We start from the raw sequence: 72,089 nt of genomic DNA, 5'->3' as shown, positions 1-72,089 counted from the left end.
CAGAAATTCCAGACACCTAAACTGAACTTCTTCTGTTCAGGGAGGTTATCTGAATATGCAAACATCGACAACGTTATGTGACCAAACAGATCTGCCCTGAACTGTATCTTCATAGTGAGAGGAATGTATTAATATAGGAGATGGTTACATAATGGATTCCATGATCTCATCTTGAAGTTTTCAGGAAGAACCAATTCACATGTATATTCATTTATTAACGTCCCCCGAGTAACTACAGTCTTACAGAATCATAGGCACTATCTTCCTCAGCATCAGGAACATCTTCAAGAGGCAATGCTCCACGAAAGCAGCATCCATTGTAAAAATACATCATTTAGGACAAACAACCTGGTTGTATCTATTGCCGAGGAGAAAGACATACCCTACACCATTTAAAAACTACTTCCTCTCAATTATCAATCCATGAACCCGAGAATAATGCCTTGTTATTCGTTTCATTTGCCTCTCTATGTACCTTTATTACCTGTCGATTTTGTCTTGCATCTTCTACTGCTATTAAACAACAAAGTTCATGTCATGTGCCAGCTAACAATTCTGAATTCTGAGTTTTCTTGTGATCGCAAAATCTTCTTGGACATTGTTAATGTGGACTACTTCATGTCCAATTCACTGATTTCCAGGATGACGGCAGAGGATTGCGTGACCACGCTCATAGCGAGAGAAGTGTCTGTAGCTGATGTGTCGCTTGTTCACTGCCGTTGAAGTCACTGTGCTGCATCGAAGACCTTCAAGCTGGAGTCGCTGCTGCATTTCTACCACGGTCCCACCGCGTGTTTGCCCGACTGAAGACAAGCTGTATAGTGTTCGACTGTACTCCGCCGCAACACTCATGGACTCAGGTTCGTGGACTATTTTTTGTGACTATATTTTACTGATATATTATAGTTGCTTATTGTCTTACATGTGCTATATCTGCCTTGTGCTGTGTGCGACTGGTTGTACTGTGTGTTGAACCTTTGCCCCGGAGTAAACCGCTTTCAGTCGGCTGTATTCATGTTTAGTTACATTACAATTAAAATTGAACTTCAACGTGAAGGGCCCACTCACATTGATTGGTTTTAATAGTCTAATATTATTAACGCAAGTTAAAAAGTATTTCTTGAAGATGTGTCAGTTTTTAAATGGAATATGTTTTATTGATAGAATTGCATAACTTTATAATTATCCCTAACAGTCAGATGCCTTAGGACTAGCCACCGATACTTTAAATATTCGGAGGCATCCTAGCAGATCAGATACGCTGCCAAAGCAAATATGTAATACTACAACATTATGTGTCCATACCCAAAGAATTGATATAAGTCATTAAAATTATTTCAACGCTTCTAACAAGTCAACATTTTGAAGACGGAAGGAGAGCAGCCTTGGTATGAATGGCTCAGGAAGGAAAAGCAAAAAAAAAAGTCCTGAAAGGAGAATTTAGAGAGCTAGGTAAAAAGCAAAGTAGCAGGACCTCACGGGTAATAATTTCTGAATAGCTGCCCGTGCCACGCACCAGCGAGTGTAGAACAAGGATGAGAGGGCAAATTAATGTGTGGCTGAGAACCTGTTGCAAAAAACAAGGCTTCAGGTTCTTGGATTTTTGAGGTCTCTTCTGGGGAAGATATCACCTGTTCAAAATGACGGGATGCACATGAACCCGAGGGGTAACCAATATTTTTGCGGGCAGGTTTGTTAAAGTTGTTGGGGAGTACTTAATCTAATTTGGCACGGGTCGAGAACCGAAGCGAAGGACCCAGGATAGGACGAATGGTAAATAAACAAAGATAGCGTGCAGCCAGACTGTCAGAAAGGGCAGGCGGATGGCAGGAAATAATTGCCGCCAGCAAGGTAAGTATCAGTATATTAGGGATGCAGGATCAAAAAAGGGTAGCAAATGCAGCACTCAAAATGTTATATCTCAATGCACGGAATGTATTAAATAAGGTAGATGATTCAGTTGCCCTTTTACAGATTTTCAGCCATCACTAAATCACAAGTGAAAAGTGGTTGTATTTCGGCGCAGAATGACCAAGGTTACAGGTTGTATCGGGGGGTGGGGGGGAGAGGAAGAAAGGCACAAGGGTGGCGTGGCTCTGCTGGTGAAAATATGGCATTAAATCAGTAAAAAGAAGTGATATAGGATCGGAAGTTGTTGAAGACTTGTAGGTTGAGTTTAGAAACACAGCGGTAATAGGACCCTGAGTCAATTATATACAGGCGTCCGAACTGTAGCGGGGATATGAACCACACATTACAACTGGAAAAATAGAAAAACTAAGATTTCAACATGCAGGTCGATTCGGAAAAACAGGCTGGAAATGGATACCAGGAGAGTGAGTTTATTGAATACCAATTAGATGGATTCTAGGAGCAGTTTGTCGTTGAGCCAACCAGGGGATCAGCTATACGGGAATGAAACGGAGCTAATTAGGGAGCTTAAGGTTAAAAAAAAAACTTTCGGAGACAGTTATCACTTACGTTTGAGCTCAACTTGAAATTTGGTAGGGGGAAAGAAAAAGTATGACGGAGCAGTATTTCAGTGGAGTAAAGGGAATTACAGAAATATGAGAGAGGAGTTGGCCAAAGTAAATTGGAAGGAGATGCTAGCAGGAACTATACCAGAGCAACAGATACTCAGAAACAAATGAAAAAGATGCAGGATAAATGTATACCACAAGGAAATATATACTGAAATATCAGAATAGTACAACAACGGCAGAAAGGAAAGTCAAAGCTAATATCAAAGCAAAATAGGGGCTATACAACAAAGCAAGCACTAGTGGGAGAACAGAGGATTGGAAAACTTTTAAAAGCCCGCAGAATGCAACAAAAAACCATTAGGAGGGAAAAGATGAAATATGAGCGCAAGTTAGCAAATAATACCAATGTGGTCTGTAAAAGCATTTCAAGTACGAGGGTGCATATACAACCGCTAGAAAATGAGGCAGGAGAAATAACAACGGGGCAATGGAAAGTGCAGATGAACTAAGTTGAGTATTTTGCGTCAGTTGTGACTACGGAACAGTGAACAGACTGTTAGTGTGCTCGAAGTTAAAGGGTGTGAAGGAAGAGAAGTGAGTGCTGTTACTAATACAAGGGAGAGGGTGCGCAAGAAACTGAAAGACCTAAGGGTATTTAAGTCACCTGGACCAGATGAACTGAAAGTGGTAGCGGTAGAGATTGCGCAGGCATTAGTAATGATCTTTCAGAAATAATGGGATCCTGGCATGGTGCCAGAGGACTGAAAAATTAGAATGCCACTCCACTTGCAGAAAGAAAGATGGCAGCAGAAAGGAAATTATGAACCAGTTAGCCTGGCTTCAGTGATTGGAAAAATTTGGAGTCAATTGTCAAGGATGAGCTTATGGAGTACTATGTGACACAGGAAAAGATAGGTAAAGTCAGTATGGTTTCCTTAAAGGAATATGTAGTCTGACAAACCTGTTGGAATTCTTTGAGAAACTTACACATATGATATATAAAGGGGGTGCAGTGGATGTTACATAATTAGACTTTCAGAAGGCCTTTGACAAGATGTCACACATGACACTGCTTACCAAGTTAGAGCACGTGGCATTACAGGAAAGTTTCTGCCACAGTTAATCACTGGCAGATTGGTCGGAGGCAGTGAGTGGGAACAAAATGATTCTTTTCTGTTTGGCTGACAATGACTAGTGGTGTTCCTCAGGGGTGTTGCTGCCACCGCTTCTTTTTATACTGTATATCAATGTTTTAGAGTATAGAATAGATGGCCTTGTTGCCAAGCTTGCAGATGATACGAAGACTGGTGGAGGGTCTGTTAGTGTTGAGGAAACAGATAGGCTGTAGAAGGACATAGGCAGATTAGGAGAATAGGCAAGAGAGTAGCAAAGGAAATACAACATTGGGAAGTGCATGGTCATGCACTTTCGTAGTAGGAATAACTGTGCGGATTTTCCAAATGTAGAGAAAATCCAAAGATATAAGATGCAAAGAGACTTGGCAGTCCTTGAGCAGAACACACAAACGATTAACTTGCAATGTACCGTCAATAGTGAGGAATGCAAATGCAATGTAATCATTCATTTCAAGATGTCTAGAATACAAGAACAGTGAAATAAATCTACGGATTTTTAAAGCACTGGCGAGGCCTCACCTTGGGTATTGTGAACAGCTTTGGGTCTCTCATCTAAGAAAAGATGTGCTGATATTGGAGAGAATTTGAGCAGTTTCAGCAGGACTTTTCCAAAAATTAAAAGGTTATCATATAACGAACGTTTGGTAACTATGAGTGTTGAAAGTGAGAAAAATGGGGTGGAGAGAGGTCTAATTGAAACCTTTCCAATGTTGAATGGCCTACATAGAATAGAGTTGGAAATGATGTTTCACATTGTGAGGAGGTCTAGGATAGAGGGGCGTCCATTTAAAACAGTGAAGCAGAGAAATTTCTTTCGGCAAAGGGAAGTGATTTTTTGACTTGATACCACAGGCAGCTGTAGAAGCCAAGTAGTTGGGTATATTTCAAGCAGAGATCGATCGGTTCTTGATTACGATGAGAATGACAAGGCTGGGAAGTGGTGCTGAAGAGGGGATAATAAGGATCAGGCATCATTAAATGGCGGAGCAGACTCGATGGGCCAAAGGGCCTAATTCTGCTCCTATGTCTTATGATCTTATGGTCTTACAGATTCATACAGTTGATCAAATGGTGATACCAGCTTTTCGTACTTACCAGTTTTTGTCACAGACCTCTCTACCCCTTCCCTATCCATGTAACTGTCCATTTATCTTTCCAATATTGTTAATGTTCCATCCCAACTATGTCCTTTGGCTGGTCTTTACATGTATTGATCAGATTTCTACTGAAAAAAAATGTTCCTGTTTGGAATCCTATTACATCTCGCCACTGCCATCTTGAATGTATGGCTTTTTTTCTTAATGTTTCAGTAATGCGGAAAATAATACCCACATTCTCACCACTTACACCCCTCCTGATTTATTTCCCCTCTGAAAGACCACCCCTCATTCTCCTTCACTACCAGAAATAATGACCCCACTTGTCTGATCTCTCTGTATAACTCCAATCCTTGAATCTTTCATATCCTCCTAAATTTTATTTTACATTCTCTCCAGCTAATAGTTATCTGCACTTTGCCAGGGCAGCCAAACGTCTGCACAATATCCCAAATGCCATCTCACCAAAGTCTTGTTCGAATACCATGCAACGTCTCAACTACTCTTCTCTATTACATGATTGATGAAAGCCAGTATGCCACGCATTGTGTATCCCCCCTTTCACAGTCATTTCAGGGATCCATGCACAAGCACTTCTTCAGAATACACCATGGGTTCCGACCATTTACTGTATTAATCCTATCCTGGTTTGAGTTTCCAAACTGCAACACCTCGCCCTTATCCAAATTGAAAGCCATTGGCCAACCTTCGGGTCAATTATGATCAGATCTTCCTGCAGTTTTAAGAACATTCTTCATTGACTTCAATACCATCGATTTAGGTTTCAACCACAAACTTACTATTTATGCAGTGTATGTCACAACCACGGACACTGCCGCGGAGATGGGGGCTTTCGCAGACAGTCTGCTGAAAGATAGCGCCAATATGTAAGTTAACGATGCTCTCATTCTAACCAAATAGGGGTTCTTTGTAATTGTATTTGCTGTAATTTTCTTCATGTTGCTTCGGACTTATGAAGTTTTGACGGAAGCACAGCGACGTCAACGCTCCCTGCTTAACGTAGACCACGCTGAGGGAAAAGAAAGGTCAGGGTTTTAGACAGATGCTGTCAAAAGAACAGTATTAATTTAGCACTTGGTTTAAACTTTGAGTACACTGTTATAGCATTAGTTTTCTAGTTAGTTTGAGAGGTTTTAGTTAGCGGCCTTGTTGACCTGAACATTTGGCATTTTCCTTTGTTCTGCAGAGTTTGTTGAAAGTCAGAGAACTGTTCATTCTTGGCCTGTGTTACTTGGGTCGACATTACCATCCAAGAGGACCCAGCGGAAAAATACACATATAGTCAGCCTTGAACTTCGTTGGTCAGGTGGTGGAGAAATTGATACCAGTGAGAAAGTGTCAGAATTAGCTCTTGCAGTTTGACAACTACTCAGAGTGGCAAGCTTTCGTTAATCAGGTGAAGGAGAATTTAATTTGAGAGGTGGTTGAGTTGGCAAAAGTATCTCTCGCAGAGACACTACTCACAGAGTCGCAAGCAAAGTCCAACTGAAGAACACTACAGTCTACAATTGAAATGGTGTTTCAGCAACACACAACAAACACCAGAAACAGGTGGCAGCAACTGCAGTCTCATAGACACTGTTCAATAGCTCTCCACCAGAGCAGTCCTAGTTCCAATCACCAGCACCCCCTCCGTATCATCTATTGCTATCTCACCAATCGCAACCTATAATTCCCGAGTCCTTTGGCTGCTTCTGGACCTGAAACGTGCGTTCGTCTGATGGTTAGCTAGTGACCCCGACGACTGCAGAAACTTTATTGCTGAGTGTGAGATGCCTTTCCAAGCTCAGTCAGATAGGGTCAGTGATAATGCACGTACAACGGCAAGCCTCTCAGGCAAGAACCCCTTCCCCCACTTCATCCTGTTGAACGCCCTACAGGAGCAAGGTTCCTCTGCACTTCAGTGATTCTAGCAATTTGTCGTCGACTTAGAAAGAGTGCTTGATCTCCTAGTACGGGGATCAAATAGCTCAAAAACGACTGCAGCACACGAGCCGAGGGAGATGGTCAGCTCTCTTGTAAAGTTTTTCACACTTGGCTTTGAGACTTGTGGAACGAGAGCTGCCTCATCACTGCTTTCATGCGTATGCTAAGCAGAAAGGTTCGATGCGAGAACGCTGTGCCCTTCCAAATTATTACCGGCCGTCATAACGCAAGCGCCCAGTAAAAGAGAGACCCGTCAATTAGAAGAAGAATTTTGACTGGTCAATATTACTGCAGGCATCTTCCACAAATCACGGAATTGTACCACGTTTGATGTTAAGAGAGTTCTCAGACCCATCAGCGCTGGTTATCTATTGCTTCCGGGTCAACCAGGATTCTCGCGCATATCTCTAAGGCTGAAAAATGAGGAGTTCCAATCAACAACTGAGAACGAATGGTGATATCAATGGATGGTCTGTCTCACGGTACCAGCAAGATTTACTTTTCCACAGTATTCCTCCAGCCTGTCCTAGAGGGCCACCATAAGGTACAGATCTCTTTCCATCTTTTTAATTCACCCGAAATACCTGTGATGCTTGGACTTCCTGAGTTTCTTGGCACAACCCGTGGATTTATTTATCCCTTTGGGCGCTGGAATTGGACGCCGGCATGCCTGTGTACCTGTCTCGGTCCAGCTCAAGCGCTGTCAGCGTGTCGTCTCCTAGGTCAACTGCAAATGTCTGCTTTTCCAGCTAAATATGATGAAATTCTTGAATTCTTCACTATGAAGAAGGTCGCCGTTCTGTCTCCACACTGTTCACACAACTCCACCGTCGAATTCCAACCTTGGTCTAGCACTCCCACAGCCGGCACCTTTCCCTCTTTTTTTCAGAAATGGTGACCATGGAAAACGCATCGGCCTTAGGTTGACTCATCCACCTACCTCACCTGCAGGAACGGGTTTCCTGTTTTGTGAGCTAGAAGGATGGCATACTCCATCTTGCAGTGATGATCGACCTCTCAACAACAACTTGTGGAGAAAAACAGCCCTCTTCTCATGCTTGCCTCTGCATTTGAGTAGCAATCTTACACGCTAAGTTATGTGTGCGCACTGCTTACAATGTGATTCGTATCGATGAAGAAGAGGAGTGGAAGGCACTACACTATATTGACTAGACGCTCCTGGCTAGGCCTTTCTTTACCCGATCAAATTTCTTTTGGCATTTGTTAAACGATATTTACATTTTTATTTACATATATACATGTAGCTTTGCATAAATCGATGTATTTTTCCAGCCTAATTTTGTCCCAAATAAATATTTCTAAATTCCATCCTGACACCGGGAATAAACTGACTGGCCTGAGGACGTTGCACTTACCCTTACGTCATTTTATTTCAAATAATCTTTAATGAAAGCCACTCCCCCACAATTATTGTAGCCGTTATTTTTGGTCTTCTGTTCCATTTTCAGCTTTTCGTTCTTTCAAGTACTTGACCTCAGATTTTTGATCGATGGACAATCAGTTATTCGGAACGTCCGAAGACGCAGCTCCCTCAGGTTTGCCGATTGGGTACAGAAATCATCGATTCGCGGCAGTTTGGTGTTTTCGAGCAGCGTCCAAGCTGCGATTATGATTAATTGGCAAAACAAATTAAAATAAGACAGAGGCCATCATTATCGTTCCCATATTGTGAGTAAACAATGCTAGAGTGGAGATTTTGAGGCTTTAACTCTTCGAAGCTTCAACGAGGAGAGGCTTGTATGAGAGGTCTTTGGTACTAAGTCTGGCTCTGTAACTGGAAAGTGCGGGCTTTGGTGATCGGAGATTCGTTAGTTAGAGGAACAGAAAGGAATTTCTGTGAACGAAAACGAGATTGCAAGATGGTATGTTGCCTCCAGGGTGCCAAAGCTCTGGAAAATCTTATTTCAAACCACAGTATTCTTGAGTGGCAGGGTAAACATCCAAAGGTTGTGGTCCATTTCCTACCAATGACGTAGGCAGGCAGGCCAAGTGAGTTCAGTGAGTTAGGTGCTAATAAAGGGCTGGACCTTTGGGGCAGGGTGGAGATCTTGGGATTGCTACCCGTGCTATGTGCTAGTGAGGCTAGAAAAAGGAAGATTATAGTATTCAACACATGGCTAAGAATTTGGTGTATGAGAGAAAGCGTGAGATATTTGGTCATTTGGGCTCTTTTACACGGAAGGTAGTATGGGTACAGAAGAGATGGTTTGCAGTATAAGTCGATGACAAATGTTTGCCAGTGTTGCACAGGGTTGGGCATTAAACTAGATATGTAGAGCGATGGGAACCAGAGTGCCAGAGCAGATACTGCAGGAGTTGTGGAGACGGCTGTTGCTAATAGGTCAAATGCAGTCAAGAATCAAAAGGTGTAACATATTCCGAATAACGTCCTGAGCTGCATATATTTCAATGCAGTAAGTATTGTAGGAACGGCAGATGGTCTCACAGCAAAGATCAGCATACAAAAGTAGAATTTTGTAGCCAGTAGTAAGGCGGCTGCAGGAGGAGCGGGACTGGCAGCCCAGTATTCCTTGGTTATGCACGGAGTGGCGTTACTGTTCAGGGTAAATGTCACGCCAGTGCGTAGACAGGACATAAGAAGTGCTTTAATTAGGCATTATAGTTGGAACTAAGAATATGAAAAGTATGGCCACGTCATAGGGCGATATTGTAGACCACCACCTAGGACGACCACAAATTTTTCCATGGATTTGGAGGCTTGCAAGCCTCAATGACGCGGTGAGCTATGTTGCTGGAGTCAGGGCTCTTGGTAGGGGCATCCATTCCAAGCAGTTAAAGGGTAGAGGTAAGACTAATAGTGGAATGTCGGTCCTCCAGGTTCGGGAGTTCAACCCAGGCTAACAACCCAGTCTGGTAAAACAAAATTGTTGCGGAAACAGCTATGGAGATTGCTTCTACATATGATTGCAATGGTACTCCTGAATCTCCACCCGCGACCGTAGGACTGGCAAAAATGAAAAAAACAGAGGCAAGTTGCTGACTTGATGGAAGAAGCTCTGAACATCACCAGAATGGTACATTTTATTGCGGCCCTAAACGCCAACCGCGATAACGCAGTAAATACGTAATTATAGACCATCCAACAGTCGGCAGGATACATAAGGACCAGTTTGCAGAGAGATTTCAAACTACTGAAAGGTAGTTATAGTGGGTTATTTTAACGTTCCGCAGGTTGCCTCTGACTCCTATATTAGTATAATTAATATATGCGATAGAGTTTTTCAAATGTGTTCCGGATATTTACCTTGCTGCGTACGTACGAGAGACTGTGCGATACTTGACCTCCTAGTAGGGAATGACACAGGACAGTTGACAAAAGTTTGAGTAGGGGAACAGTTTGTATCGAATGATCATATTGACATTAGATTCAAAGTAAAAATGGAGGAAGATGGGTTTGTTTCGTTGGATATGATTCTAAATTGGAGAAAGGTCAATTCTGACGGCATCAGAAATGATCTGGTAAGTGTGGATTGGAGCAGGCGATTTTTTCGACAAAGGCGTATGTGGTAAGTGGAAGTCCTTCAAAGTGAAATTAAGAGAGCATAAAGCTTTTAGGTGTCTATGAGAACAAAAGGTAAAGATAACAGGTTATGATGGTATCAGAAAAGATCCAGCAGATCTGGATTGGGAGGGGCTGTTTTCTGATAAAGGTGTAATCAGGTTTAAGAAGTTTGGTTTACAAGAGATATTGAGGCCCTAGTTGAGAAAAATTAAGTTGCCCTAACAGGCAATATAATGGAGAAACCTGAGGAATTATAGATAGATGCTGAGAGCAAAAGGAATGCCAGCGACAGAATTGGTCCTGTGGAAGTTCAGAATGGTAATCTATACGTGGATCCAAAGTAGATGCAGGAGATCATAAATAAATTGTTTCATCTGCATTTACTCGGGAAACGGACACAGACTCTATAGAAGTGAGGCAAAGAAGCAAGGAGGTTATGGGCACAATGCAGATTACAGAAGAGGAAGTGTTTCTGTCTTAAGGCAAATTAGGCTGAATTTGCCTGTCTATTCCTCTTAATATCTTGTACACCTCTATCATGTCTCCTCTCATCCTCCTTCTCTCCAAAGAGTAAAACCCTAGCTCCATTAATCATTGATCATACTCCATGCTCTCTAAACCAGGCAGCATCCTGGTAAATCTCCTCGGTACCCTTTCCAATGCTTCCACATCCTTCATATAGTGAGGTGACCAGAACTGGACACAGTACTCCAAGTGCGGCCTAACTTGAGTTTTATAGAGCTTTATCATTACATCGCTTCTCTTAAACTCTATCTCTCGACTTATGAAAGGAAACAACCCATAAGCTTTCTTAACTAGCCTATCTACCTGTGAGGCAACTTTCAGGGATCTGTGGACATGTACCCCCAGATCCCTCTGCTCCTCCAGACTACCAAGTATGCTGCCATTTACTTTGTATTCTGCCTTGGAGTTTGTCCTTCCAAAGTGTACCACCTCACACTTCTCCAGGTTGAACTCCATATGCCACTTCTCAGCCCACTTCTGCATCCTAGCAATGCCTCTCTACAATCTTCGACAGTCCTCGACACTATCTGCAACACTACCAACCTTTGTGTCGTCTGCAAACTTACCAAATCCACCCTTCTACCCCCACATCCAGGTCATTAGTAAAATCAAGAAAAGTAGAGGTCCCAGAACAGATCGTTGCGGGACACCACTAAGTCTCCAATCTGAATGTACTCCCTCCACCACAACCCTCTGCCTTTTGCAGGCAAGCCAATACTGAATCCACCTGGCCAAAGCTCCCTGGATCCCATGCCTTCTGTCTTTCTGAATAATCTACCGTGTAGAACCTTGTCAAATGCCTTACCAAACTCCATGTAGATCACATCTACAGCATTACTCTCCTCTATATGCCTGATCACCTCCTCAAAAAATTCTATCAGCCTTGTTAGGCACGATCCGCCCATCACAAAACCATTCTGACTGTCCCTGATCAGACCATAATTCTCTAAATGCCCATAGATCCTATCTCTAAGAATCTTTTCCCACAGCTTTCCCACCACCAGACGTAAGGCTCACTGTTCTATTATTACCCGGACTATCCCTACTACCTTTTTGGAACAAGGGGACAACATTCGCCACCCTCCAATCATCCGGTACCATTCCCATGGACAACGAGGACATAAAAATCCTAGCCAGAGATTCAGCAATCTCTTCCGTCGCCTCGTGGAGCAGCCTGGGGAATATAACATCAGGCCCCGGGGACTTATCAGTCCTAATGTATTTTAACAACTCCAACACCTCCTCTCCCTTAATATCAACATGCTCCAGAACATCAACCTCACTCATATTGTCCTCATCATCATCAAGTTCCCTCCCAGTGGTGAATACCGAAGAGAAGTGTACATTGAGGAACTCGCTCACTTCCACAACCTCCAGGCACATCTTCCCACTTTTATCTCTAATCTGTCCTACCTTTACTCCTGTCATCCTTTTGTTTTTCACATAATTGAAGAATGCCTTGGTGTTTTCCTTTACCCTACTCGCCAGGGCCTTCTCATGCCCCTTCTTAAGCTCCTTTCTTGCTACCCTATATTGTTCAAAAGACCCATCTGATCCTTGCTTCCTAAAACTCATGTATGCTGCCTTCTTCCACCTGACTAAATTTTCCATTTCACTTGTCATCCATGTTTCCTTCTCCATACCATTCTTTATCTTCCTCACCGGGATAAATTTATCCCTAACATCTTGCAAGAGATCCTTAAACATCGACCACATGTCCATAGTATATTTCTCTGCAAAAAATTCATCCCAATTCACACCCGCAAGTTCTAGCCTTATAGCCTCTTAATTGCCCCTTCCCCAATTAAAAATTTTCCTGTCCTCTCTGATTCTATTGTTACGGATTCAGCAACAATAAATATATGAATGAGTCAGGGGTTTTTATAACAAATAAAACATTTATTAAACACTGAAGAACAAACCCCCAAAAGTAAACAAACCACTCACGTAACCGGAAGTCAGCTGCTGTGCGGCAGCTTAAACAGTTCTTAAAGCAATGAAGCTTAAACAGTTCTTAAAGCGATGTTGCAAAAACAGTTCTTCAAAGTAGTATTGCAGAAGTTCAAAATGCTTACAGTCCAGTTAAGGGAGAGACTTTTTAAGACGATTTAAATTCTCTTTCACGTCGTGTTGTTGCGGTTCCCAGTCAAACTACTTTTCCCACGAAGAATTTACGAAGATGGAAAACGAAATGGCTTAAAGGCACTGACCTTTCCTTTACAAAACTGTACTCCAATCCTTTCTGCTATTCACAGGGATTAACACGCGGACAGCCAACGAATTCCTTCTGAATGAGGGTCAAACAAGGTCGAACCTGTCTCACCGTCGAAATCGACTTTCCTCGATCTTTTAACTCCCGAACTCCGATCTTCACTCTCCACTGATTTTTAACTAGCAGTATTATAAAGAAACTGCTGGCAATGACCTTTTAAACTTTAGGCATTAAATAAAACTCCATCTTTCAACTAAACTGCGTCATAATATTAGATCACGCAGTGGCATGAAGTCAAAATGGCAAATCCAGCCACGAACTGCCCCTCCTCACAGGGAGGGGTCCTCCTTTTATACCCTGTAAAAACAAACCTGTCACATGACCTCTATTGGCGGGAAATGACATCACTCCACCATCACAAGACCATTACCTCAAGTCCAGTATAGCTGCAACACCACTCACCTGACAAGTACACCACTGTCACGTATCACGGGTACGTAACACTATCCTTTTCCATGATAATACTAAAGACCAGGGAGCGGTGATCACTGTCCCCCAGATACTCACCCACTGACAGATCTGTGACCTGACCCGGTTCGTTACCTAATACTAGATCTAGTATCGGATTCCCACTAGTTTGCCTTTCAACATACTGTGACAGTAATCCATCCTGGACACACTTAACAAGCTCTGTCCCATCTAAACCTTTGGAACTAATCAAGTGCCATCAATGTTAGGGAAGTTAAAGTCACCCATGATAACAACCCTGTTATTTTTGCACCTTTCCAAAATCTGCCTCCCAATCTGCTCAGTATCGCTGCTGCTACCAGGAGGCCTATAGAATACCCCCAGTAGAGTAACTGCTCCCCTCCTGTTCCTGACTGACACCCATACTGACTCAAAAGTGGATCCTGCTTCATTATCCACACCTTCTGCAGGTGTAATAATATCCCTGACCAGTAATACCACCCCTTCTCCCCTTTTTATCCCCTCTCTATCCTTTTTACAGCACTGAAATCCAAGAATATTGAGAATCCATTCCTGTCCTGGTGCGAGCCAAGACTCCGTATTGGCCACTACATCATAATTCCATGTATGCATGCAAGCTCTCAGTTCATCACCTTTGTTCCTGTTGCTTCTTGTATTGAAGTACACACACTTTAGCCCTTCTACCTTACTACCTTGACACGCTTTCTCCTGTTTCACTTTCCTCAAAACCTCTCTATATGTTAGATCTGGCTTTACTGCATGCACTTCTTTCACTGTTCTATCGCACCGCTCCCATTCCCCTTGCAAATTAGTTTAAACCCTCCCAAACCATGCTAGCAAACCTACCTGCAAGGATATTGCTCCCCCTCGAGTTCTCGTGCAACCCGTCCAATCTGTACAGGTCCCACCTTCCCCAGAAGATATCCCAATGGTCCAAAAATCTAAAACCCTGCCCCCTGCACCAACTCTTCTGCCACGCATTCAACTGTCATCTCCTCCAATCCTTCCATTTCTATCACGTAGCACTGGCAGCAATCCTGTGAACGCCACCCTTGAGGTCCTGTTCGTCAGCCTTCTGCCTAGTTCCCGAAACTCACACTTAAGGACCTCATCCCTCTTCTTGCCTATGTCGTTGGCCCCAAAATGTATCACGACTTCTGGTTGCTTTCCTTCTCGTACCAGGATTTCATGCACCTAGTCAGAGACATCCCGGACCCTGGCACCCGGGAGGCAGCAAACCATGCCGTTTTCCTTCTCATGTCCACAAAATCTTCTGCCTGCTCCACTGACTATAGAGTCTCCTCTCCTCTGTTCCATCTTTCTGCACCACAGGGTCAGACTCAATGCCAGAGGCCCTGCCACCGTCGGTCACACCTGGTCGGTCGTCCTCGCCAACATCATCTAGCACGGTAAACTTATTATTCACCGGAATGGTTACAGGTGTGCTCTGCACTACATGTCTACTCTCCTTCGCTTTCCTCCCTCGGAATGTCATCCAACGACCTGCTTCCGGCAGCCAAGGTGTGAGTACCTCCCTGTAGCTCTCATTTATGACTGCCTCATTCTCCCTTATGAGTCGTAGGCCATACAGTTGCTGCACCAGATTCCTCACACGGTCTTCCCGATCGCCCAGACGCAAGCACTTCTGGCAGATGTGATTCTGCGGGAGAGTGGAGTTCCCCCAAGACTGCCACATCTCACAGGAGAGGCACATCACCGTTTCATGAGGCATTGTAAAGACTAACTGGGAACAAGCTCGTCCACCGCCTCTTGTTATCAAAGCCTCAAATCTCCACTCCTTCATTGGCCAACTGACTCACTGGCCGCTTTCCACAGGCCGCTCCGCTTGAGCTACTCCTCTATTTATTTGTTTGAGCTTTTCAAACTGCTTGGTCACCTGACCACGATTGCCCAATCAGCTGCTTTCTGCTGAGCTATTCAAATCATGATTGACTTGATTGCACAGACCAATTGTTAAAACTGCCAGAATCTCTCGAGTCAAAGCCTCAAATCTCCACTCCTGCATTGGCCCACTCACTCACTGGCCGCTTTCCTATTGATAGGTTTAATGCAATAGAATTTTTTTCCACTGACTTCAGGTGATACCACAACTGAAGGTTATGGGTTAAGGGTAAAAGGTGAAAAGTTCGACGGAATCATATGGGAAACTATGGTGTCCTCCCTCTGCTCATCCTGTATTTGTCCACTGTTTGTTGTTTCCAAATATGGGCACGGTCGAGATCTGCTTTTTTTTTCTCTGTCTTAAGTTACTTTACTGTCATATATTTCGTTGTCCCCACCCATTCCCCCATCCTCACCAAAACTATTTTCGCTGTGTTGGCACCACAGTATTGATAACGAGGGGAATGCTCTAGGCACTTACATCTGCGCTGTTTGTTGATCTGGACTCTTCCGAACAGCGGACTATCGAAGGCCAGATGAGCAATGACGACTGAAGATGTTTTAATTTGGAAAAAACAATATAAGTTTCTCAAGCGAGACCATAGTATGTTTAGAAGTAACTTTTAAACAGAGTAGTCGTTACTTGGAAGGCTATGCACGAGAAACTAGTGAAAACTAACATGATGGTGAAGTCAAGAAGCACATGGACAAGCAGGTGATATTCTGTACAAAGACTGCGTGCAGACAGATTTGCAATTGAAATTAGTATGGTGGTCGGCACAGATACAGTTGGCTGAATGCCTAGCGCATATATGACACCTTTCAGTGCTCTTTATTGACTGACCTGTGTTCATTTGGGTTGATTGTAACAATGGAGTGAGCGATACAGTATGTCCGCGCATGGAAGATTGTGCATGCTCATATTTCTGTTGCTGATGGTCGTCCACTGTACCCATCAAACACGTTACTCTTATTCTGACAATATTCCCACACAGCAATTTGGAGGTGGTCAGACTTTACGAAATTTTCTAATCACTTCCCCAGGAAAGACCAATGTTCATAAACACGAGGAAGTCTGCAGATGCTGGAAATGCCGGGTGTTGCTTAATATCAAGGTACAGCTAGAAATATAGATTCAACCGTCCTTTCACACAACTCCTTTATTTTACATAAAAATCATGGCGTTCACAATCGGACAAGATCACTTCCTGCCGTATTACTTTGTTCCACAGTGGTTTAGTATTAACAATTAAAATTGTGGACATGTGGCAGCTCTTACCGTCAGATCCTTACCTACCGATAGAACAGGATTTCCTGATAATGTTTTCTCTGGGGTATTTTTCATCGATCTGGAGGTTTTAATGAAACCCAGACAAGTAACTAAAATAAACCAACCTGACCAAAAGCAATTAGATTTCTGAAGTTTGCTTTGTTTCGGTATACTGTACCTTTTTACTCTGTTCTCTTCTTTGGCCAGATCAAGATTTCAGACTATATGCAGCCAGATTAACCGACTTTATGCGTTTAAACACCGCTAAAGAGGCAAAAATGATTAGCATTATTTTTACACTTATAGAGTCACTGGGATTATTGAAAAAAACAACAACGGCAAACTGTTGATGCTCTCCAACGAACAACATAGTATTTCGAACATTCTTCTCTGTGTGTTGAGTCCGAAGCGTTTCAACATTAGAAGAAAAAAATTATTTTATGTCTTCATTCCCGCCACTCAACCTTATATCCTTTGCTTAAGGAACTCAATTGTTGAACAGAAATTAACCTTAAACAATGTTCAACACATTTCTTATAACTGCTCGACAAATATTGTCGCACACATCCCATTGCACGGATCAATTTCAAAGAAGAAAACTTAGTTTGCTAAGTTTACATACCAAAATATTCAACGCGACAATAGGTGTTATTGAACGGAATTCCATCTTGACCCACTGAAGAATTTCCCGGTGTATGTCATTTTTTCATAAATAAGGGATAGAAATTTATGCTAACTGGAGGGAAATCCAGAATCAGTCGCTGAATCTGAGTGCACATTTGGTAATTGAGAGATTCAGGCCGAACAAGCGAGAGCGTAATATTAACCAGAGAACTCTACGACTGGACTAGATTCCTCAGGTAGGGTGATTTTCACCGATAGAAAGAGCTTCACAGCAGCCTCCACTCGAATCCCCACTACATTCATTTGTCGCAGTGTTTTCACAAATTGTTCTTCCCAACCCCAGTCATAATGGTGTAGTCTTAATTTATCGGCACATGTTATCTGTTCAAAGTAGAAATTAATGCTATGAATAACATCTGTACTAGTCCCAAGTCATTTTATATATCTGTATGATTGGAGTTCAATCAATACACCTGGTTCTCCATGCATGGTCCCACTGAGGATCCAAACGGAAGCTTCTCAAATAAAGAAGAGAATGGTGAGAAAGAGGAGAATGTCACTATCCTCCCTCCTGCCCCAAACAACGCCGTTGACGGCAAGCAGAGACGGTCACCCTGTGGGGAGAGATTGACGTTGAGGTTTGTGCTGATGGTTTTAGGGGACGAATTGTAATATATGTCTATCTAAGTGGAACGACACACAGAAAGTGCCGCAACAACTTAACAGGACAGACAGTATTTATTGAAAGAAATTTCGGACTGCGATCCTTCATCAGAAATGAAAAGGAAGGCACCTTTGCTCCATTCGCAAACAGCAGGGATTCTCTATGTTTAACCATTTTTATACCACTGCACATTGCCATTATTACAATGTAGGTCAAAGGCTTCTTCTACTGGAACTATGAGGCCACTCTGTCAATGGAGAAACAACACCTCATATTCCGTCTTAGTAGCCTCCAACATGATGGCATGAACACTGATGCCTCTAAATTCTTGTACTTTTATCTCCCTCCTAACGTTTCTTTGAGCATTCCGCATTCTGACACCCCTTTTACCTATTATCTTTTTCTCAACTGTATAACACAACCCCCTAATGCCCCTCCTCTTTCTTTTCGCCCTATGAACAACTCTCCTTTCCTATCTGACTCCTTCTTAAGCCCTTTTATATGTTGTATCTATCTAGTCCCAGCTTCTCAATTGCTACCCACACTCCCCAAACCTACTATTCCCCTCTCATCTGGTTTCACTTATCATCTGTCTGCGTTATAGACCTTTCCCCTCGGATACCATCTCATTCTGGGTTCTTACCCCTTTATTTTCAGCGCTGTTGTAAGACCTCATTGTAAAACTTCGGATATTTATTCCTTTCTATAGACACTGCCTGAGTGATGAATTTCTATAGGATTTTGGGTGTGTTATACTGAATTTGCAGTATATGTAGAATATCTTGTGGTTGTAACAGAATGAGAAGATTTTGGGATCTCCTTGGATGTTCGTGTCATTAACTTGTCATTTCAATAACGAGAAAATTACCTATTTATATTCCTTTGTAGAACTGGACTTAAGAACCTTATTCTACAAGTGCATGATGCTATTTGTTAAACGCAGTTGTGTGTTAAACTGAATGCTGGCTATAGAAAAGAGCCACTGCCTGTAGCACGAATTAATGCAGGGTGGCTGGATTCAGCATAAACAGATAAAAGTAATACACTGCAAATAGTCAATAGATACAGCAAATGTTTCACTGTATACTCCTGAATGGTTTAAAGAAACACATCGAGACCCGAGATTCAGAAACACGAGATATCATTGATCCTTTATGAAGAATACGGTCAGCAGAATGTAAAATAGTACCAATTTCTTGGTTACATCGGAAACAGTTCTAAAATTCAGCCTTTTTGGACAAATTTAAGAGTTTTATTGGAACAAATTATTGGAACAAATTCCACATAATCCAATATTATTTTTATTAGGCGATATTGAAGGGATAAAATCGAAACACAAATTGAATAAATATCAGAAAGAATTTATAAAAATTGCACTGGCAGTAGCCAATAAGGCTATTGCAGTTACTTGGAAATCGGATGCATACTTAAGTATAATTCGTTGGAAGAATGACATTTCCAGCTGTATTCCACTTGAAAAAATTACTTATAATTTAAGAGATAAATATGAAACATTTTTGAAAATTTGGCGCCCTTATTTACAAAAGACAGGATTAAAATATAGGTGCTCTGAAGATGAAATAATTGGTTATTTGGGGAAATAAATAAATATATATACTAAAGTTATTACGAACTCCATGGAGCATGTTGGGATCTTCCGATATCCAGGCACTCTTTCTTTCTTTCTTTCTTTCTTTCTTTCTTTCTTTTTCTATAGGGATGTTAGCGGGGAGGGGCTAAGGGGATGGGGGAAGGGTATTCTTTTTTTTCCCTTCTTTCTGTAATTATCTGAAAACAATAAAAAAAGTTGAAAAAAAGAATACGGTCAGCAGTAAAAAAGGAACTTAAAGTTTGAGTTGATTATAAAATGGTCGCACAAAAGTGGGAGAACATCAGAGGGAAGAAGTGCGTTATGTTGTAAAGATGGCATTGGGAATGTCATTAATTTTCAGTGGAAGATGATCCTTTTTGAGATTTTATACGGGCCTAATTATCAACGTATTCCAATGTTGGGCAACAATATTATAGAACAGCATACACACAGACGTTCATTAAAGCTGAGGATCTGTACGATATGCTTTATTTGTAGTTTACATTGACAGATTTTTGTCATTATTTGCCGTCAGAGAAAAAAAAAACAGCAAATGGCGGATGGGGCAAACGGGTTGAGAGAAGCCGGACTTCCCACCACTCGGAGTCACACACCCCAATTTCAGTCTATTTTGTACCTAAGGTATACGGGATTAAAAACTATTTAAGAACTATCCCAATCCTTGAAGAAAGAAGAGGTGGTTTCCAAATAGCACTGGAGGTTTGGGATTCTCAATGCATCAGAAATCAAAAGTATTTTGAAATATCCTGGAGCCGCAAGGACCATTGAAGATGCATTGGTCTGGCATCCAGTCCAAGTTGTTTCTGTTTGTTGAAATATAATATAGCCCAGTTTAATACAATGTGTTAACGCTAGATATCTATTCTTAAATGCCCCGGCTCCTCAGGAACACGCCTTCTGTTGTTCAAATGCTGTAAAGGTTTCTGCATCGTGTACCCTGCATCAGGACAACAAATTTCACAGCACATTTGGTTGAAAAAGAAGTGTTTTCTATTTGAAACATATCACCTGCTTCATCGTCTTTCTGCAAAGGGAATTAGTTCCTATCTAATAACAGCTTCAATATATTTCCTAATTTACTCAGTTACATATCCAGCCAGTCACTTTTGTTCCAAGGCAATCCTCATTTTTTTTTTTCAAATAGTCCAGATAGCTATACTTCGAGTCCTAACTATATCCGTGCTTACTTCCCCTACAACACTCCAATCGAATCAGAACTTTCATGCCCGGGATCGAAATTGCAAGCAACGCTCGGACCGTGAGGCAAGTACATATTGCAATTTCCAGTACACCTTGCATTTCTTGTTATTCTTGGATAGTAGATAAACACAATCAGTCCGATTATTTTAATCACTGTCTAACTTGACTTACTTTGATTGGAGATATACGAACATATTCTTCCTCGAAAACTTGCAAAGTTTGAGCAGATTTGCTCTATGGCCAAAGAATTACAAATTCGTCTAGATGTAAGGCAGCGAGTAATCTGAATGGTAAGGGGCCATCCATAAACGGGATCGCAAGAAGATGAGGAGGAATACAAACTTACCCTGCTGTATCAGGGTGCAACGATTTCCACTGCCGAGAACATGTTTAAGTGTCTTTTGCTCAAGAAAGTCACATTCATTATGAAGGGCCTTCACATCCAGGACACAACATGGTAAGGGAAACAAGTAGGGTAGTTATGGAAACTATGATGTTTAAAAAAGAGGAAGTACTGGCGCTTTTAAAGAATATAAAAGTGGATAAGTGTCCGGAACCTGACAGGATATTCCCTAGGACCTTGAAGGAAGTTAGTGTAGAAATACCAGGGGCTCTGACAGAAATATTTCAAATGTCATTGGAAACCGGGATGGTGCCGTAGTTTTGGCGTATTGCTCATATGGTTGCATTTTATAAACAGGGTTCTAAGAGTAAACCTTGCAATTATCAGCCTGCAGGTTTGACGTCAGTGCCAGGTAAATTAATGGAAAGTATTCTTAGAGATGGTATATATAATTATCTGGATAGACAGTGTCTGATTAAGAACAGTCAACATGGATGTGTGCGTGGAAGGTCCTGTTTGACAAACTTATTGAATTTTTTGAAGAGGTTACTAGGAAAGTTGACGAGGGTAAAGCAGTTCTTATTGTCTATATGGACTTCAGTAAGGGCTCTGACAAGGTTACACACGGAAGGTTAGTTAGGAAGATTCAATCTTTAGGTATTAATATTGAAGTAGTAAAAGGAATTCAATAGTGGCTGAATGAAAGATGCCAGAGAGTACTGGTGGATAACTGTTTGTCAGGTTGGAGGCCGATGACTAGTGGTGTGCCTCTAGGGATCTGTACTGGCTCCAATGCACTTTGTCATATACATTAATGGTCTGGATGATGGGGTGGTAAATTGGTTTAGTAAGTGTACAGATGATACTAAGAGTGGTGGCGTTGTGGCTAGTGATTTAGGTTTTTAAAGATTGCAGAGATATTTAGGCCAGTTAGAAGACAGGGTTGAACGAAGGCAGACGAAGTTTAATGCTGATAAGTGTGAGGTGCTACACTTTGGTAGGACTAATCAAAATAGGACATACATGGTAAATAGTAAGGTATAGGGGAATGCAGTAGAACTGAGTGATCAAGGAATAATGGTGCATAGTTCCCTGAAGGTGGAATCTCATATGGATAGGGTGGTGAACGAGCTTTTGGTATGCTGACCTTTATAAATCAGAGCATTGAGTATAGGAGTTGGGATGTAATGTTAAAATTGTACAAGGCATTGGTGAGGCCAAATTTCGAGTATTGTGTACAGTTCTGGTCACCGAATTATAGGAAATATGTGAACAAAATAGAGAGAGTACAGAGGAGATTTACTAGAATGTTAACTGGGTTTCAGCACCTAAGTTACAGAGAAAGGTTGAACAAGTTAGGTCTTTATTCTTTGGAGCACAGAAGGTTGAAGTGGGGGGGAGGACGATAGAGGTATTTAAAATTATGAGGGGTATAGATAGAGTTGACGCGGATAGGTTTTTTCCATTGAGAGTAGGGGAGATTCAAACAAGAGGTCATGGGTTGAGAGTTAAGGGGCAAAAGTTTAGGGGTAACACGAGGGGAATTTCTTTACTTCGAGTGTGGTAGTTGTGTGGAACGAGCTTCCAGTAGAAGTGGTAGAGGCCGGTTCGATTTTGTCTTTAAAAAAAAAGGATAGGTATATGGACAAGAAAGGAATTGAGGGTTATGGGCTGAGTGCAGGTAGGTGGGACAAGGTGAAAGTAAGAGTTCGGTACGGACTAGAAGGAATGAGATGGCCTGTTTCTGTGCTGTATTTGTTATATGGGTATATGTTATGTTTATATGTCATCTTCTCGTTATTATCATCCAGAGGATTACAGGAGGCTGAAGACGTATACCTAGCGATGTAGTAACAAGTTCTTACCCTCTACCATCAGACATCTGAGCAGATACGAAAACCTGACAAATTTCAGAGTTGTACATATTTACAAATGTTTGTACAAGTTTGGATAATAAATGAACCTTTGAACGTTTGAATCCTTGCACTTGAACATTTCCTCATAATTTTATTGCAGAATTTAATTGCGTAACTTACAGACTTTTATGTCTTGTACTGACTTCTGGCTCAAAATGGAAATAATCACGTCGTATGTCACTGATAATAAAAAAAAAGTTTCTAGTTGACTGCAAATTTCTCTGCCTTGTCGCTTGTCCCAAATGCATTCCGTCAGTACTCTTTCATTATGCATATTTGTCTGTTTCCCTCTCAATTAATCAGGGATGCGTATCTCCTTCCCGTGTAAAGCAGCCACTTTTTCTGTAAAGCACATTTTCAAGCTCAAAGGGTTCACAGAGGAAGCTGGAGCACCTCCAGTTATTAGAAAATTTAAACCCTGGAGACAGTTTCCAATTGGTTTTTGAAAGGCGGTGAATACTTTTATACTTTCATTATAGTCATGATCTAAATACATTACAGCTGGAGTAAAAAAAAGTGACAAACATGGAATTTCGAAATGAAGACACTACAGTAAAGGACACGAATGAGTGACTGGAATACTTTTTAAACATTAGCACTATTCGGATAGAGTAAAATGTGTGCTTATACCACGTAACATCTGTATATCATATTCAATATTGACAAACTGGGTCATTGCTCTCTTGGTGCCAATGGCTATATTTAAGGAGGAATCAATGCAGATCGCTCACAGATCCATTGTTGGCTTTCATCACATGCCAAATCATTCCATTTTCCACCGACAAGTATCTCCGCACAGTCCTCGGCGTTTTTATCATCATTTGGTTCCCCTTCCATCCAATTTCTAAATAAAAGAACAAGAAAAACAGTATTATTAATAGGACGCCAAATTCAATCTCTGCTTTATTTCTATACTCATGCTTCAGTCCATGGTGCAGCTAGAAGACCAGCATATGCAGGCAGGGTCTGTTTTGTTTTCACAGAATCTGTAGATAGTACTGGGCATATTCTCAGCAAAGGCCACTGAATGGTGAAATGGTGTACGGAATTTATGCCCATGCAATGCTAGGTCTGTAGCACTTATTATCATCACTACAACAGAAATATCCACTCAGTCTGATAGACTTTCCGTTGCTTCTCCCTTCTGTGATCTGATGCATTTGTTACTTTCACGTAAAAATGCTTGACTTGGCATCTGGCATTTGTCCCTTCCAAGTGGAGATGGCGATGACTGCTCCAATCATGACTTTGGCATACAGCTCTTTCTTGGTAAGTGCACAGAATCGAAATGCCGCCCTCCGTTTAGTAAATACTATTTATCATTACTTATAAGTTGATATGTGGGGGCTGTATAATAATAATCGAATGCTTTTGTTTCAGAGCGATTTCCCTCTGTCTATTACATGCAACTTCACCAGTTTTCATCAAGAGCTTTCATTCTTCTAAATTTGAGGATAATATTCACAGTCGCCTCTTTTAGCAAAACCGCTACTCTGCACCAGTTGTTTTGAACCTTCATTGTCTCATTCTGTGGTAAGTAAATTCATATTTTAATAGAACAAGACTGTTCACAATACTCCAGCTAATGTATCAACTACTTACTGCTGCATTCAAACTTCTTCAGAATAGAAACAAGGATACCCTTTTCCTTTCTTAATAACTTGGTGGACATGCTTTTGGCTTTCAATGACCTGTACATAAATCCACATCAGTTTATTCGAACATTATCATTTTCCAAGTTACATTTCAGTAAATATCTGAACATCAAACACCTCCAAACTATTCCATCCGTCTTCAGGACTAACTCTCCCTCCTGCATCAAAGCGGCATATGCCTTGACTAAGTGACTTGATGATTGACTTATCAGCCTCCACTTTTGACTGCATGTTACCACTGGCTGCTATTCTGCCAGCAATATTCATTTTGTGAGCCAAAGGGTGGGTAGAGCAACCAATCTCAACAATCGATATATGGATCTGAAACCAGCACTCCTGTAATAGAGTCATAGAGTACAACACAGGAACAAGCCCTTCACCGAGCTAATCCGTGTAGAACCATCCAACTGTATGGGGACTATAGCTCTGTATACTCCTACCATACAGGTGCCTATTCAAACCTCCTTTAAATGTTTAAGCCGAGCTCGCATGCACCACCTGCGCTAGCAGCACCTCCCATATGCTCACGCCACTCTGAGTGAAGAATTTTCCTAATTTTTCGCTCAGCATTTCACCTTCCATCCTTAACCAATGACCATTAGTTGTACACCCACCCAAACTGATTGGAAAAACCCTGCTGGCATTTACCTTATCTATACCACTCATAGTTTAGCACGTCTTTATGAAATTTCCCCTCCATCATTTAACTTCTATCGAATATAATCCTAACCTATCGAACTTTCCTCTAACTCAGGTGCTCCAGTCTGGCACCATCCTTGTAAATTTTCTCTGTACTCATTCAACCTTAGCGACATCTTTCCTGTAGGTAGGTAACCAAGATTGCACACAATAATCCAAATTAGAGCTCACCAACGTCTTATACAACTTCACATAATATTCCATCTGCTGTATGCAATATTTTGATTTATGAAGACCAATGTGACAAAAGATTTCTTTCCGACCCTATCTGCTTGTAAGGCAAGTTTCAATAAATTATGGACCTGTATTCCCATATATCCTGGTTCTACAACGCATCTCAGTGCACGAGCGTTCACTGTGGAGGTCCTACCCTAGTTTATCTTAACCAAATACAGCACCTCGCACTTGTTTGGAATAAGTTCGATGTAGCATTTTTTAGCCCATTTTTCAGCAGGTTCAGATCCCGCTGAGAGCTCTGATATTCTTCCTAGTTGTCCACTACATCCCCCCCCCCCCCATCTTGCTGTCATCCGCAAACGTACTAAGCCATTTAAAGTATAAAGTTTCTGGCAGGATAGATTAGAGGGCTCGTCTAAGGAGACTATTTGGGTGGATCTGAGGAATGGGAAGGTGTAGTAAAACTTATAGGGGTGTATTATAGACCACCTAATGGGGAGCGAGAATTGGAGGAGCAAATTTGCAAGGGGATAGCAGATATCTGTAGTAAGCACAGGGTTGTGATTGTGGGAGATTTTAATTTTCCACACATAGACTGGAAATCCCATACTGTAAAAGGGATGGGTGGTTTAGAGTTTATAAAATGTGTGCGGGATACTTTTGTTTTGCAGCAATACATAGAGGCACCAACTAGAGAAGAAGCAGAGTTGGATCTTATGAAATAGGTCAGGTGAAAGTGGTATGTGTTGGGGAGCACTTCGGGTCCAGTGATCACAATTGCCATTAGTTACAATGTAATTATGAAGAAGGATAGGACTGGTCCCAGGGTTGAGATTTTTGATTGGAGAAATGCTAACTTTAAGGAGATGCGAAAGGATTTAGAAGGAGTGGATTGGGACAATTTGTTTTATGGGAAAGATGTAATAGAGAAATGGAGGTCATTTAAAGGTGAAATTTTAAGGGTAGAGAATCTTTATGTTCCTGTTAGGTTGAAAGGAAAGGTTAAAAGTTTGAGAGTGCCATGGTTTTCAAGGGATATTGGAAACTTAGTTAAGAAAAAGAGAGATATCTACAATACATGTAGGCAGCAAGGAGTAAATGAGGTGCTCCAGGAATATAAAGAATATAAGAAGAATCTTAAGAAAGAAATTAGAAAAGCTTAAAGAAGATACAAGGTTGCTTTGGCAAGTAAGGTGAAAATAGATCCGAATGGTTGCTACAGTTATATTAATAGCAAAAGGATAGTGAGGGATAACATTGGTCTCTTAAAGAATAAAAGAGATGGGGGAGATTTTGAACAATATCTTTTCTTTGGTATTCACTAATGAGAAGAATATTGAATTGTGTAAGGTAAGAGAAACAAGTAAGGAAGTTATGGAAACTATGATGATTAAAGAGGAGGAAGTACTGGCGCCTTTTAGGAATATAAAAGCGGATGAATCTCCGTGTCCTAACAGGATATCCCTAGGGCCTTGAGGGAGGTTAGTGTAGAATTAGCAGGGGCTCTGACAGAAATATTTCAAATTTTATTAGAAATGGTGAAGGTGCCGGAGGATTGGTGCATTGCTCATGTGGTTCCATTGTTTCAAAAGCGTTCTAAGAGTAAATATAGCAATTATAGCCCTGTATGTTTGACGTCAGTGGTAGGTATTTATATGGAAAGTATTATTAGCGATGGTATATATAGTTATCTGGATAGACAGAGTCTGACTAGAAACAGTCAACATGAATTTGTGCGTGGAAGGTCATATTTGACAAACCTTATTGAATTTTCTGAAGAGTTTACGAGGAAAGTTGACGAAAGTAAAGCGGCAGATGTTGTCTATATGGACTTCAGCAAAGCCTTTGACAAGGTTCCGCATGGCAGTTTCAATCGTTAGGTATGAATATTGAAGTAGTAAAATGAATTCAACAGTGGCTGGATGGGAGATGCCAGAGAGTAGTGGTGGATAACTGTTTGTCAGGTTGGAGGCCGGTGACTACTAGTGTGCCTCAGGGATCTGTACTGGGTCCAATGTTGTTTGTCATATACATTAATGATCTGGATGATGGGGTGGTAAATTAGATTTGTAAGTATGCAGATGATACCGAGGTGGGTGGCGTTGTCGATAATGAAGTAGTTTTTCAAAGTTTGCAGAGCGATTTAGGCCTGTTAGAAGAGTGGGCTGAACGATGGGAGATGGAGTTTAATGCTGATAAGTGTGAGGTGCTACATCTTGGTAGCAATAATCCAAATAGGACATTTGGTAAATGGTAAATGGTAGGGCATTGAAAAATGCAGTAGAACAGAATGGTCTAGGAAAAATGGAGCATAGTTCACTGAAGATGGAATCTCATGTGGATAGGGTGGTGAAGAATGCTTTTGGTATGTAGGCCTTTATAAATCAGAGCATTGAGCATAGGAGTTGGGATGTAATGTTAAAATTGTACAAGGCATTGTTAAGGCCGAATTTGGAGTTTTGTGTACAATTCAGGTCACCGAATTATAGGAAAGATGTCAACAAAATAGAGAGAGTACAGAGAAGATTTACTAGAATGTTACCTGGATTTCAGCACTTAAGTTACAGGTAGAGGTTGAACAAGTTAGGTCTTTATTCTTTGGAGCATAGAAGGTTGAGGGTGGACTTGATAGAGGTATTTAAAATTATGAGGGGGATAGATGGAGTTGACATGGATAGGCTTTTTTCCATTCAGAGTTGGGGAGGTTCAAGCAAGAGGACATGTGTTGAGAGTTAGGGGGCAAAAGTTTAAGAGTAACACGAGGGTGAACGTCTTTACTCAGATAGTGGTAGCTGTCTGGAACGAGCTTCTAGTAGAAATGGTAGAGGCAGGTTAGGTATTGTCATTTAAAGTAAAATTGAATAGGTATATGGACAGGAAAGGAATGGAGGGTTATGGGCTGAGTGCGGGCCAGTAAGACTAGGTGAGAGTAAGCATTGGGCACAGACTAGAAGGGGCGAGATGGTCTATTTCCGTGCTGTATTTGTAAAATGGATATATGATTATAAATGGAAATCTTTTGTGGCAGTTTACGGAGCAGCACTGAGACCAATCGCTGAAGAGGATTAAATAAAAAGAGGAGAATAACGATAAGGCAAGGGCAGGCGGAGCAGGAATTGTGTGAGTGGACCAGTGTTAGTGTGGCTTGGGTTAATCAGATTTGAAAGAAGTAAGTATCTGATAAGTGTCTACTTTATTTTTGATTCTTCATCTGCTATGCCACAGTCAGTGCAAGGAGAATCGTGACAGGAACTATGTTTTCTCTTGTGTTTCGGATGCAAGAATTTCCGGAGATATTCATACTCCCAGATAAAGATATATACACCAGGTACTTCGATCTCGAACTTCTCACAGAACGTTGAGGTACTGGAGCTGCAGTTCTATGATGTTTTACTCATATTGGTGAATGAGTAAGTTAAAGGCATGCGCTATAGGGCTGCAATCACCCCTAGGTTTCAGGAGGCAGGTAACTGGGTGAATGCCAGAAGAAGTAACGGAATTGAGCAGCAAATGTATCGTTCACCTGTGGCCATTCCCCTCAATAATTAGTGTACCATTTTGGATATTCTTGAGGGGGACCGCCTATCAGGAGAAGCCTCAGCGACCAGATATATGGCGCTGAGTCTGGCACCGTGTTTCTGAAGAGAAGGAAGGTGAAAAAGTCTGCAGTAGTGATAAGAATAATGGGATAATTAGAGAAATAAAGATAAGGTTCTGTGGAAACGATGGAGCCACCCGGATAATAAAGTGTCTCGCAGATGCTCGGCTCATTGTTATCTCAGATAGGGCTATGGCTTTCCAAGGGGCTGTCTGGAGGTCCTGCAATGTAACTTAGCACCTAATATACTGAACTCACTTTGCATAACCTCTTCATTCCTCCTACCTATGCCATTGGTACCTAATTGGATCATGAACTCGGGATGCTCACATCGAGAAGTGCTGAGGACTACATCCGAGATATCCGGGATGCTGGAACTAGGGACGTAACATGCCATCGGGAATCTCGTTCTCGTAAACTGAACCTTTCTGTTCCCCTAACTAACGAATCTCTTATCACCAACAGGTCGCCGCATCTCCCTCCCCCTTCCTTTCAGTTCCAGACACCTGACTGCTGTGACTTTCCTCTACTCGGCCATCCCCGTCAACACTCACCAAAGTGTTGTTCAGGGAGATGGCCCCAGGTGTACTCTGCACTGGGTATTTAAACACTTTCTCCTTCCTGCCTGTCACCTCATTTCCTGTGTCCTTCACCTTGGTGGTACCTACCGCTCCATATGTCCTAACTATCACCCCTCAGCGTCCCAAATGATCCGGACTTCTCCATTACCAGATCCATATCCTTAACAGGGGGTGATAGAAGCTGTAGTCGGGTGCATTTCTCCTACGGAGATCTCCCTGCTTTCCCATATCCCGCATAGGATCATTCAGCTAGCGTTCCTGCTATCCCCACTGTTCTAACTGAGCAAATATAAGAAAGAAAAACAATAAACACACATGTGGAAAATTCTACAATCATATATTCACTTTTTCTGACTGAAGCCTCTCCTCGTTGAAGTCTAAAAGAGCAAAAGTCTTAAAATCCCCACTCTAACCCTGGCCGCCGTAACATTGGTCGGCCCGCTTTCCCCGCTTTATTTTATTTTGTTCTCGCCAATCAATCCTGATTCTGAATGGCTGCTGCTCAAAAACAGCAAGCTATCGCTAGTCGATGCAGTATGTGCTCAACCAGCAAAGCTGAGTGAGCTAAGTCTTCTCACGCTTCGGATCTCCGAATGGTCGCTGCTAAAAAATGAGCCCCAAACTGGGGTAATAGAATCTTCAGTAAGATTCTATGTATTTTATGAGCAAGTTGGCTTCCCTGATTCTCATCTCAGGACTTAATCGTGTTCTACCCACGTGACTTTTTCCTACTTCATGCATTCAAGGTTTTCCTGTCAAATCGGCTCGCGGCAGCAACATAGGTCGAAGGCGCAGGTTATTCCCTCTACAGGAACACTCACTGCCTGCTCCTGAGGCACGTTCCATGTGTGAAATTGTTACATATTCGCCAATGCCGTTTTTACTGTTGTTGTTTGCCTAATACCTCCAACATTATATATAACCATATATGAATTACAGCATGGAAACAGGCCATCTCGGCCCTTCTAGTCTGTGCCGAACGGTTACTCATCTCGTCCCACTGACCCGCACTCAGCCCACAACAGTCCATTCCTTTCCTGTCCATATACCTATCCAATTTTAATTTAAATGACAATACTGAACCTGCCTCTACCACTTCTACTGGAAGCTCATTCCACACAGCTGCCACTCTCTGAGTAAAGAAATTCCCCCTCGTGTTACCCTTAAAGTTTTGCCCCCTAACTCTCAACTCATGTCCTCTTGTTTGAATCTCCCCAACTCTCAATGGAAAAAGCCTATCCACGTCAACTCTATCTAACCCCTCATAATTTTAAATACCTCTATCAAGTCCCCCCTCAACCTTCTATGCTCCAAAGAATAAAGACCTAACTTGCTCAACCTTTCCCTGTAACTTAGGTGCTGAAATCCAGGTAACATTCTAATAAATCTTATCTGTACTCTCTCTATTTTGTTGACATCTTTCCTATAATTCGGTGACCACAATTGTACACATAACTCCAAATTCGGCCTTACCAATGCCTTGTACAATTTTAACATTACATCCCAACTCCTATACTCAATGCTCTGATTTATAAAGGCCAACATACCAAAAGCATTCTTCACCACCCTATCCACATGAGATTTCACCTTCAGGGAACTATGCACCATTATTCCTGGATCACTCTGTGCTACTGCATTCTTCAATGCCCTACCATTTGCCATGTATGTCCTATTTGGATTATTCCTACCAAAATGTAGCACCTCACACTTATCAGCATTAAACTCCATCTGCCATCGTTCAGCCCACTCTTCTAACTGGCCTACATCTGTCTGCAAACTGTGAAAACCTACCTCATTATCCACGACGGCACCTACCTTAGCATCATCTGCATATTTACTAATCCAATTTACCACCCCATCATCCAGATCATTAATGTATATGACAAACAACACTGGACCTAGTACAGATCCCTGAAGCACAACACTAGTCACCGGCCTCCAACCTGACAAACAGTTATCCACCACTACTCTCTGGCATCTCCCATCCAGCCACTTTTGAATCCATTTTACTACTTCAATATTCATACCTAACGATTGAACCTTCCTAACCTTCCGTGCGGAACCTTGTCAAAGGCCTTACTGAAGTCCATATAGACATAATCCACTTCTTTACCCTCATCAACTTTCCTCGTAACCTCTTCAAAAAATTCAATATCATCAGTAGGTCAGTAGTCTTTGTGTTCACAGACCGAGTGATTCCGCGACACCAGACCCACAACTTTCTACAAAATTCAATTTTATTTCCAGGCATTAAATCCATATACATACTGTATAGCCCCCGTTGATTCTTCAGGCCGCTGTACACAGCCAATGTCCGATACAATCAACGCTCTCTGGATTACACCAGTGAATGCAATCTTATCAATGTTCTCAGGGACCACAGATCCACGCGTCACTCTGGGTAGCTCCAAAATCTTTTTTCTAGCCTTAAATCTCTGTTTTAACTACTGATCGGATAAGCATCTGAAGATCAATTTCTGAATCTGTTTCAACGCGAGTTTTTCTGTCAGTGAAGAAGGCCTAGATTTACCAGTCACACCACAGTAAGGAGACGTAAGCATAAAGCATAAAAAAGCAGAAACATAACGGCAGTATGTATAAATAGTCGAGTAGCTGAGCTGTGAGTAGATGTTGTTTGCTTTCAATAGCAGCGATGAGAACATAGCCATCGAATTCTTGATCAAACACATGAGCTATAGGGAGGCCAAAGCTTCCAATTAAAAATCCAACACAATTCTGTCAGCTACGTCTGAAGTTTAAGCTCAAAATCCAGTCTGGTGCTGCAGGGCATTAGAGAAAAAAAATGCAATCTTTTCAATTTGTGCGATATGGAAGAAGGACGTGAAAACGGCCAATGAAGGTAGATAAGTGGAGGCCAGCTGGAGGATGAAATCTAGTGAACTATGTGGTTTGCAGGTGGGTGGAAATAGGAGGGCGAAAGGAGGGAAAAGGGGCTAGAGAGGGTATGGAAAATAGAACAAATATGGGAGAACAACTGCTGAATCACAAGCTGCGTAACCATTACTACAGGCAGTAAGGTCCAGCTGAAATTAGAAAATCTGGTTATATCATTATGTTGTAAATAATTCCCGGAACATGAAGTGCTGAGGTATTTTGTTTTCTCTTTATCATTCAAAGCCGGAGAGGTGGGACAAACTAGAAATAAACTCACAATGAAGAGGAAGAATAATCAGTTCCGTCCACCCAGCGCCAATCACCTTCAGACGCAGCATCACTGAGGCCAATCCAGTAACGATTTTGAAGGTTCCTTCTCAAAAAGTCCTGCCATGGAAACAAAAATACCTCATTGTATGTAGTACCAATAATTAATTTAATAGTATTGACCAACTCCGTAGTTGATATACTAATAAACAAAGCCCTGTTATTCACTTCAAAGCAGTCCAATGAAAGTGCTTGAGAATGACACTGGATCGTCCTTTTTAATACTTTCTCTGTGGGTGTGTAGTTGGCAAGTTCAACAGCTCAAAATTTCAGTGGCAATGACATGAGAAGAAGGGATAATTTAGCTAGCCTTTCGTAGCTGTGCTGAGACACTGACTTTTCCTTAAACGGACTCCCGGCGTTCACTTGTCTTACATCTCCAACCCTTAATACCAGCTTTGCTTTGACAACTAAGAATCTCTACTTTTTCTGACTTCTGTGGAAGAGTTCCTGTCCTGAACCTTTCCTGAATTTACTTTTTCACACATGCTATTGGCTGACTGTCCTTTGAGCGCCTCAATGTAGAAAAACAGAAGTACTAAAAAGCTACCTTTGAAGTTATAGCTTTGAGAAATTCGGAGTGTTTTTGAAGTCCCTCGTGTCCCCTACGTCTGCTGGTTTTCTCCCTACAGTTTTATCAGGAATATACAAATTAGAAATGTTCCTTTGAAACCCTTTAAATATTTGAATGTATCAGAGTGACTGATAAACAGTTGATTAAGGAATCTGCTTTATGCTCTGGTGCTCAATTTTTTTGTGTAGTTTTGGAGCTGCAAAGTAAGAGAGCATCATTTTAACACAGACCTGCTTTGTGTCTTTGCATGATGGCTTAGAAGAACAAGCATAAGTTTTACAATGCTGTCCAAACCATCCACGGTCCAATAAATCAGTGTGTAAATAAACCCCTGAAAACAGCAGATGTTCAAACACTTCTGAAAAATCGGAATACCATTCTGCTGAGGTGGGCTGAGCATTTTAACACCCTGCTTAATCAGGATTCTGATACAGACCCCACCATTCCGGATGAACTGCCTGAACTTCCTACTATCCATGACCTGAATCTACAACCAAACTTTTAGGAGAACGAGGATACATGTGTATGCACACCCTCTGCCAGTACATCACCAAGGCCAGGACTGACGAGAACATCTCACAGCAATGGGGAAATGCAAACATCGTTGTAATTTATACGAATAAGGGTAACAAGGCCATTTGCGGAAATATTAGGGACATATCACTCCTTTCTGTTGCTGCAAAGGTCCTGGCTAAGGTGATGCTTCAGAGGCTCATCAGCAACATCACCGAGTCAATGCTACCTGAATCACAGTGTGGAATTAGGAAGAACAAGAGCATCATCGACATGATCTTCACAGCCCGGCAGCTTCAAGAAAAGTGCCGGGAGCAGAATCAAGACCTGTTTATGGTTTTGTCGACCTCTCCAAAGCATTCGACACTGTGCAAAGAGAGCTCTTATGGGATATCGTCCTCAGGTTTGGCTGTGCCAATAAATTTGTAACGTCCTCCGTCAGATCCATGATGGGTCGACTGCTCGCCTGACCACAGGACGACAAGCGGCCGAGCCCTTCCTTGTACACATTTTCCTCTCGTGTGTTACCAAGCTGCTCCAGAACGAGAGTGAAGACAGCAGCGGTGTGGCAGTGGACGTCAGATTAGATGGCAACCTCTTTAAAATCAGGAGGCTCCATGCAACCACCAAACTCCATAGAGAACGGGTCCTGGAGCTGCAGTATGCAGATGACTGTGCTCTTGTGGCCCATACTCCGGAGGATCTTCAGACTGTCCTTGCTGTGGCAGTGAGAGCGTACAGCAGGATGGGGCTGACCGTCAATACCACCAACAGAGAAGTGATTTGCCAATGAAGTGCTAGTGCTCATCCACTCTACCTGTCTTCACTGTTGGGGGGGGAAGGGAGAGGGAAAGGGAGGGGGAGGGGGAGAGGGAGAGAGAGAGGGGGGGGGGGAGAGAGAGAGGGAGGGAGAGAGAGATAGAGAGAGAGAGGGAGAGCGAGAGGTGGGAGAGAGAGAGAGGGAGGGAGAGAGAGAGGGAGGGAGAGTGAGAGAGAAAGTGAGAGAGAGAGAGAGAGGGAGGGAGAGAGAGAGGGAGAGAGAGAGGGAGGGAGAGAGCGAGGGAGGGAGAGGGAGAGAGAGAGAGGGAGGGAGAGAGATAGGGAGGGAGAGAGAGGAAGGGAGAGAGAGAGGGAGGGAGAGAGAGAGAGGGAGAGAGAGAGAGGGAGGGAGGGAGAGAGAGAGGGAGGGAGGGAGAGGGAGAGAGAGAGAGGGAGGGAGGGAGAGGGAGAGAGATGGAGGGAGGGAGAGGGAGAGAGAGATAGAGAGAGAGAGGGAGAGGGGGAGAGGGGGAGAGGGGGAGAGAGAGGGAGAGGGGGAGAGAGGGAGGGGGGGAGAGAGAGGGAGAGGGGGAGAGAGAGGGAGAGGGGGAGAGAGGGAGAGGGGGAGAGGGAGAGAGGAGAGAAATATATATATATCCAGCGTGGAACTTGTGGAATTCTTCGTACATCACCTCTCTCTACGTTTCACCTTGGGTTACAAATATTATAAGTAGATACTAATAAAGATAGTGGTTTTAACATCAAACCCAGACTCCATGTGTAATCTACTGCTGCCGGTTCATTTCTAAAACGTTACAGTTCTTAATACTGTGAACTCGATTTTCAGAGGTTATCATATAAAAATGAATTGCAACTTGTTTAAGTATGTATAAATAAATGATAAAAGAGCTGTCATTGATCAGTAACAAAGATTTATCCAGACAGTGACTAGCAACAGCCCAGCACTTAGTTATTTATGGCTTCTCTCTGCTTTTGTGACTCAACGCCATCACGAAGCGAGGAGCAATCAAAAGATGCTGGTCAGCTTGAATGTTCAAAAAAAAATCTCCTACCTGTTCTTCGGCATTGTTAATGACAACTAGATGGGCATCTACCGATGCACAGTGTCTCTGGGCCTCTACCCAGGTTTTTGAACTTGACGAAAAATGAAAGCAGCTTTTCCTGAACCGAGTCCATTCCGTGGGGCATCGTAGCAGATCTGTGAAGACACGGAATGACATGTACTGTTAATGCCAAAGGCAGTCTGCTGCTCTGAATGGACATATTTCAGGGATACTTGGATGCGGAGTGTAGGGGGAAATCCGTGGATGGATGAAGCCTCAAAAAGGAGGCAACCAACATTAAGGACCCCCATCACGCAGAACATGCCCACTTCGCATTGTAACCATCAAGGAAGAGGAAATGTAGCCTGAAGACACACACTTAACGTTTTAGAAACAGCTTCTTCCTCTCCGCCATTATATTTCTGAACAGACGATGAACCTATGAACACTTCCTGAGCAAGTCTCTCCAGATGTTCGCACTAATTATTTAACTTATTGTAATAAATATATTTCTTTTTAATTTATCGTTATATTACTATATGTTGCATTGTACCACTACCATAAAAAAACAAATGTCATCACATGTGCCATTAATATAAAACCAGATTCTGATTCTGATTCTTATACATGGATGGACGTATTTCAGGGATACTCGATTGCAGAGTGTATGAACGACATCCCTGAATGGATGATGCCTCAAAAAGGCGGCATCCATCCTTAAGGACCCAAATCACACTCAACATGTCCCCTACTCCTTGCTACAATCACGGAGGAGGAGCAGGAGCCGGAAGACACACACTCAATGTTTCAGGAATAGTTTTGTGCCCTCGGCCATCATATTTCTGAACAGCCAATAATCGCACGAGCATTTCAACAACAGCCCCACTCTTTTGCGCTATAATTTAATTTATTGTATGTATGTGCGTGTGTGTGTGTGTGTGTGTGTGTGTGTGTGTGTGTGTGTGTGTGTGCGCGCGCGCGCGCGCGCGCGTGTATATATAAAATTGCAATTCATAATTATTATAACCATACATTGCAATATAGTGCTAACTTAAAAAAAATCATGACATGTCCCAGTCTTGAATATCGGGTGTTATTCGACTATGGTGCTGTCGTATCAGGATCCTAGTACATTTGCCTTGGGGTTGATCCAGCCTAGTTGTTTCGGCAGAGGAGTTTGAAGCCCAAGTGATTTTTTTTTCAAAATGGACCTTGCAGCTGGTGGTTATGGGTAATTGTTGGAGCAGGGTGGACTAAGAACGGGTGTCGGAAGGGAAGAGAAATGCAAATGAACGGGAAATATTGGAGCAGAAGAGGGTTAGATTGTGATGTTTGTGGAACTGGTAGGGGTAGCTGAAGTAATTTTAGCAAACAATGCCCCTCTGCACTGGATCAACATTTAATAATCTGACATATTTCTAGCTGATAATTTTTAACTTACTGTCACTCCGTTGCAAAATATCGTTCTGAAGTTTGGTGATGGAGCTGCCCGTCTTCCTGAAGTTCTCTGCAACTGAATGAGGACAACACATCATTTCTGTTGTTTTCGTTCCCATCCAGCCCAAGTCTATGTCTTAACGAACAATGACAATCGTTATTAATATCATTGATAATAAAATAAAAGTTAAAACTATGTTGCGCACAGCTACGTCTGGTATTGAATCAGTCAGCAAAAAAGACAGCCAGGCTCATTACACTCTTTTGATTTCAATGAAAGTGGAGACATAAACCAAAATTGCGCCAGATACGTGTTTCCCTGGAAACACACACAATATGCTGGAGGAACAGGGCTGGTCAGGCAGTATCAGGCTGGTCAGCGGAAAGCATTAAACAATGGACGTTCTGGACCGAGATCCTTCATCAAAACTGGAATAAACGTCCTGAAGTCACATAAGAGGGAAGACAGTTGTACAAGGTGGCAGGGGTGAAACCAAGGGATGGGGGGCGGCTGCGAGTAAAAGACTGGGAAGTTGATTGTTGAAAGAGATAAAGGGCAATAGGAGTGGCAGTCTGATCAGAGATGGGCATAGAAGAAACAGTCCAGAAAAGAAACAGAAGAAGGAGGGGCACCTGTAGTGGGTGATGGAGAGGTAATAAAAAGGTGAAGTGAGTGAAACAAGAATGGGAAATGATGAAGGCGGTGGGTGTGCAATTGCCGGATGTTCGAGAAATTGATGTTCATGCCATCAGGTTGGGGGCAACCAAAAGGAATACACGGTGTTGTTCCTACAACCTGAGTGTCGCCGCATCCGGGAAATAGAGGAGGTCATGGACAGACATGTCTGAACGGAAATCGGAAGATTTTAAATGGGTAGCTGCAGGGAGATTCGACTTTTTCCAGTGGACTGAGCAAAGGTGTTTAGCGAAGTGGTCTCCCAAACTATGTCGGGCTATACCAATGCACGGGATTCTGCAACGGGAGCGCCTGATCGAGTAGATGACAGCAATAGATTCACAGCTGAAGTGTCACACCACCTGGCAGGGCTGCTTGCAGCTCGGAATGGTATGCTGGAAAGAGGGGTAGAGGCAGGTGTGGCAGTTGTTCCGATTGGAAGGGTCAGATCCAGGAGGGGGGAAAGTGCAGAGAGATTAGTGAACAAGGGAGCCGGGTAGGGGCTATACCTGTGGAGAATGGATAGTGGGCTGGGAGGTTTCGGGAAAGGATGTGCTTGGTGGTGGGATCCCTTAGGAGATTCGGTAGTTGCAGAGAATTATGTGCTGGACACGGGGGGAAAATGGGGTGGTAGGTAAGGACATGAGGAACCCTCTGCCTGCTGAGTTAGTGGAAGGATGGGGTGAGACAGACGTGCGCAAAATGGAAGAAAATACAAGTGCGGGCATTGTTGATGGTGGATAATACGCGGCACAGCATTGGTGACTCACAGCACATTCACAAGTGGGATATGACTGAGAGCCAATTGCGGGCAACATTGTCACACAAAGATTTCAAGTAATGTCCTGAGGAGGGTTGGGATGAGGCAGCGGCTATTTCGATAGGATGGATAGATGGGGTTCAGTGAGGTGGGGCATGATAGAGTAAAAATTGTATTGACACTGACACTTTCGAATTATCTCTCTTTTATCCACAGATGGAGACAATGTCCTCCAGTCTAGAAATCAGTTCGAGACCGAACTGACGGCGGACTCAAGAGAACAAATGGAGGATATGAGCCATCTGTATGTACAGCAATTCAACAAATTGTAGTTTTACACTCACCATTACTCTTCCACTGAGAAAGCTCATTCTTCACACCAGCGATTGACGTTGCTGTATCTGAAATGGAAAATAAATGTTCACCCGCACTTCATCGTCTAGTCCTAGAGGGAAATGGTATGCTATCCAAAATATTTCTTCATCATTATTAGGCAGTAGGACACTTGTAACAACAGGCAACTTGCAAGGGAAGCACGTTGCACGAGATTGACAATTCGTGGTTGCATACAAGACATTCTTCACTGCATTTTACGAAATATGATAGTAATTGAAACGGATGGGCCGCTGATTCTGGAGGCTATTGGTCGGATATGGAAATTGCATCTTTGAAGTTCGGAAAGGTTGCTTTTTGCAATAAAAGGAAGATTAACAAGATATTTTCACGAAAAGTATAAAAACTGACGGGCACTCGAGAAAAATATTGAGCGTCTGCCACACCAGCTGGAATGGAGTAGGGCGAAAAACGCATAAGAGGAATATATTTCTTGCAGTTAGGGGGATTTGAGGAGACAGGCTTCTTGTGCATATTGTAGTGCGGTGTTGAATCTACATTCAAAGCTGATGAAACAGCCACAAACGTTCAACCTATTATAACAGCCCTCTGGAGCGTGTTTCAAGTGAAGTGGCGTTATGTTGCAAATTTAGGTTTGTTATTTTGGACATTTTTCGATCGTCATTGATAGGATGGGTATGTGCCTCTTTTTCTATAGCGATATTCGATGGTTGTGCGACTAATTGCCGCTGGGATAATCCATCCCGCTAATCAGATTTCTGTGGCTCTTTCTTAAGGCACTAATATAACTCGAGGTTGATTCAAGAAACGCTTTTTCATAAGTTTCCTTTGGTTCTTCTCCAATTAGAAAACGTCCTTGTTTCTAACTCTATAGCTCAGCATGCGCTGTCCAATTATACAGAAACAGTGAATGATCGTTTCTGCCGTTTAAAAATAAAGACGTAGAATCTCTGCCGAAGCAGAGAAAATGTTGAGCCAATGTAAACAACTAAAAGGAAAAATGGAAGTCCGAGATGCAGTCTGTTTTGTAACAGATTCAGATTTAGTTTATGAGTCATAAGGAGTTACCCTGCTAGAGAAATGGGGTGCGCTTCCCCTTGTTTCAATTTGTAACTATTTTCCCGTCTTACACGTCATGCGAGTGGTATTTTAATTATTTTCCGAAACTGCACATCGCACCAGCAGCATCTGCGACTATTTTAACAGCGAAGACGGCACAGATATTCTTGATATGATGAACTGATTGCCCTTTTCCTGTACTATAACTACTATTTATTGACGCAGCTCTGTGATTCTGCAAGCTCTCAGTATCTGCGCACTGCTACTAGCGCTGCTCTTCCGCCAGTGACACTGAAATTGAAAGAAGGACTTGTGACTCGAAAAGGCAATATTGAAGTGGTTTGCCTCAGCCATTCCTTAAATATTCTAGAACGTTATCAGCTTGGCAACGTATGTGGAATGTGGTGACACTGCTGGAATTTTCCAATTAAAATATTGTTTAGGCTTCGTATCTACTTCTGCACACGACCTGTCCGACGGTCTGCAGAACAAAGATGGCTGCAGTGGAGATTCACCAACATTTGCAAGGACTGCGAAATAGTACTTCTGGAGATCGGATAGCCTGAGGAAACTTAAAAGCAATTTGCTGCAGATATATGACATTACCAGGCGGCTAGAGAGATTCGGCGTGTTCCGCCCATTCGGACTCACCAGCTTCGCACCTCCTGAAAGATCAGAAATATTAGAAAGTGATAACAAGATAACAGGATCGTACGGCTGTATGGAAAAATTTAACCTTTCAGATTAAATTGCATAATTTACAATGGCTGACAGCAAACGTGCTTTCTATTTATCTTAATTATCGGCACATCCTCCATCTGTGAATTTAACCCAGTCTTTCTGTCTCCATTTTACAGGCTGGTTAACTTGTCTTCCGTGTTTAGATGGCGCTGGTGAAGAACAGGGATAACATGGTGGCAGCAATCCAAACTATTCAGTAAGTTAGGAATCAAACAATCCAAAACAAGTACTGCAAATAATAGCCGAATTCATAGTGAATTCAAGCATGTGGTGTATACGGGGCGAATCAAGGCCGCAGAGCACAGACGCGTGAGCGGGCGAGGAACCAATGTATGGCTAGAGCGGACATGGAGGCTATACGAAGCGGCAGGACCTGAGAGCGAGGAATCAGCCGATCTTTGACCAACTTAAGCGTCGGGCCAGTTAGAAAAGTCAGGCACAGGCCCAGTCGAGATGAAAGGTCCTGGGCACAAGATCCTACCGATGCGTCAAATACCGGATCTGAGACCGAAGAAAGCCACGTTGTTTGGCCGATATGAGCACCAGGACAGCTTGAAAAGTTTGATGTGTCAGTCGGTGTCGAGGCGGGAGGAAAGGAAACGGCCGGGGTGCCGCTCGCTGCCTTCCAGAGTCACTCGTTTCTGTGCTGAACTGAAGCTATGATATGTAAGTAACATGCGCTTGGATTGTCTGCAGTGATGACTGACTTCAGGCTGTGCACTCACTTTCAAGCACTTCAATTATGAAGGTTATTTGCTTTGTTTTAATATTGTACAATTATTTTCTGTACGTACCATAATAAAAGTATTTAGGACGTGTTGATCTTTAAAAATATCCACTAGCTCTACATTTCGCAGCATTTTATATTCTGTGCCCACATTTTGTCTACCCGCTTACTGCAATTAAGAGATAAATTAACATATGAGCAAACGTATTAATGACGTCTTCCAATAGCCCTAGTCATGGCAGAATTCAATCCATTGCGGAAGATATCTGAACCTCAACATCACTCCTCCTGGTTCTTTGCAAACTAGAGTGAATTTGTGTGTGCCCCTCTCTTATTTCGCAGAACTGATGAATGGTCCTCATCAACATTGTTTCTAGTTCCACCAAAAATGATTGACATTTCTCTGTTTCAATTTCTAAAAAAATCGGCTTTCATTTATAATTTTCAGCTCTATCTCTCTTCAGCTTCAACCCAGTGCATTTGTGGAGTGATGTGATGTAGCTACTGTTGAAGGTAAAGAATGAGATAAGTGTCTGGAAGATAATCAAATGAGCAGGATTGGTCTGGATACTGCAGTTCGGAAACATGTACAAGTCGGCGAAGTAACTTCAGCAATTGACGCTGCTCTGCACCAAATCAACACATATATAGTTTTGTGTATTAAAATACGACATAACAACAATGATAATTATTAAACTTACTCTTACTCAGCTGCGATATCTCGTCCTGAATTTTGGCGATGGAGCTCAGGGTCTGCTCGGAGTTTTTTATAGCTGAAAGGGCAACACATCAGATCATGGGGTTTTAGTTCACACGTAGATCATCTTTCCTCAGACGACAATGACTTAAAGAAGTCTGATAATCTTCATCAGTGTAATGGAACATAATATAAAAGTTGAACCATGTGTTACGCACATCTCAGTCAGATATTGAATCCGTCAGCGAGTGAGACAGTTAGGCCCATTACGATGTAATACTCTGAACTGAAAAACTGAAAAAGGACAGGCAGAGGCATTCTTCAAGTTCAAGATCAAATTTACTGCCTTTCAGCCAAGCAGATGCATACAGCTATATGAAACTTCGTTTTGCTAGTGCCACAGGGCAAAACCTTGGCAAAATGTTTGCAAGATTTGCTTTTATTTCCCCTCTGCACATTGGGTGCTCTAGATATGACACAAGCCATTCAATCCTGACTTATTTTCGTCAACGCCCTTTGAACCCTCTCCAATTTCAGTACATCTTTTCGAAGATAAGTGACCTACAGCTGCATCTAAAACTCCAATTCAGGTCCCAGCAGTGTTTTATAAAATCCCAACATTACATCGTTGCTGTTATATTCCAGCCCTCCTGAAATGTGATGCAAAAACTACACATAGCCTCTGTTTGTAAACCAGCAAACTCATCTTCAGCACTATCATCTGTCCTTCCTTTGATACTTCTTGCAATGAGATAATGTGCATCTCAGGACACTAGTCGCACCACGCTCAACATTTCGTTTGCTAACTTTGTTTGAGTTCTTTCCAACATTTTCCTCCACGTCCTGTCCACAAACTGTTCTGGCACTCTGGTTCCCATGCCCCTGCAGCTCTGGTTTAAATCCAATCATGCAACATTAACAAAGCTTCCCGCTAGGATATTAGTTCCACTCCATTTCAAGTCAAACTGTCCTCTCTGTACAAGTCCCACATACCCCGGAAGAGAGCTCAATGATCTAAAACTCTTACGCCCACCCTCCTATACCAACTCCTTAGCCACATATTAAACTGTATAATCTTCCTACTTCTGAGCACAAGGCACGGATAGCCATCCTGAGGTCACAACCCTGAAGGCCTACCCTTTAATTTAGCACCTAATTCCGTGAAAACACTATACAGTCATTACTCGTCTTACCCATGGCATTTCTATCAACATGGCCGACGATTTCTGGCTGTTCACCTTTCCACTTAAGAATCCTAAGGATTCGATCGGAGATAGCTTGGACACTCGCACCTGGCAGACAAAATACCATCCGCGAATCTCGCTCACGCCCACAGAGCCTCCTAACTGTTCCCCTAACAAACAAATCTCCTATCACGATAACATGCCTATTCTCTCCCTTTCAATGCTGATTCGCAGATCCAGACTCAGTCCTAGATAGCCGACCACTGTGACTTTCATCTGTTATGTCAACCCCCCAACCCCGACAGTATCATAACTGATATATGTTGTTGATTCCGATGACCACAGGGGTATTATGCACTGGTTCCTGAACCTCCTACCCCTTCCCGACTCTCACCCAATCTCCCGTGTTCTGCACCTAGGGAGTCACTACCTCTCTACATGCTCTATCTCTTCAGCCTCCCACATGATACAGAGTTCATCCAGTTCATGATCCAATTCCTTAATGCAGATTGTGAGAAGCTGAAATTGGATGCTGTTCACACGGATGTGATCGGAGAGGATTCTGGTGGTCTCTCTGACTCTCTACATTCAACACCAGGAGCGTTCCACTGTCCTGTCTGGCATCTCTACTATCCTACCTAAGCATAGATAAAGGAGTGAAGGAAATGAAACTTAATCTTGAGTTTTTAATACTTTGCTTCCTCTGACTCAAGCTTGTTTTCGCCTCGAAGAGCTAAAGCTGCAATCAAACCATTCTGAAGCCGTCCACTCAGATAACAGCTGGTGCGACAGTGAGCATGCCCCTGACCTTCTTTAATTTGGTCATGACAATCATCCCTAACCGCCGATTGTTCGCTAGTCAAAGCTCTTTTTTGCTTTGGCAACCCTCTGCTGGCATTTCTGTTAGGTTAGTGGACCTGAGAGAAGTCCCCTCCTTTCAAAACTTTCGATTTTCGTTTTCGTCGCTGCTCAAAGCTCCTTTACACTGTACACTGCCGACTTACTTACTGGGGCAGAGGACCTGACTGAAATTTCCTTCTCTCAATACTTCCGATGTCCGGTTCTGTCGCTGATCAAAGCTCTTTTTCTAGATTAACATATTGACAAACATATTAATGGCACAACTTCCCGATATCCTGATCATGGGGCAGTACTTTCGGACTCAAGATCGCTTCTCCTGTTTCTCTGGAACTTCGAATGAATCTGTTTATTCTCCTCTCTCTTTCAGAATTCTGATGAATGGCCCTGCACATTTATTCTTCTACTTCGACCAGAATTGTTTAACACGTCGTAATTCCTAACATTTATCTTTTATTTTATTGTTTTCGCACTATTTTAATTCAAGGTCAAGGTGTGATGTGAATTGCCAACTGCTGAAGGCATAGAGTAAGAAAATTTTCCAAGAGATAAGTAAATAAGCAGGATTGGGTTTGACTTTGGAGTTTGGGACATAAATAGGATTAGCTGAAACAATTTTAGCAATCTACACCCCCTTGCCTCTTATCAACATTCATATCGTTTCCAAATTTAAAATTGGACATGATATTTTGTCTTATATATATTAAACTTACTCATATTCAACTGCGAAATCTCGTCTTGAAGTTTAGCGAAGACACTAAGGGTCTTCCCCTGGTTTCCTGCAACTAAATGTGGATATCAGGTTAGATCGTGCGGTTTTATTTGTCAGCTAGCTCATTATTTCTTCAGACTTGAATGATTTGACGAATGATAATCATCATCAATGTGATTGAAAATAAAGCTAAATCTGAAATGTATTTGGAGCACACCTACATTTGTCAGATATTGAATCAGTCAGCGTGAGAAGCTGTTAACACAATACACTGTTCCGTTCGGAATTAAAGTAAGACATTAGGAAATATTTGGCCAAATACGCTTTCCCTTATTTTGCATCAGAAAGTTTGAAAGAATCTGACAAGATTTCCTTTCACAAGAGTGAAAATAGTATAAAACTGACGGAGTCAATGTAAAATACATTCATATCACAGTCCAATTCAGCTGTCCTACAATGTAAAAGGACAGGAAGTGACACACTGCAAATCCAAATGAAGGATCACAAATATAGTCGGAAGTGTTAAACAACCTTAGGTATTTAATTAACTAAAAAGACAAAGGAAAACAGTGGAGCTTACAAGGTGGATAAATCTCCTGAACCTGATGGAATGTATCCTCGGGTTTTAAAGGAAGTAACAAGAGAGATTGTAGAGGCATTGCAATGATCTTTCAAGAAGCGATAGATCCTGGAATTGTACCCTATGACTGTAAAATTGCATATTTTACATCGCTGTTTAAGAAGGGAGTGAGCCAGTGGAAAATAAATTATAGACCTGTTAGCCTGACATCAGTGGTTGGGAAGTTGTTGGAATCGATTGTTAAGAATGAGATTGAGATGTACCTGGAGGCTCATGACAAGATAGTCAGCATGGTTTCCTGAAAGGAAAATCCTGTCTGACTAACCTGCTGCAATTTTTTGAGGAAATTACAAGCAGGGTAGACAAAGGGGCTACAGTGGATGGGATGTTGTGTACTTGGATTTTCAGGAGGCCTTTGACAAGGTGTCGCACATGAGGCTCCTTAGCAAGATATGAGCCCATGGCATTACAGGGAAATTACTAGCATGGGTGGAGCATTGAGTGATCGGCAGAAAACAATGAGTAGGAATTAGGGATCCTATTCTGGCTGGAGACCAGTTACTAGTAGAATTCCACAGGGGTCGTTGTTGCAACTGGTGCTTTTTACAATGTATGACAATTATTTGGACACTTGGTTATTGGATTGTAGCTAAACTTACCCATGATACAAAATAGCTGGAGTAGCGGGTGGTGTTGAGAAAACAGAGAAACTTTAGAGAGAGTTAGATAGTTTGGGGGATTGGGCAAATAAATGGCAAATGAAATACTTTGGTGAACAAATAAACGAGTAGCTTTTTAGTCAGATGGGGAGAGAATTCAAAATATAGAGAAGGGGATTGAGAGACCCTCTACAGTTTAACCTTCAGGTTGAATCGATGGAGAAGAAGGCGACTGCAATGTCGGCATTCATTTCTGGAGGTATAGAATTTAAGGCACTCGTGAGACTGCACTTGGAGTATTGTGTGCAGTTTTGGGTTCCTTATTTTTAAAGGATATACTAACATTAGGGAAGGTTCAGAGAAGATTAATGAGAATTATTCCAGGAACGAATGTGTTACCGTATGAAGAAAGTCTGGCAGCTCTTGGGTTGTATTCCCTGCAGTTCAAGAGAATGAGGAGGATCTCATAGAACAATTCTGAATGTTGAAAAGTCTGAACAGATTAGATGTGGCAAAGTTATTTCTCATGGTAGGGGAGTTTAGGACAAGAGTGCATAATAGAACCTTGAAAGACATCCATTTAAAAAGGAAATGCAGAGAAATTACTTAAGACAGAGTTTGCTACCATGAGCAGCTGTGGAGGTCAAGTCATTGTGTGTATTAAAGGCTGCGATAGATAGGTACTTAGTTATCCAGGGTATCTGAGGTTTTCGGGAGAAGATAGGTGAGTGGGGATGACTGAAACAATTGGATCAGCCCATGATTGAATGGCAGGTCAGAATTGATGGCCTGAATGGCCTATTCCAGCTCCTATATTTTATGGTCTTATGGTCTTGGATAACTCACAATAACTCGGCCTGAACATTACTCGACAAGGGTCAGGACCATCGAATAAGAATACCGAGGGTTAGCACTACCTCTTGAAATGCAATCCAGGTCATGTGTATACCTCATTAGACCCCAGACAGCTGACAAGTTTAAAGTAACCATTCTGAAAAGGATAACAGTTCAAGGATACTTAATTATACACCAGAAAAAACTTGAGGAGAATTATCAAAGGACGTGTGCAATGTAAATATAAACTAGGAAGATCTAACTATAACACATCATAAAAGCCGAAAGCGCAATCATACATGATGAGTATAATCAATAAAATGCAGATAATACAAAACAAAATGATGAATATAAAAACACTCAGTTCCCACAGTACACTACATACTACCCAAAATTGTGACAGAAGCCCTATCCCTACAGTCGGCTCCTAATGGACCAGGAATATCTAGGTGTAAACGATGCAATTCTGAAATAAGATCAGGATTCAAAGTATCCCTGGTACCCAACAGCGTAACACAGTACTATATCCCTCGCGGTCTACCAAATATCGCAGATGTTCCATTAATTTCCGTGAATTCAGCAGTCTACAGACTCGGTAGACCGTTTGACCACCTATGTGGTCAAATAATTCAGAAACTCTAAAGCCCTGTGTCACTACAACCGACTCATATACAAGTCAAGTGGATCAATGTGTAGATGACAGAAGTTATGACCATAAAAGCCTTAAAACCTAAGGATTTAGAAACAAGAGTGTCTACATATTTGCTTAAATTTTCACCGCCATTCAACAGAGCAGAGCTGACCTGCACCAGGCCTGAAATCAACTTTTGCCATTTCTCATAGCCCAAGTTTTCCTTATCTTCCAATAATTTATGTACTTGCATAAAAATTATTTGATGGTTCTTGCAATTTTCTCTGAAGTAGAGAAATCCGAAGATTCAACACCCTGAGTGAGAAGTATCTACATACTGCAGCTTTAAATCGCAAGCAAATCAGAGCCATAGCAAAGTACAGCGCCAAAAATGACACTTCAGTCCATCTAGACCGTGCTGAACCACGGTATCTGCCTATTCCCATCAATCAGCACTTGGAGTAGACAGCCTTCCGTACCTCACCCATCTATGACCAATGCAAGCTTCTCTTAAAATTTCAAATGTAGCTCCCATGCACCACTCCCCCTGATAGCTCATTCTACACTCTCACAACCGTCTGAGTGAAGATGTTTCCCCTCATTCTTCCTTTACGCTTTTCACCTTTCACTCTTAACCCACGGAAGTAGATTTTACCTCTCCCATTCTGTTTAGCACGGTTTAAGGACAGGAATAATTCCTAGTTTATAACATTGAATACAATAGCAGTGCCAACCAAATGAAACGTGGGCGCACAGTCCATATAGCCGTTTTCTGCATTATGAACAATAAGTCCTGTCCAAAATAGGGCGATGGCTTCTGCATCATCCTAGAAACAAAATTAATGACCCACAGTTAATTGCACCAAACTCTGTTATACCATGAATTATCATATTTCTGACCACGCTAATCACAAGAGTGAACTTAATCTGCGAGATTGTAGACTGCAAGTAATACAATTCAAATCGCTGGCCTCTGGACAGCACATCTACGTTGCTATTCCCTGGGATTTGCAACATTTAATATCAATAGAAAGCATAATCCTGAAGACTTCATATCACAAAAGAATAAGAGTGCAAGGTGTGAGGGGATTATGAGTAACATCAGGAGAATGACACTTCACAACATTGATGCGTGATAGCAAGATTACACGGTCGGCGGAAATGGACAATTTGGTAAGGATGTTCTGAAGGAACATAAAGGTGACGTCACGATGCTGACTGCTGCGTGGTGTCAGATTTGTGATGGAGTGATTAAGTAACACACCGGCAGGGTTTCATCACATGATAGGAAATATTTTTTTCAAAGTGGAGAAGTGGGACGTCTTGACGAATGGAAGGGGCATCAAGTGGTAAAATGTGGAAGTTGTGATGCGCAGCAATGGAGCAAAATAATGTGGACCCGTGTGCTGTCTTCGGTGTTGAAGTAGGATGATGTTGCACATAGTAACAAGAAGGTCACAGGCTGTGGATTAAAGAGGGTAGAATTATGTCAAAGATTCATAGAAAAGTGTAGCACCAAAAATAGCTTACAGTCCATCCAGAGCGTGCAGAGCCATGTAATCTGCCTACTCTCATTGACATGCATCGGGACCATGGCCCTCCTACCTCATCCACGTATCAATGCAAACTTCTCTTGAACGTTTAAATTAAGCTTGCAAGCACTTCTTGTGCTGGCAGTTCGTTCTACACTCCCACGACCTAATTAGCGGAATTAGGCATTGATCGGAATGACGTTGTGGCATCACTGAATCGTGACTGAAAAAAGGTCATAGTTGGGAACTTAAAATGAAAGGACATACTTTGCATTGGAAGGCCAGGAAAGATGGCAAGCGGTGGTGAGGCTCTGTTGGTACAAGATGGAATTACACCTTTATGTGAAGGTGACAGAGAATGTTGAATCTTTGTAGGTGGATTTAAGAAATTGCATGGGTAAAAAAGAATATGGGACTCATATCTAATCCCCTGAATAGTAGCCAAGATGTGGAGTTGAGATTCTGAAGGGAGCTGGAAAAGTCATGTAAAAAGGGTAATGACACAATTTTAATGGGGGACCTCAATGTGCAAGGGAATTGGAAAATTCCGTTTGGCGTCGAATCGCAAGTGTGGGAATTTGTTGGATGCCTAGGAAGTGGCCCTGTAGAGCAGCTTGTACTTCAGCCTACTTGTTGAAAGGCTATTTTAGATTGAGTGTTGTGTAGTAACCCAGAACGTTTTAGCAAGCCTAATTTAAAGGAACACCTTGGAGGCAGTAATCATTATATGATTGATTTCATGGTGTAATTTGCGGGGGAAACATAATTCACATGTGCCTGCAATGGAATAAAGGGAATTACAGAGGCTCGAGAGAGGAGGTAGCCCAGGAGGTTTAGAGGAGGATACTGACGGGGATGATGGCATAGCAAAGATGGCTGAAGTTTCTCGCAATAAATCACAAGGCGTAGGATAGATATATACTACAGAAGAAGTAGTTCTCAAATAGAACAGGTAAGCAGCTATGGCTGAGAAAGGAAGGGGAGAACTGCATTGGAGCCATGGAAAGGGCATATCTGGTAGCAAACGTGAGTGGGAAGCTAGCTGATTTGGGAAGCTCTTAAAATCCAATAAAAGGCAACTAAAAAGACAAAAGACAAAAGAGGAAAATTATGGCAGACTACCCAATAATTTAAAGCAGGATACAAAACATTTTTTTTCAGATACAGGAAGAGGAAAGGGGAGTGAGAGTTGATACTGGACCACTTGAAAACGATGTTGATGAAGTAGTAATGGGGGCCAAAGAAACGGCATATAAACTTAATGGGTACTTAGCATCATTCTTCACTGTGGAATACACGAGCAGTGGGCCAGAGGTCCGTGAGTGTCAGGGAGCAGGAATGAGTGCCATCACTGTTACAAAGGAAAATGAGTGCCATCACTATTACAAAGGAAAATGAGTGCCATCACTATTACGAAGAGTCTCAGCCCGAAATGTCGACAGCGCTTCTCCCTATAGATGCTGCCTGGCCTGCTGTGTTCTACCAGCATTTTGTGTGTGTTACTATTTTATCAAACTGAGTTGGTGAGTTTAATGCAGTTAGTGGGGGGGGGGGGGGAATGGGAGAACACGATAACATTGTGATGCTGAGATTTAACCTGGAACTCACCATCTGAATCTTTTGGAATCACAGCATCTTTGAACCCTAACCCTAACCCTATTCTAATATGCTGGGCAAGTGGTACAGCATGTATCTTGTAATTAGGATTGAACTGGTTGCTGTGTTCCGATGGGAGTCACCCGGATTGGCCTGCTGACCTCCTCCTGTACTATTCTTCTTTCTCAGACATACAATAAATCCACATGTTCATGCTGATTCATTTTTATATGTGATGTCTGTAAAAGCTTTGAATCTGCAGTACACAAAATAATAAAAACAATTCCCTGCATTTTGAAGTAAATCAAACTGATTTGTTACTGCACTCCATACAGCATGATAGCATACACAATGTACTCACAATACACAACATTAAATAGAATTAGAGCTTGGCTGCTGTTGGAATATTTCACATCGTTAGAAGGCAGTATTTTCACAAAGAATGATGGATGTTTGATACATTCTAGGATGGGAAATTGTCTCATGCAAAGCGCACAGCAAATTAATCTTGGTCAGCTTGGAGACACTTCCAATGCTGTTCTGAGAAACATTAAATTTAATATTAAGTTCTTCTCTCTCAGTCTAATGTTAAGTTTCTTTTCCAGTAAAAGGATGTTGATTTTAGCTCCCTCATTCTGTTTCACTCAGTTTAAAGACAATAATTATTTCAAGTTTATAACACTAAATGAAATAGCAGGGCCTAGCAAATGAAGTGGCGTACAGTTGGTAAAGACGCTTTCTGCATTATGAGAAAGAAGTCCTATCCAATATAAGGCATTAGCTTCTGTGCCCATTCTAGATACAAAATTAATTATCCACATTCATCACATCATATTCTGTTATACCATGGATTATCATAGCTCCAACCACCGTAATCACTGAGTTATCTGAATTTGCAAAATCGCTGACTACAGGGAAGACTATTAAATCACTAGCCTATATACAGCACATCCACTTTACTATTCCCTAAGATTTGCAACATTGGATGTCAATTGAAAATTTGATGTCGTTCAGACATTCCAGAAGCGCAATCAATGGCTGGAGCAGAACACTGCGAAATAAATAAAACTACAGATGGGACAAGTTCGGAGGCCATTGTTCGGATTTGGCCAAGATAGAAGTGAGAGTGTCAGGATTTGATGCAAGAGGCTTTGAGCAGAAGAGCCTTGAACCAATGAAACAGGTTAGAAAATTTGGTCTTGGTTACCCATTGTACAATGTTGGCAGGATGACAGATATGGTAGCAGAATGTTCCACCTGTAGGATGTGGGAATTCATACAATCTGATAGTCTCCCTGATGACTACACCTGCAGGATGTGCAGCCAAGTCCAGCTTATGAAGGGTCACAATAAGTTGCTGGGGCTGGAAATGGATGAACTTAGGATCATCCAGAAGGCAGAACAATTCATAGATATGATTGTTGAGCAGGTGGTTACACCCAGAGTACACAATTCTAGGAGTAGATGAATGAACACCGAGCGGAGCACAGACAGAAAGAAGACAGTGTAGGGTCCCACTGTGGCCATTCCCATCAGCAACATGTTGAGGTTGAGTTGGTTTATTGAAGGTTTCCTGGCGCAATATGTAAAAAAATAAACACCTGTAAGAGAAGCTGTACTTGATCTGGTATTGGGAAATGAACCTGAATAGGTGTCACATTTCTCGGTGGGATAGAATTTTTGAGGTAGTGAGCACAATTACAGTTCCTTTACCATAGCGCTGGAGGGGGATAGGAACAGAAAATTTGTGAAAGCATTTCATTGGGTTGGGGGAGATATGATGCTGTTAGGCAGGAACTTAGGAGCATAAATTGGGAGCAGATGTTCTCAGGAACATGTATGGCTGAAATGTGACAAATGCTCATGGAACATTTGCATAGCAGTTGGCAGTAGTATGTTCCATTGAGGGAGGAAAAGGATCTTAGTAAAACAGAACCATTGATGTACAGAGGATATAGAAAATCTAGATAAGAAGAAAGGCTTATGAAAAGTTTCAAGAAACCGGGTACTGTTGGAGCTCCAGAAAATTTCATAGTTGTCAGGAAGGAGCTCAAGAATAAAATTAGGAGAGGTAGAAGGGGCTAGGAGAAGGTGTTGGCAAGGAGAATTAAAAATAACCTCAAGATATTCTGCAAGTATGTAAAGAGCAAGAGGATAAGCCGTCTGGGAATGGGACTAAACAGGTGGAAAAGAGGAGACATGTTCGTGGAGGTGGAGGAGGTAGCAGAGTTACTTAATTTTTTATTTGCTTCAGTATTCACCAGTTAAAAGTACCTTGGCAATTGTATGGATGGCTTACAGCGGACTGAACCACTTGGGTGTACAAACATTAAGAAACGGGATGTGCTGGAGATTTTCAAAGTTATTAATGTACTCTGTACTTCAATGAAATGTTTTCCCTCATTGTCTGCTCCTATCCATCTCCAGTGCCATGGTAAAGGAAATAGAGTTGTGTTAACTACCTCAAACATTCTCTTCCACCGAGAGATGTGACACCTGACCAGGTTCATTTCCCAATACCAAATCAAGCACAGCTTTCCCTCCAGTTGGCTTTTTATATACTGTGTCAGGAACCCTTCCTGAACATACCTAACCATCTTCACCTCACCTAAACCCCTTTCTCCGAGGTGATGCCAGTTAACATTAGGAAAGTTAAAATTTCCAATGATAGCAATCTCTGCAGCCTTGTAGTGGATGGTGGCCTTTGGCGAGGGCCTACAGGCCTGTACTCACTGCAATTTAGAAGAATGAGGGGGCATCTCATTGAAACCTAAAAAATATTGGAAGGACTTTACAGGGTGGATGTAGTCAGTATGTTTCCTCTGATGGTGGTATCCAGAACTAAAGGGCACAGCCTCAAAATTGAGGAACAACGCTTTAAAACAGAGGTAAGGAGTAAATCTTTTAGCCCGAGAGTAGTAAGTCTGTGGAATGCTCTGCCACAAACTGCAGTGGAAGCCTAGTCCATACGTATATTTAAGACGGAATTTGCTCATTTCATGAATGGTCAGAATATCAAAAGATATGGTAAGACGGCCAGGTGTATAGGAATAAAAGGGATCCGTGATCTGCCATGATGGAATGGCGGGACAGATTGAATAGGCTGAATAGCCTAATTCTACTCAAATGTCTTAGGGTCTTATGATGCTCTGAGTGAAGAACATCGAAGTTCCCTGCATTTCGAAGCAAATTATATGGACTATTTACTGATCTCCATACAGAATGGGGGCATACTGAATGTATTCGCAGTACACAATAGTGAATAGAATGAGAGCTCAGCTGCTGTCAGAATATTTCACATCTTTAGAAAGCGGTATTTTCATAGAGAATGGTGGATGTTGGATCCATTCTAAGAAGGACAATTATGTCATGCAGAGTAGACAACAAATTAACTTTGGTCAGCTCATGAACATTTTCAACATTGTTCCAAGAAACTAGAACTTAAAATATCTCTGGGCTCCATTCTTGCAGTCCAAAGTTCATTTTCTTTCAGCAGTAGGATGTGAGAAAGAGGAAGTACATTTTACTTCTCTCATTCTGTTTCGCTTGCTTTATAGACAATAGGTGAAGGAGTAGGCCATTCGGCCCTTCGAGCCAGCACTGCCATTCACTGTCATCATGGCAGATCATCCTCAATCAATACCCCATTCCTGCCTTCTCCCCAAATCCCTTGACTCCGCTATCTTTAAGATCTCTATCTTACTCTTTCTTGAAAGCATCCAGAGAATTGGCCTCCACTGCCTTCTGAGGCAGAGCATTCCACAGATCCACAACTCTGTGGATGAAAAAGTTTTTCCTCAACTCCTTTTTAAACGGCCTACCCCTTATTCTTAAACTGTCGGCTCTGGTTCTGGACTCGCCCAAAATCGGGAACATGTTTCCTGCCTCTATCATGTCCAATCCCTTAATAATTCCAATGTATACAAGCACAATTGCTCCAATCTTTCAACATATGGCAATCCCGCCATCCCGGGAATTAACCTCGTGAACTTATGCTACACTTTCTCAATAGCAAGAATGTCCTTCCTCAAATTTGGAGACAAAGGGTCTCGGCCCGAAACGTCGATAGTGCTTCTTCCTTTAGATGCTGCCTGGTCTGCTGTGTTCCACCAGCATTTTGTGTGCGTTGCTTGAATTTCCAGAATCTGCAGATTTCCTTGTGTCTGCTAAGAATCTAAATCCCAGCCAGAACAGCCAGAAGTGGTAGAGCACCAGCTCCTCAGCCATACATTCTGATCCCCTATCTCCCTGTTCCTGCTCTCACCGGCACGAGGAACTGGAAGCAAACCGGAGACAACCACCCTGGAGGTCCTGCTTTTCAGCCTTCTTATGAGTTCTCTGAAGGTATGCTGCAGAATACCTTCCCTCTTTTTCCCGATGTCATTTGTGCTGACATGCTCTACCGCTTCTGGCTGTTCACCTTCACCCTTGAGGATGCCCTGCAATCGGTCCGTGACGTCCTGGATCCTGGCACCAGGGAGGCAACACACCATCCTTAGATCCCGCCTGTTGCCACAGAAACACCTTTCTGTACCTCTCACTATGGAGTCCCCTACTACCATGGCTCTATCTGCCCTCTGTCTCCTCGGCTTTGCTTCAGCGCCAATTTTTGACTCACAGACCTGTCCGCCTCTCAGACTGGCAGTGTCTTCTGTCCCGACAGCTTCAAAGAGGGTGAACCTGTTTTCAAGAGGTACATCCCCCAGGTTCTCCTGTACTCCAAGCATCCATCCCTTCCTCATCATCGCCCCCCTTCTCTCTTCTGGTATCTTCGGTGTAACGATCTCGCTGTAGGTCCTGTCCAGAAAACTCTTGTTTTCCCAGATGGACCTGACGTCATCCAGTTGATTTTCCAGTACCCCAACATAGTCCTTCAGGAGCTGAACCTGGACATACTTTCCAAAGTTGTAGCAGCCAGAGGCACCATCAGTGACCCCGACCTCCCACATCATGCAGGCATCACACTGAATCAGTTTAACTGCCATTTTTTCACCACTTCTCACCCTTTCTTGCTGTGACATAGTCTCCCCCCACAGCCTCCTCACCGAGGACTCTCGAGGCAAAGAATCATACTTTTCTCACAAGGCACTTCCACTGACAAGGCCACTGCCCTAGAGCAAACCTTGGTTATATTGGCTGATAAATTGACTAATTTGTTTCACTTGACGCACCTCTGCCAACCTTGAAGACAGGAAGTATTTGAAGTTTATAACACTAAATGCAATTGCAGTGCCCACCAACTGAAAGTGTGCGAACAGTCTCTGAAGAAGTTTTCTGCATTACTAAAGGAAGTCAATGGCTTATACTCCCATTCTCGAAACAAAATTAATCACTCACATTAATCACAGCAAATTCTGATATACCATGAATTATCATAGCTACAATCACTCCAATCACCTGAGTTACCTCAGTTTGCAAAACTGTTGACTGCAGGAAAAAAAAATAAAATTGCTAGGCTCTAAACAGCACATTTGCTATTCCCTGGGATTATTGGATGTTAATTGAAACTTTGATGTCGACGGCTTTGCAGGCGTTCCGACTTTCCGGAGCCCCAATCAGCGGCAGGTACACAGTACCGTGAATTCAGTAAAAGTACAGAAGGGACATGCGGGATGGCCATTCTTGGTAGTAGGACAACGCTGAGAGTAGGAGCGTCAGTCTTTGACTCAAGAGGCTTAAGGAATGAAACAGGTCAGAAAACTTAGTTTTCATTACCCATTGTACAGTGCAGGCAGGATGACAGATATGACAGAGGATGCTCCTTCTGTAAGATGTGGGAATTCAAGGTCTCCTGGATGACTACACCTGTGGGATGTTCAGCCAAGTCCATCTCATGAAGGGCTGCATTAATGTGCTGGAGATGGAGATGGATGAACTTAGGATCATCCAGAAGGCAGAGAAATTCATAGATATGGTTGTTGAGCAGGTGGTTACACATGGAGTGCAGAATTCAGAATGAGAATCAGGTTTATTATCACAGGAATGGGACGTAAAATTTGTTAACTTAACAGCAACAGCATTTCAAAGCAATACATAATGTAGCAGAGAGAAAATAAAAAATAAAATAAAATATATAAATAAACAAGTAAATCAATTACGTATAATGAATAGATTTTTTAAAACGTGCAAAAACAGAAATACTGTATATTAAAAAAGTGAGGTAATGTTCAAAGCTTCAATGTCCGTTTTGGAATCGGATGGCAGCTTGTGCTTTCAGGCTTCTGTATCTCCTACCCGATGGCAACACTGGGAAAAGGGCATGCTATGGGTGCTAGAGGTCTTTAATAATGGATGCTGCCTTTTTGAGATAACGCTTCCTAAAGATGTCCTGGGTACTTTGTAGGCTAGTACCCAAGATGGAGCTGACTAACTTTTCAAACTTCTGCAGATTCTTTCAGTCTTGTGCAGTAGCTCCTCCACACCAGACAGTGATGCACCCCATCAGAATGCTCTCCGCGGTAGCACTATATAAGTTTTTGAGTGTATTTGTTGAGATGCCAAATCTCTTCAATAACCGAATAAAGTATAGCCGCTGTCTTGCCTTTCTTTATGACTACATCAATATGCTGGGACCAGGTTAGATCCTCAGAGATCTTGATACCTTGGCACTTGAAGCTACTCACTATCTCCACTTCTGATCCCTCTGTGAGGATTGTAATATGTTCCTTTGTCTTACCCTTCCTGAAGCCCACAATCAGCTGTTTTGTCTTACTGACGCTGAGTGCCAGGTTGTTGCCTCTGCACTATTCCACTAGTTGTCATATCTGAATCTTGTATGCCCTCTTGTCACCACCTGAGATTCTACCAACAATGGAATAGATGAGTTAACACCAAGAGAGGTGCAGGGAGAATGAAGTCAGTGCTGGGTTCTGTTGTGCCCATTCCCATCAGCAAGGTATACCCTTCTGGATTGTGTTGAGTGGGATGCCCTGTCTGGGAAGGGCAGACTAATAGCCCTGTGGTCATCTCTGAGCCTCAGAAAGGGAGGGTGCAATCAGATGGAACAAAAGTCACAGGGAACTCAACAGTTACATGGACAGATAGGAGATTCTGCAGCTGCAATAGAGACTCCAGGATAGTCTCCCGGGTGTTAGGCTCCAGGATGTCTCTGAGTGGTTGCAGACTATACCTGTAGGGGTGCTGAGCAGCCAGAGGTATTACTACATGTCAACAACACAGCAGGCAAAAAAGGTGGGCCATTACTAATCAGGGACAGCATCACAGCTGCCGTAAAGGAGGAAGTCATGGAGTGATTGTCTATTGAGTCATTGTGGGTGGAAGGCAAAAACAGTAAAGGGAGAAATAATCTATTCGGTGTTTTTTAAGACTCCCAAGAGTAACAGAGACATCAAGGAACAAATAGGGAGGCAAATTCTGGAAAGGTGCAATAATAATATGGTTGTTGTGCTGGGAAATTTTAACTTTCATAATCCTGACTGGCATCACCTCAGAGCAATGGGTTGAGGTGAGGTGGAATTTGTTAGATGTGCAGGGAATATTTCCTGACCAAACAGATGAGAAGGTGTACTTGATCTGGTCTTGGGAAATGAACTTGGTCAGGTCTCATTTCTCTAGATGGGAGAGCATTTTTGACGTAGTGATCACAACTCCATTTCCTTTACTGTAGCACTGAAGAAGGATAAGAGCAGAGAATTTGGGAAAGCATTGCATTGGGGTAAGAGCAGGAACTTAGGAAAAAAATATAGGAGCAGATGTTCTCAGGGAAATGCACCGTAGAAATGTGGCAAAACTTTCATTGAAGCAGGAATCCGGTAAAAGAACCATGGCGTACAAAAGGAGTACAGAATCTAATTAAGAAGAAAAGGTTACGAAAAATTTCAAAAGCTAGGTACTGTTAGAGTACCAGAAAATCTCCAGGTTGCCAAGGAGGAGCTCTGGAATGGAATGAGCAGAGCCTGAAGCAGCCAGGACAAGGCCTTGGCAAGCAGGATTAAGGAAAACCCCAGGACATTCTACAAGTATGTTCAGAGCAAACAGGTGAATCATGTGAGATTAGGACTAGAGAGGACTAAATGTGGGGAAACATGCACCTAGAGGCAGAGGAGATAACAGAGGTACTTAATTAATATTTTGCTTCAGTATTGACCAGTGAGAAGGACCTTTGCAATTTTGTGTATGTCTTACAGCGGATTGAACCTCTTGACTGTCCCGGCATTAAGAAAGTGGATGTGCTGGAGCATCTGAAAGCTATTAAGTTAGATAAATCATGAGGACCAGACAAGACATACACCAGGCTACTGTGGGAGCAGCGGAGGAGATCACTGAGTCTCTGCCGATGATCTTTACATTATCAATAGGGACAGGAGAAGTACCAGAGGACTGGAATGTTCCCAATGTTGTTCCCTCGATCAAGAAATGGTGTAGAGATGACACAGGAAATTATAGACCAGTGAGTCTTACTTCAGTGGTGTGCATGTTATTGGAGAAGATCCTGAGAAGCAGTATTTATGAGCATTTGTAAGGATACAATCTGATAAGGCATAGTCAGCATGGTTTTGCCAAGTGCAGGTCATGCCTATCCAACCTGAATAAATTCTTTGAGGATATAACAAAACATTGATGAAGGTGGAACAGTGGAGGAAGTCTATACGGATTTCAGTAAGACATTTGATTAAGTTTCCCACGCAAGGAGACTCAAAAAGTAATGAGGCAAGGAGACCTTGCTTTGTGAATCCAGAGTTTGCTATCCCACAGATGGCAAAGATTGAGGAAGCCCTGCGAGTGTTTGATTTAATTCCTACATCTAACCTCTGGCATTACGCAGCGGTCAGCATCATGACATCACCTTTATTCCTTAAGAACATCGTCACCAACTTGTTGACATTCCCACCTACCGTGTGAGCTTGTTAGCATGCATCAACTTCGAGAAGCGACTGTCTCCCGATATCACCTTTAATCCACTACATCTTGCTCTCGATGAGTTCTGATTCTTTTGTGATATGAAGCTTCCAGGAAAACGAATTTGATTGACATCAAATGTTGCAAATTCCAGGGAATGGCAAAGCGGAAGAGCTGTTTAGAGGCTACCAATTTTGATTATATTTCCTGTCGTCAATTATTTCGCAAACTAAGTTCACTCATGTGATTGGAGTGGCCAGTGTTATGATAATTCATGATACAACAGAAATCGATGCGATCAATTTGGGGTGATTAATTTCGTTTCTAGAATTAACGCAGAAGCCATCACCTTATATTGGACAGGACTTCTTGTTTGCAATGCAGAAAACGTCTATACGGTGCTCGTTACATTTGGTGAGCACTGCTTTTGCATTCAGTATTAAAAACTGGAAACAATTCTTTCCTTTAAACTGGGCGAAGTAGAAAGAGGGAAGTCAAATCTACTCCGCCTTACTCACATTCTACTGGGAAACAATCGGAATTTTAGAAAAGAGCACAGAGATATTTTTAGCTTTGAGTTTTTAGTACAAAGTTGGAAGCACCTACGTGCTGAACAAAGATACTTTAATTTGCGCTCTGAATGACAGAATTTTCTTCCCGGAAGAGATCCAACATCCACTATTCTTTATGAAATTACGGCATTCTCACAATGGGGAATATTCCTGCAGTAGCATGGCTCTCATTCTCTTCAATGCGGTGCACTGTGAGTGCACTGAGTATGCCCTCATCATGTACGCAGTCACAGACAGTTTACTTCGTTGAGAAATGAAGGGAATTTTTAAAAAATATTTTGTGTAATGCAACTTCAAAGCCTTAGAGTACAAATATTAACGTGAATCAACATGAACATTTTGAGTTATTGTACAATTGAGAAAGAACAATAATGCAGAAGAAGGACTGGCCTAGATGGGCTGAATGGTGTTTATTAGCTCTGTACTTCTCTGAAACTCTATGATATTTATTCTACCTTCTTTATTCCACATCTTCTGATCTCTTTGTTACCACATACATTATCATACATTATCACTGGAAGTTACAGAACACGCCAACGCTGTGCAATCCACATAATTTCTCTCTCTTGCTTTCCATGACGATTTCCACTTTCTACCACTTGGTCACTGCTTTAGGATTGACATCTTGCTCTTCTGTTTTTTAAAAATATTATCCATGATTTGATGTAGTTCTGACTGGTGGGTTAATTAATCCCTACATCACAAATCTGACATCAAGCAGTGGTCAGCATCATGACCACACCTTCATTTTGCTAAAGAACAACATCACCAATTTGTTGCCATTCCCACCTACCATGTGATGTTGCTATCACACACCAAACTTGTGAAATATCTGTCTGCCGATATTACTCTTAATCCCCTCGACCTTGTACTCTGTGTGCTCTTATTCTTTTGAGATAGGAAACCTTCATGAATACATTTTAGAACATTGAACATAGAAATCTACAGGACATTACAGGCCTTCAGTCTATAATGTTATGCCGATCATGTACCCTACTCTAGGAACTGCCTCGAATTTCCCTACCGCATAGACCTTTATTTTTCTGACCTCCATGTACCTCTCTAAGTGTTTCTTCAAAAAACCTTATTGTACCTGCCGCAACCACCGTTGATGGCAGTCCTTTTCCCCGTATGCAGCACACTATGTGAAAAGCTTACCTCTGACTTCCACCTTCTACTTATTTGCAAGCACCTTAATACTGTGCCACTTCGCATTTGCTATTTCAGCCCTGGAAAAAAAAGCCTCTAGATATCAACATGTATAAAGCCTTTTATCATCTTATACACCTCTATCACATCTGTTGCTTGAAGGAGAAATGGTCAAGTTGACTCAAACTATTGTCATAAGACATGCTCTCGAATCCAAAAAAAATCCCTGTAAATCTCCTCTGCACTTTCTCTTTAGTATCCGCATCCTTCCTGTAGTGAGGTGACCAGAACTGAACACAGTACTCCAGGTAGTGTCAACCTAAAGTCTTGTATAGCTTTAACACAACCTCACTGCTCTTGAACTCAGTCCCATGTTAGATGAAGGGGATCACACTATGAGCCTTCTTAACAACACTGTCAAATTGCACAACTTTGAAGAGAGGTCCAGGAAAAAATCTCTGCCAAAGACCACTGGTCACCATCATCCATACAAAATATGAACCATCTACAACCATCCTGACTGTCACCCTGTTTCCTGTGTCCTGCACTCTATATATTCTGCCTATCCGAATATCTTATACGTCGCTATATTGTCATATATGCCAATGTAGCAAGGCTGGAAAGTTAAAAGGCATGGCTCTCCGGCTACTGAAACAGTGTTACAAAGGTTTATTCTGGTTTCATTCTACTGTTGTGGACATGGTGGAGGATTACAAATACCTGGGGATACGAATTGACAATAAACTGGACTGGTCAAAGAACACTGAAACTGTCTACAAGAAGGGGCAGAGCCGTCTCTATTTCCTGAGGAGACTGAGGTCCTTTAACATCTGCCAGATGATGCTGAGGATGTTCTATGAGTCTGTGGTGGCCAGTGCTATCATGTTTGCTGTTGTGTACTGGGGCAGCAGGCTGAGGGTAGCAGACACCAACAGATTCAACATGCTCATTCGTAAGGCCAGTGATGTTATGGGGGTGGAACTGGACTCTCTGACGGTGGTATCTGAAAAGAGGATGCTGTCCAAGTTGCATGCCATCTTGGACAATGACTGCCATCCACTCCATAATGTATTGGTTAGGTACAGGAGTACATTCAGCTAGAAACTCATTCCACCGAGATGTAACACTGAGCGGCATGGGAAATCATTCCTACCTGTGGCCATCAAACTTTACAACTCCTCCCTCAGAGTGTCAGACACCTTGAGCCAATAGACTGGTCCTGGACTTACTTCCACTTGGCATGATTAACCTATTATTAGTTAATTATTTATGGTTTTATATTGCTATATTTCTTCACTATTCTTGGTTGGTGTGACTGTAATGGAACCCAATTTCCCTCGGGATCAATAAAGTATGTTTGTCTGTCTGTCTGTCTGTATGTCTGTCTGTCTGTGATAGACAACATGAATATAATTCATTTATTTCCATATCTGTCCTTTCATATTGTATACTCTTGCAAAAGTAATTCTTCCAGCACCAGAACTTCTAGTTTTAACAGATCAACCATCACAATATGTGCCACTTTGAACAAGATTCCACCAGTCACAAATTCTTCTCTAGTGGCCTTTTGACGTGAGTGTTATTTTTTTGTCTGCCTAGTCACTCGTATTGCTCCATAAATCACTTCCTCTTTTCTAACACCATTTTCAAAATATAACCACAGAATGAACAATGCATGCGCTCTCATCTATTCCCTTCTAACAATTCAGCAATCCAGGCAGTCCTACCACGATCATCATTGATTCAATCGGACATCTTCCAACATAGCCTACTGCATTTTGAGTTCACACAGTAGCCTCCATTCTGCAGGAACACTATCTGTTAAATGTCTACTTTTTAGAGCAGTGGTATTCTTTGCGCAGAAGCAACCAGGGTTTCTTACTATGCACTGCTATCACTTCTATTCTCACTGATCTGTCGCTGGTCTACATTACTGTCCTCACAAGGCCTCAAACAAACAAGAGGAACAGATAGATAGATAGATAGATAGATAGATAGATAGATAGATAGATAGATAGATAGATAGATAGATAGATAGATAGATAGATAGATAGATAGATAGATAGATAGATAGATAGATAGATAGATAGATACTTTATTCATCCCCATGGGGAAATTCAACTTTTTTCCAATGTCCCATACACTTGTTGTAGCAAAACTAATTACATACAATACTTAACTCAGTAAAAAATATGATATGCATCTAAATCACTATCTCAAAAAGCATTAATAATAGCTTTTAAAAATTTCTTAAGTCCTGGTGGTAGAATTGTAAAGCCTAATGGCATTGGGGAGTATTGACCTCTTCATCCTGTCTGAGGAGCATTGCATCGATAGTAACCTGTCGCTGAAACTGCTTCTCTGTCTCTGGATGGTGCTATGTAGAGGATGTTCAGAGTTATCCATAATTGACCGTAGCCTACTCAGCGCCCTTCGCTCAGCTACCGATGTTAAACTCTCCAGTACTTTGCCCACGACAGAGCCCGCCTTCCTTACCAGCTTATTAAGACGTGAGGCGTCCCTCTTCTTAATGCTTCCTCCCCAACACGCCACCACAAAGAAGAGGGCGCTCTCCACAACTGACCTATAGAACATCTTCAGCATCTCACTACAGACATTGAATGACGCCAACCTTCTTAGGAAGTACAGTCAACTCTGTGCCTTCCTGCACAAGGCATCTGTGTTGGCAGTCCAGTCTAGCTTCTTGTCTAACTGTACTCCCAGATACTTGTAGGTCTTAACCTGCTCCACACATTCTCCATTAATGATCACTGGCTCCATATGAGGCCTAGATCTCCTAAAGTCCACCACCATCTCCTTGGTCTTGGTGATATTGAGACACAGGTAGTTTGAGTTGCACCATATCACAAAGTCCTGTATCAGTTTCCTATACTCCTTCTCCTGTCCATTCCTGATACACCCCACTATGGCCGTGTCATCAGCGAACTTCTGCACATGGCAGGACTCCGAGTTATATTGGAACATCCTTTTCCTCGTCTACTGGCAACTATAGCCTTTCAGATTCAGTCGAATTCTGCAATGTCTGAGAACCCACTTTCTCTGTCTTTATTACAATTGCGTATAAATCATTCATTTGTGATTTCGAGCCAATCCTCTGTCCATTAGTAAAGGATACGTCAGCTAGTTCTGATGTACACGGGATTTTATACTCTTTTAGTTCTATTGGTAGTATCCACTGAAAGTCATTGACAAACGTGATAATATTCATTCCTCCGCCAGCTACCATGCTTAATCCAGAACTCATGCTGTTGAACATATTTTTGCTTTACCACTTGGCTGACGATGGCTTTTCTGGTCCTGATCCTTACGTGTTTCTTTGTGCTTCTTCAGCAGAAACTGGACAACACACCTTGAAATTCTCTCTGCACAGAAATTATGCTTGGAAGATAATTTGCTGATGTAGGATGACCACCTTTTTGTCTTGTCGCAATGGTATAAGAAATGACTATTTGAAGGTTAAACTTTCACATCTGCCACATACTTTTTATTTTCGTTTGGTTGTACTTCTCCCAGTTTGATTCCATCTACACCGGTTTCTGTTAATCAGTTTACATCATGCAACGCATCATGTACTTGATTGTTAGCACATGTTTGTTATCTTTCTTCAGTCATGCATTGTACTAGATACCGACAAAGTAATCAAGTTTTGATTTGAAATCTGGAGCCTTAAACATTATGTTAATTACTTTAACAAAATACTGAAAAAAGCCTCTGTAGCTTTCAATTGTTTATGGAAAATGAATGTTTGAAGTTCTAAAACTTACCCTTTTCTTCTGAAACTACAGCACAGAATAATAAAATCTAAAACAAAATTTTGATAAAGTATCACGAGTGCCTAGCTAGAGTTTGCACAGTAATGAAGATAGATAGATAGACAGACATTTAGAGAGAGGGAGAGATGCAGGATGTGGGAGCTATATATCAGCACTCACCTATCCTGAGTTCACAATGCTTTTGAACTTTTTCTACATTGCCTGTGTGGGGCCTCCAGCTATGCAACTTCTGCGATACTGTCAGACTACTTCCTTGATTTCAGGCAATATTTCCTCTACTTATACTGATCTCTGAAGTACAAACTCTATTTCCAGAAAAGTTGAGATATTTTCCAAAACGCAACTGAAACAAAAATCTGTGATATGTTAATTCACGTGAACCTTTATTTAACCGACAAAAGTACAAAGAAAAGGTTTTCAATAGTTTTACTGACCAACTTAATTGTATTTTGTAAATATACACAAATTTAGAATTTAATGGCTGCAACACACTCAACAATAGTTGGGACAGAGTTAAAATAAGATTGAAAAGTGCACAGAATATTCAAGTAACATTGGTTTGGAAGACTCCACAGTAAGCAGGCTAATTGGTAGCAGGTGAGGTATCATGACTGGGTATAAAAGTAGCGTCCATCAAAGGCTTAGTCTTTGCAAGCAAGGATGGGTCATGGATCACCCCTTGGTGCCAAACTTCGTGAGAGAATTGTTAGTCAGTTCAAAAGGAACATTTCCCAATGCAAGATTGCAGAGAATTTAGGTCTTTCAACATCTACAGTACATAATATTGTGAAAAGATTCAGAGAATTCAGAGACATCTCAGTGCATAAAGGGCGAGGTCGGAAACCACTGTTGAATGCGCGTGACCTTCAAGCCCTCAGGCGGCACTGCCTAAGAAACCGTCATGCTACTGTGACAATTATAGCCACCTTGTCTCGGGAGTACTTCGGAAAACCATTGTCACTTAACACAGTCTGTCGCTGCATCCAGAAATGCAACTTGAAACTGTATTATGCCAGGAGGAAGCCATACATCAACTCTATGCAGAAACGCCGGTGAGTTCTCTGGGCCCGAGCTTATCTCAGATGTACCGAAAGACTGTGGAACTGTGTGCTGTGGTCAGATGAGTCCACATTTCAACTAGTTTTCGGAAAAAACAGGCGTCGAGTTCTCCGTGCCAAAGATGAAAACAACCATCCTGATTGTTATCAGCGTAAGGTGCAAAAGCCAGCATCTATGATGGTATGGGGGTGCATCAGTGCCCACGGTATGGGTGAGTTGCATGTATGAGAAGGTACCATTGACTCTGAGGCGTATATTAGGATTTTAGAGAGACATATGTTGCCATCAAGGCGACGTCTCTTCCCGGGACATCCATGCTTATTTCAGCAGGACAATGCCAGACCACATTCTGCACGGGCTACAACAGCGTGGCTTTGTAGACACAGAGTGCATCTGTTTGACTGGCCTGCTGCCAGTCCAGATCTATCTCCTATTGAATATGTATGGCGCATCATAAAGAGGAGAATCAGACAACGGAGACTACGGACAGTTGAGCAGCTGAAGTCTTATATCAAGCAAGAATGGACAAAATTTCCATTTGCAAATCTACTACAATTAGTATCCTCAGTCCAAAATGATTAAAAAGTGTTATTAAAAGGAAAGGTGATATAACACAATGGTAAACATGCCTCTGTCCCAACTTTTGTTGAGTGTGTTGCAGCCATCAAATTCTAAATTTGTGTATTTTTACAAAATACAATTAAGTTGGTCAGTAAAACTATTGAAAATCTTTTCTTTATACTTTTGTCAGTTAAATAAAGGTTCACATGAATTAACATATCACAGATTGTTGTTTTTATTGCATTTTGGAAAATATCCCAACTTTTCTGGAAATGGGGTTTGTACATTAGGTTTTTGACATACTCTAACTCCACACTACGGAAAACAGCATGGGGGAGGTGTAGGGACCATGAGGGTGATCTTGCAAGTTATGAATATTCTCATGATTTTCTGCTTCAACAAACCCAGTTCTTCCACATTATTTCAATAAATTGAGCCTTTAACTACTGGAACTGAAATAACATTACATAAGTCGTCTTCCACTGAAAACTCGCAAATAAAAGTGTCAATAGATGCGCAAATAAATGATCATTGAAAAAAGAAGTATCTGATTGATGTATGGAGCTTAATTCAAGATTTCCCTTTACACAGCATCCTCGATTTATAACAACGTCACTACGCCTTACTAACTAATATAGTAATAGTAACAACTTTGTTCATATCTCCTGGGTATTACATGCGTTTACAGAGTTTTGATAATTCGTATTGTGGAGCTAATGTAAAAAAATACTGCATCATTGTGCAACTTACTCAGCATAACTGCAGTGATGATAGCCACAACAGACAGAAAAATGCAGACACCCAGGAGGACATAGATCACTCTGAGAGAGAGATTTCTTTGGCCCAGCTCCATTGGCTGGACATGGCACTCTGCAAAATTCAAGTGAAAATCATCACTGAGAGAAAGATGTAGAATCCAAATCTTTTTGATCTGGATACGGGAAGAGACAAAATCTGACCATCCAAAAGCTAACTTCACACTATAAAATTCGTTCCCCTTTGTATGTTTGACAAAAATTCCACAGGGAACAGAGCAGGTGCATGTTCTGCATATTACCAGAACAGCATGTTTTCAATAGTCGGAGAGTCTAAGACCAGAGGACACAACCTTAAAATCTAAGGATCGCTTTGGGACAAAGAGGAGGAAAAATTTCATTACCTAGAAATTGTCCACCTGTGGAAGTTATTGCAACAGACAGCTGTAGAAGGCAATCCTTGCATTTATTTAAAACGGGGTTGATGGGTTCTTGAACAGTTAGGGTGTCTAAGGTAACAGGAGAATGGCATTGAGGGGGAAATAAATCAACTATTTTCGAATGGTGAAGCATACTTGATGGACAGATTGGTCTAATTCGTTTTAAGTTCTGTTCCTGAAACATCAACATTTCTATAATCTTTCCACAAGTAAAGCTTTCAGCCGATAATCCTTGGATTCACTGTTTCACCTTCTCTGTATTTAATTCAAAGGAGTATGCTTTGCTCCTCTCCAATTCATCTTCTGATTCAGAATGTTGCATAAGATGATAAAGCTCCCTGGGAAGGGGTACATATACTGGAAATATTGGGTAGTAACTGCATTCTCCCAGACTAGACTTATACATAAATAAATGGAATTCTGTCTTCTCATATCTTTTGCACTTCAATATGTCACCACTCAATTTTGCATTAAACAGTTTTACCTCAATCTCTCCACATATCATTGGTCATAAGAGAAGAATGCTTGACTTCTCAGGGACATTCATCCCCATTTCAGGTTATGTTAGTAACACTTGCCTCTGAAGCAAAACCATGTTTCATTTCTCTTCTACCATTCAAATCAGCTCAGCCTTTTGAGGGGTTCTACTGACAACATACACTCTCGAATGTCCTTTTCACTTCTGTTAATCGATCTGAAGTTGCAAAATTGTTGCTCAGTAATTTAGAAGTAACACGTGAAATAGGTGACATTGGCATTTACCTGGCTTCAAAGATTCTCCGTTGTCACCCGCTCTTCCTCTTTGGCATTCAATAAGTTCTTTAGCATTTTCATAAGTATTCTCCAACTCCATGCTTTCAGTTGTCACGTTTCTTGTCTTTGATGAATCTGTGAGACAAAAGGGAAGTAAAATTCTTTAATACACTTCCTCTCACTGAGCTGCCAACACTGCATTTTGAATTCAGAAGTCTCAAGTGTGCAAAGGGAATGCAGATAGCTGTACTTTAAGCATTGGTATTGAAAGCGTTTGTACCATGAGCTGACCAATGTGATTCAGCTTTGGGTTCCTTATGAGATCAATTGTTTATGTAAATAGTGAACAACAGAGTTTCCAACACAGACTATTAGGGATCCCAACGTGCCAGAGGCTTCCGGTAAGGGAATTGGATTTCAGCCATCACTATCTGCTTCCCAGCACCGTGGCAATTGTTAGCTGCACCTCGCTAGCTTCACCTGAATCCCATACAACTCATTTTGGAAGGGTGTTAAAAACTGTATGTTCTGCAAAGTGAAACAGCCAACTGATTTTTCATGTTGCATTGATTTGAGAAACGACTCCAACCTTCCGACCAGAAAGTCAATTCAACTGAATGCCAAATTGCACAAATTACTGTAATTCATTTCTATTTCCATCAAAGGGACAATTCCCACCATTTCTCACAAATGAGCAAAGTTGTCGATGATTTTCCTTCTCCCTCAACGTAAACTGGACAACATTCCCCAATTATAGCCGTGAATTTCACAATATTGATAACAACATTATTGGTGTTTTCATTCTCCAAATGACCACCAGGACTAATCAGTATAATAACCATGGCCTCACTCTCTCACAGACATTTAAATTGCCAGTCCTCCCTTCTCCTTACTGCCTGCAATTTCTAGCTTTTATCCAGGCCATGAAAACGTCTTGCATGGTATCTCTAAACTCCTTCCGTTGCCTCCTCACATTTACACATCACGCCCACAAAAGCCTCAGCTATACTGGAGATTTGTTAAGGCTATTCAGCTAGGCCCTGAATAGCTGAAGCATCATTTCCTTTTCAGCAGCCATAAAATGTTGTTCAGCAGTAATATCTTGTTCTCTGACTTACCATCCACTGACAAAGAAAGTGGCCCCACCAAAATTCCTTTATTGAGGAAAGGTGATAGATCTGAAGAGTTAATTTTGTTTTCTCTCTGCAGATGCTGATTGAGCTGTTTCACGAATTCCACCAAAATAAATATCTAACAATGTTCATGACATTATGGCTTTCCTTCCAATATACACCATTCTTAATTTTGTAGTTCATTCTATTTCTTTAATACAAGACAGTAAAAACTGGGACCAGATGACAACCAAGACACTGGTTGTGGTGCAGTTCATCATCACAGGAGCTACCAAAAGAATCTCCCAATCTTCTTGAACTGTAAGCATTGTAGAAATGTAGATAATCACACAACGACTTTGCAGCAAGTACCCACAAAAGGCTGAAGTGATAATTATTACATTATCTGTGTTAGTGATGCTGAAATAAATGATGGTAACAAAATCAGCATATATTCGCAGCATTTTTTTAGAGTTCTGATGGCCCATTTGTTCAGTAAGGAGGATGTTCAGGATCTCAGGTTAATTTTTTCACTACTGATTGGACCTGCATTGCTCCTCCATATATCAAGCCCAGGAATTTCCTCATCTCTGTTCTAACACCTTGAATCAGTCCAGAAACTGGAGCAGAAAAGTCTTGACTAGTGTATTTCCTACTTTATACTGGGGATGACACTTCAAAGGTGCTTTATTTTCTGCAAAAAGTACACAGGGACCACTAGGCCTTTGTACAGAAATACAAGCTCATTCTTTAGAACATAAGAACATAAGAGATAGGAGCAGGAGTAGGCCAATCGGCCCCTCAAGCCTGCTTCGCCATTCAACAAGATCATGGCTGATCCAATCTTAACTCTAGTTTTCACCGAATCCCACAAGACAACAGTGCCAACCAACAGGGCACCATGCCGCCCATTTTATTTTATTATTCATCCCGCCCAAACCTATGTGATCACCCAGGGAAAAAAAAACGTGTTGCCAATTGAGGAGAAAAAATCTGGAAAATTCCTCTCTGACCCATCCAGGCTATCAAAAACTGGTCCAGGAGATCACATGGCTGATCTAAACCTAGCCTCATGTCCACTTACCTGCTCGCTCACCGTATCCCCTAATGCCATTTTTATCCAAGAAAATGTCTATCTCCGTTTTGAATTTATTGAGTGTAGTAGCTTCCACAGCTCTCTGGGGCAGTAAATTCCACAGCCCCACTACCCTCTGAGTGAAGAAATTTCTCCACATCTCAGTCCTGGAACAGCAACCCCTTATTTTAAGATTATGCCCCCTAGTCCTAGTTTCACCCATCATTGGGAACATTCTCCCCGCATCCACCCGATCAAGCCCCTTCACAATCTTATATGTTTCAATAAGATCGCCTCTCATTCTTCGGAACTCCAATGAGTAGAGTCCCAATCTACTCAACCTCTCATCATACATCAACCCACCGATCCCCGGAATTAACCTAGTGAACCTTCTCTGCACTGCCTCGAGAGCCAGTATGTCCTTTCTTAAATATGGACACCAGAACTGAATGCAGTACTCTAGGTGTGGTCTCACCAATACCCGGTACAACTGCAGTAAGACCTCCCTGTTCTTATACTCCATCCCCCTAGCAATAAAAGCCAGCATTCCATTGGCCTTCTTGACCACCTGCTGCACTTGCATACTAACTTTTTGTGTTTCTTGCACCAGGACCCCCAGATCCCTTTGCACAGAAGCACTTTCCAGTTTCTCTCCATTTAGATAATAACTTGCTCTATTATTTTTCCTGCCAAAGTGCAAGACCTCACACTTGTCAGTATTATATTTCATCTGCCAAATGTCTGCCCAATCACTCAGCCTATCTATGTCCCCCTGCAGGGTTTCAATGTCCTCCGCACTCATTACACTCCCTCCCATCTTTGTGTCATCAGCAAACTTCGATACGTTGCACTTAGTCCCTTTCTCCAATTCATTAATATAGATTGTATAGAGTGGGGGTCCCAACACTGACCCCTGCGGAACACCACTAGTCACCAACTACCAGTCTGAGAATAAACCATTTATCCCAACTCTCTGTTTCCTGTTAGAGAGCCAATCCTCCACCCATGCCAGAATATTATCCCCAATCCCATGATTTTTTACTTAAAGTAATAATCTGTGGTGTGGCACCTTGTCAAATGCCTTTTGGAAGTCCAAATACACCACATCCACTGGTTC

The 72,089-nt window shown here is 42.0% G+C and overlaps 1 protein-coding gene across 3 annotated transcripts; it reads right to left on the bottom strand.

The window, feature by feature from the left end:
- Positions 1-19,944: 19,944 nt before the first annotated feature.
- On the bottom strand, positions 19,945-68,964 carry LOC140740193 (CD209 antigen-like protein C). 3 transcript variants are annotated; one of them, XM_073069206.1, is made up of 9 exons: positions 68,795-68,963; positions 67,588-67,707; positions 45,013-45,084; positions 42,262-42,333; positions 39,024-39,080; positions 37,248-37,319; positions 35,816-35,961; positions 32,847-32,956; positions 19,945-23,808 (listed from the first exon to the last, which is right to left on the bottom strand). In XM_073069206.1, exons 1-9 carry the CDS (start codon positions 68,883-68,885, stop codon positions 23,667-23,669), a joined length of 882 nt encoding a protein of 293 aa, XP_072925307.1. In that variant the 5' UTR covers positions 68,886-68,963; the 3' UTR covers positions 19,945-23,666. The 3 variants fall into 3 exon arrangements, with proteins under 3 accessions (XP_072925307.1, XP_072925308.1, XP_072925309.1); XM_073069207.1 differs by lacking the exon at positions 45,013-45,084 and having other exon boundaries at positions 68,795-68,964; XM_073069208.1 differs by lacking the exon at positions 67,588-67,707 and having other exon boundaries at positions 68,795-68,962.
- Positions 68,965-72,089: the final 3,125 nt, after the last annotated feature.

This window comes from Hemitrygon akajei, chromosome 16 (genome assembly GCF_048418815.1).
Source record: "Hemitrygon akajei chromosome 16, sHemAka1.3, whole genome shotgun sequence".
NCBI classification, from domain to species: domain Eukaryota; kingdom Metazoa; phylum Chordata; class Chondrichthyes; order Myliobatiformes; family Dasyatidae; genus Hemitrygon; species Hemitrygon akajei.
This window is presented reverse-complemented; position numbering and strand designations above follow the sequence as displayed.

Excerpts from the sequence above, each read along its gene's own strand:
- LOC140740193 (XM_073069206.1), bottom strand. The coding sequence starts at position 68,885 with ATGGAGTTGGAGAATACTTATGAAAATGCTAAAGAACTTATTGAATGC. Across the intron at positions 67,708-68,794 it reads CGGAGAATCTTTGAAGCCAG|AGTGCCATGTCCAGCCAATG; the intron begins GTAAATGCCAAT and ends TGAATTTTGCAG. Across the intron at positions 32,957-35,815 it reads TTAACAATGCCGAAGAACAG|GACTTTTTGAGAAGGAACCT; the intron begins GTAGGAGATTTT and ends TTTCCATGGCAG.